The sequence below is a fragment of the Porites lutea genome, chromosome 2 (genome assembly GCF_958299795.1).
Source record: "Porites lutea chromosome 2, jaPorLute2.1, whole genome shotgun sequence".
Classification (NCBI taxonomy): domain Eukaryota; kingdom Metazoa; phylum Cnidaria; class Anthozoa; order Scleractinia; family Poritidae; genus Porites; species Porites lutea.
The window spans coordinates 5,767,869-5,839,673 of NC_133202.1; the positions used below are offsets into that span (position 1 = coordinate 5,767,869).

The window sequence follows — 71,805 nt, forward strand, 5'->3', positions numbered from 1 at the left end:
TTTGTTTATTTTTGCCAGCATAGCATTGAAACTTGAAAAAAATTGGCCCAATTTCCATGTCCTGACCTGTCCTTCCTTGTCATCCATAGTGAGAGGAATTAGTTTCAACCTGGCCTAAAAATAGTGTTAAATAACAAAATGGGACCATTATTTGTGGAATACATTATTAATACAAAGACATGTTTTAGATATTTTTTGAAAAGGTAGCAAATACAGTAAAAACCCACGACTAAGATCCTGGTTTTTAAGAACCTGTTGGGCTAAAATTTACCAGTTAGGCCCCCTCTATACAAGAACCTGTTTAGCCTAAAATTTGGAACAGGTTCTTATTTTCTAAAATGTTTAATGGTGCCTTATTACTCCAACTGCAGTATATTGTGATGCTATACAGGTTTTACCTAAGGAATGATCTGAGCTGACTACCACCAAATACTCTAAGCTACCATGTATCTTTCTCTTCAGAAAATAAGAACCTATTTAAGAACCTAAATACCTGTTTTGGCTAAGTTGGCAAAATGCAGGTTCCTAGTCATGGGTTTTTACTGTAGCATAGCATAGCTTCTTTGAAGATTTTAAAACCCTGTGTAAATAAATGTTACTACTACTTCTTTGGCAAATTGCACCAGTCTTTCACAAATAAAAGTGGGAACAGAAGAAGAGTCATTTACGGTTAATTTTATTTCCATAGCATGAGTATCAGGGCTTAAAATGTCCTCTTCTCTAAGTCCTGAGGAAAGTCTGTAACTCCAGACATCCAGTACCTGGCTGGAACTGCTCACTGATTGGTGAAACGAGTGAATAGTAGACAAATGACATAGCCGCTTCAGTGAGATACTGATGACCGTTATAATCACTGAACAAGGCGTCAGATTAGATGTATTGCATTGTTTTCCGGTTTAAGAGAAGTAAAAAGATACAATATTAATTAAGGCATTTTTTTTTCGTCTTAATGATTGATGGTGTAGTGGTTATTTATTCAAACCCGGAAGAAGAAGGCACTGGGGACTCGGGGAAGGGGGAGGGGGGATTTGAAGGTCTGTAGCTAGACTTGCTACAAGTCGACCTGTTGGCGAGCGGAGCGAGCCTTTTCGACCGCGAGCGACGAAGTCGCGAGAGGTCCCGCGCCATATGAAATCCGACGAAGGACTTTTTTGAAAGTCTAGTCTGTAGCTTAACTTCTGCTTTCTAGCCCTAGGTTTATTCAACTTCCAAAGGGCTTTATGAGGCCTTATAAACGGTAGGGGGGTCTTTTATCTGGTGGGGCTTATTACCAGACTAAAAGAAGCGTTTCGAATCAAGCTACATAGCAGTGCTGACAGGAGTCCATAACCTTGTGCTGATCATAATATTTTTTGAGTTTACTCGCTTTTTTAAGCTTCAAAACATGGTAAAAAATAGAATTAATTTCAATATAGCTAGAGAGGGGTTTTATGTCCGGGGGGTCTTATAACCGGATGTATTTTTTTGTTTACCGGTAGATGGGCCTATAACTGGGGGGGGGGGGGGGGAGGCTTATAGGCGGAAGTTTCCGGAAGTTAACGGTGTGCGGGTGCCGACTTAATTAAAACAACCGAATTTACTTTGATATATGAGATGTCAGAAATCATCTTGAACTGAGCAACGTGGCCGTAGTAACAATGGGCAACCTGATAGGACCGAAGAAAATCGTTTTCATCGCCTGACAACCGACAAGAGTAGTACTTCATCGTTAGACGGCAGGATTAACGCGAAAAACTCCGCGATCTGCATTTAAAAGGGAGAAAAATTATGTCTTCAGAACTGGACAGACTCATTAAAGACAACTCGCTTTCAAATGGTCTTCCAAGACCAGATAAGAAAAAGACTGCACTACTTACGGGAGTGACTGGTCAAGTAAGTTGTAAAAGTTTTCCTTTCTATGTCTGGGGGCAACCGTATTATTTTCCGCATGGTTTAAAATGCGCGTAAGTGCCAGATAATTTTCTTAATTAGAAATGGTCAACTCGCTATAGCGGAGGCGGGTCCACTGGGATGAATGAATCAACTTCACGTAACTTCCTCTCAAGAGATTTTCTCTTCGCATTATAAGTTTGCGAAACGTGTGAATCAGTTCCCAGAGTAATTGCACTTTACAAACTTGATATCTGCATCCATAAAATCTAATTTCAGTTGTTGTCGTTGTTGTCGCTGAAACTTGAAAATTAAAAGCCACATTTGAATTTTACTGATTTTAGAGAAAAATTTTTCACATTTAATAAAAAAAGTTTGGTTGTTAGGAACCATTTTTTCATTTACTTGTGTCAACATTTGAATACAGCATACCTGCTTCAAACTAATTAGCAGAACCATAGAAGGATTTAAAAAAAAAACAGATGAGACATACCAAGGGCCTGTTTATGGGCTGTGAGCCGGCCCTGTCGAACCGGCCTTTTCTCACCTACTAAGTAAGAGTAAATCGCTAAAATATAAAGAAGTATTCTTGTCCTTTTCATGTATAACCTGCGATCAGGCGTTTTTTTTTTCTGCAGGCTGTTTCATGGAATTCATGTAAGGTTTAATAAAGTAAATTGAACAAGCCATACGGCTCGTCTTTTCGAGACATTTTTAAAATACCGTATTTATTCGATTAACCGCCCTGGGCGCTTATTAAATTTTTGGACCTTCAGAGTGGGCGCTTATTCGAGGTGGGCGCTTATTCGAGGCTGGGCGCTTAATAAATTTTCACCATTCTCAGCAAGTGTAGTAGTATATTTTGCAACAAAACAGTAGATGCTAATAACAAAAAGCGAAGATGTAACAAAGCAAGGTTTCTGTACAATACTACCCTGAAGAAATCGAAAACTCCGTCTTCGGGAGGGTCTCTTACTATATCTTATTGGAGTTTTTGTGGGAGGGAGTGGGGTGGGGTGGGCGCTTATTCAAGGCTGGGCGGTTATTAACTTTTTCTGCCTTTAGGTTGGGCGCTTATTCGAGGTGGGCGCTAATTCGAGGTTGGGCGCTTATTCGAATAAATACGGTAATTATTGTAAATGATAGATTTTCTACCCGTTGATACTGATTTCAACTGGGAATTCCCTAGCCTCTGATATACCTGAAGTCTATATAAAAAAGAAAGGTACCCCATTCGGATTGAGCCTCCCCGTATAGGGCATTAAACAGGCTAAATTCAAATGAAACTGAAACCGGAATCAAAACAGAATCTCAGATAAACAGTGTGAGTTCGTAATTTGTAGCCCCCAAACTCCCACAGCTGGTTTCCTACGCAGACCTTCTTCGGCTTCATCGAAACCCTGGCAGGAATTTGTACTTTAGACCCAACTAGAAAATACAGTGTACCAAGAGGGCTGGAAGGTTTCCGTCTGGTTTAATAGCAGATCTTCACATGCCCAGCTGTAGCTAAAGAGTTTCTTACACGTGGCATCACGCTATCTCCGTGTCACGCTAAACATCACTTGTTCCTAGGGAAACTGGGAATTAGCTTGTCGGCATTTTTGGCTTCAGTGTGTTCAGAAACCTTCAGAAACCCGCTCGAAGTATAAGAGCGCAAAATTATCGTATAAGTTGTCTACTTTTGTGTGAATATGACGGATAAGAAGACCGATAAGAGGAGAGTCGCTTTATTGACAGGAATAACCGGTCAGGTATGTTTGTTCGTGTTCGTCCGCCTTGTTAATTGCGAGAAAACATCATGCCGGTTGAATTGTGGCTTAATCATTGCTTTATTGACCGTAAAATGTCTGCCCCATATTTCTTGGCTTTCTTTCGCATATTTGAAGCGACTCAGTCCTCGGAAACTAGAATTCAGATACTACAGCTAATCACAATTTGGGAGCATATGTCTACCTCCTGGTGCCGAAATATTTGAAACCTATGGTTCAGTACACCTGGTACACTAACTGCGATAACTTTATAATCCACGGTAATTATTACATAAAACAAAGAACTTGAAAATGTCGTTATTGAAAGAATAATCAGCCCCTTATTTACGACTTCCCGTATCAAGTCGCCCCAAAATTCCACATCGTCCCAAGTTTACCGTAATAAACCAACTTTCAAGTGGATATACAAAATATTGCAACGTGTCTCGCAATCGTGTTGAATTTTTTGCTTTAGAAAATCTATACTTCCCCATTGAGGGTTAATAGCGATAGTTTATGTTTGTAAACGTCGTTGTTGTTATTTGATTACATCAACCACTTAAAGACTAAAACAAAGTAGTCCATTCTTTCAATAGCCTCTGGTTTCCCCGCCAAATGACGTCTGAGAAACAACCGCACAAAATTCCATACTGATGATGCGTCACTACCCAGACAGGGTGCAAGGAAAGTCAGTTTCGCGCAAGCTGTAGCTAGCATGCACTAGTCCACAAGTCGTTACAGCTAGTCCCCAAACCCTTTTTGATTGGCAGGATTGATTACAATCCTTCTGTAATTTGAATTTCCCCAAAAAACAGCACTTGCCCACACTAGCCCGATAGCAAAATCCACTAGCCCTGGGCTATCGGGCATAGTGTGCGTGGCAGGCATTTGAAAGGGAAGGGAAAGGGAGCTTTGGGAAAGGAAGTTTTAGGCGCGAGAGAAACGCGAGGGGTGCCAAGGAAGGAGGGAGGGAAACGCCTGCCAGGAAACCATTGTTTTTCTCGTTTTTAACATCTACCAGGCGAATGTTAAAATCCTGATTGGTCAAAATTTGATAAGATCTAAATAGCTTGTTCTAATTGGTCACCTACATGTTATTCAGTAACTTGAGTGTTAGCATTCACAACTAAACATATGTCGTTTAATAGTGAAGCGTGTTGAGATTTCTCTACAGGAATTCATCGTTAGAAGGCATCAATTTCAGCTTCAAAGGAGAATACAAAAAAAAGCGGTTAAAGAACCGTATGAAGGAAAAGGCCTGTCAGCAGATGAGTTTTACTGACCGGTTCTGAAAAGTATTATCTCCCAGCAGCTTGTCGGTTTTACTCTCCAGAAGAAAGAAACGAAAAATCGTGCTGCCTGTGTGCTTGCTATCTGCTGTTTCACCCGCGTTATCATTGGCAAGATAATTGAAGACGAAGCGATCTATAACTTTTCAGTTGACTTTTGGCGATTCTTGGTCGAGGACTTCTTCTTGCCGGTTATAAAACCGCCAGGAACTTACTTTAATAATAAAAATAAGTCTGGAAAAACAGTGCAAGGAATACGACTAGAATACATGCATCGCGGTCAGACTTATTTGACAGCTAGTCATTCACAGTTGCGTTATTTTTGTTATTTTTTTAATTAGGAGGCTTTTTTAATTAATGGCTTCCTTGCAGGCGTTCCCCCCCTCCCTCCTCTCTCGCGCGTGGTCTCGCACCCTAATTCCCTTCCCCTTCCCTTTCGAACGCCTGCCACGCGGGCTATCGGGCACAACTTTCTTTGCATGCTGCCAGATCTGTGTAGTGCTTCTGATTGGTCATGCCTCGTGGGAAATTTGATTCAAGCAATCATAAGCACTACCCAGATCTTGGTAGTGTCACGTTATCCGTATGGAATTTTTGCGGTTGTTTCCCAGACATCATTTGGCAGGGAAACCAGTGGTAACGTCACCAAATGTCACCTGTTTTCTCAGGCCATTCTTTCAAGAGCTAATAACTTTCTGGGAAGCATTTAAGGGAGCTTAAGCAATAACGTTTTTGAGCAACGCACGTCAACCAGAAGTGGCCTTTTTGCAATCTTGGGGCGTGATTTTGACCAAATTTTTAGGCAAATCGTCTCTATGAAAGGAAAAGCACTTTAAAATACAAATTTGGTAGCTTCAAGGCATATTAAAAGGGACAATGCTTCACTTCCTGTTGATTTGCGTCACTCAAAAACATCTTTGCTTAATCTCCCTATTAATATCAATAGCAGGTGTAAAGTTGATTAGCTAATTGGTTGGAATTTCCTTGGCTGGGTTGTTCAAAGCAGGGTTAAGATAACCCTGGGTTAGTGCGAAATTTGAATTCAGATATGAAAGCTTAAAAAGGAAATTTAGTTTAATTCTTTTTGGCTACTATTTGATGATAGGATACCAGTGATTTTGTTACAAATAGTCATGGTGAGTCCTGTGACACATCTTGTGAGAAATCATGAGTCTCTGTCCATAACCAATGAGTCCCAGTTCAAAAATTGGGTCCTAAATTGAAGATGCTTGGGCCTTTATGTAACCTGACAGTTCATCTGAAGACCGACTATAGTATACCTTAATTAAAATATAGTCCTTCTGTAAGTGGAGTTGGCCGCTTACGGGAATGTAAAAACACAGAGTTTTTATGGGAGTTGAGAAAAACAGAGTTTTGTAAAGGGGGCCGTAAGAAGAGCTGTCTGCCTACAAGAGTGTCCGTTGGGAGAGCTTCCGCTGTAGTAACTTTACAGCTGTAGGTCGTTGGTTGAACTTGAGGACAGACTCAGCCAAGTTGAATATGATAAGCTGCTAAACAAGGTAGTTTCCTATGACAATCAAGGAGCTGGAGTGATTTTAAGTGGAACAAGTCATAACAGTAGTCTAGAAAGAGATCCATTCTTAGCCTTGTCAGTAAATAAGTGGGTTTATATTTTGTAGTTTTCAGTAATGGAGGCAGGTTGTACGCTTGTGCCTAGGCATTGCACCTTAGACAAGACGCTGTGTTCCTAACTCATGGCTCAAAATAACTGCTGGTCAATAGACAATGTCAAGCCAGAATGGTAACTTGACTGGCCCAAAACTTAACTTGCTGGTCATGTTAACTAGTCACAAGAGAGACCAGGGGCTATCTTTGGTCAAGTCTTAATTAAGCCATTTTGTCCATTAAGGCACTTTTTAAATGATCTAGCAATGACTTGTACAAGCATATGATAGTTCAGAGTTTACAGGGTGGCAGTGTCATGAGTAACTCTTTTCTGTATTTTGACCAGTCAGAAACAAGACTTGACTCAGAAAAAAATTCTTTGGCTGGTCATTGTGTCCGGCCACCATTCAAAAATTATTTTGAGCCTTGTAACTGTCATTCTCCCAGGTAAAGTACTGCTGGGGCAATCGTTTGTTGGACTGGTATCTCAGCATGAGGGACCACAAAGACTCTCGGCAGCTTTATGCTACAGAAGCCATGTGAGAGTCACTGGTTCAATCACACCCTTACCAGTACAAATTTATGGTCAGTGGACCATGGACCATACTGCGAGCTACTTAATATGGTACCTTTCATGTCTGGTTGTTTGCTGCATGGACATAATCATATGTCTAGTAAATATAGGAGTTGATTTTAAAGAGGCCTCATTTTATGGACAAAATCATTGATAACCTGCAATGAGCTATTTAAATGTGATGTTACACGGGATGGTTTGCAGTGGTGATTTTTAACACAACACCGCATTGCAATGTTAGAACCATGTTGTAACTATTCAAAACAATGACACAATGTGTTGCTTTGCTGTGTCGCGCCAAAAATCGTTGGTGCAAATCGTCTTGTGTAACATCACCTTAAGTGGCTTGAAAGGGTGTTAGTTACTAATAGCCTCTTATAAAAGAAATACCTTTTCACCCATAAATTTCATGGTGAATTGCAAATTTCAAAGTCTGTCTCTAAAACAGTGAACTGAGTTTAACTGTTCAACAAACAGGTGCAATATAACAAGTGTCAAATGCAACGTTTAATCTAATGCAACTGTATTGTTATTTTATTCTTTTCTTCAAGGATGGTTCATATCTTGCCGAGCTACTACTTTCCAAAGGTTATGAGGTATGTGATGTAAAATAATGTAGATACTTTGGTTATAGGCAACATCTTTGTTTTAAGGGAACATCTCCAGATTTCAGAAAGCAAAATTTCCATTACTTTGGAAACAATATTTGAATATTGGTAAGATTATACTGATGCAAACGGAAGTTCAATTAGCATCATCGGCAGTTTGACAATTAGCATTGTTCAAATTACATTTTGTTAATAGGGAAAACAAAACGGTTAAGTTTATTTAATATTTCATTATTTTTGTTCTTCCTAAAGGTTCATGGTATTATTAGACGTTCTAGTTCCTTCAACACTGGCAGGATTTCTCATTTATATGCCAATACCAAAACACATGCAATGGGAGGTCGGTATATCAGACTATAAGGTCTGCTTTTCAAGCAAACTTTTGTAAGAAATGCAGCAAGCTTATTTCAATCATATAGAATGGCACTAACCTGGAACGACCTAATTTGCTGACTAGTGAAACATTAAAAAAAATTAATAAGATTATGTCATTATGATCAAACTGGAAACTTTGTCAAAATTTCATTGATGTAAAGTACATATATCCATGATAAGCTTCAAGTTTTCATGGTTCTGTAGTAAAAAAGGCTCTTGCTAGAAGGCAAGAAAAATTTCATTTTTTTTGTTATTTATTTCCTCACTAAGCTTTTGTGAGAATAGTAGATATACGTTTATCATTTAACTGCATATATTTTCATCTAATTACAATAAAATGCTTTTAACATGAGAGAAACTTGAACAAAGGCTGTAGATTCCCGCAGCAATCAAGTATCGAGGGTAGAAAGTGAATTACTCGAAACTAAACAATAGCCGTTCTGGTTTGATGAGTCTTGCAGGAATCGAGTATCAAGAATTGAGACATAACAATGGAGAATCAAGTCTCAATTCTTGACTTATTTGATTCTCATGAGGATCAAAAATTGAGTGTCAACTAGTTTTGAACAGTACTGTATTTTGATCATCAACATTTGAATTTGGTGCTAAAAATTAAAATTATTGCAAAAAAGAACACTGTAATTACTAAACTCATTGGTTAAATGAGAAGATGAAATGCTTTCACATCACAAACCTTGGTATTGGTCATTTAGTCCAGCTGCTTAGCCACTGAGGGTTTTGTAGACTGCAGTGAAGTTAAGGTCTTATTAAACTACAATCTTAGAAGAAAAAGATGGAATTTTGAGACCCCCCGCCTCCCTTCAAATTTAGCATGTTATGGCCTTTCTGTGGCTTCATCCTTAACTTCTAGCCTGTAAACAGGCTCCCAAGTGGAGCGGGGTGAAAAAGAAAATTTTCAGAGAGTTAGAGGAAGGGGGATGGGGCTCAAACTAAAATTTCTGGGACAACGTTCGCAACAAAAACACTTTGGATATTTTACATCTTGATTGATTGTAGCATGATTTAGAGACTGCATTGTAGTGTATTTAGTGTGGTCAATGGAGCATTACCTCTTTGCTGAACCAGTTCATTTTTTTATATAATGTACAGGAATGATACTTCATTATGGAGACCTCACTGACAGCACAAATCTAGTAAAAATTGTTAGCCAGGTATGCTTTTCCAGTGAAGTTTGCAATGTTAGTGTCCCCGATCAGTAAGCCTGACGGAAAGCTAGAAGATTAGACACTTAAATAAAGTTGTTGATTGATTGATTGATGTTAACAAGACTATTGACCTGTCGGTACTTTGAGAACACTGATACATTTGTTCATTCTCACAGGTAAAACCTGATGAAATTTACAATTTAGGAGCCCAAAGTCATGTCAAGGTTAGTCTGTGATAGACCATGTTAGGTGCCCTGTGTGTATGTTACAGGTCAAATTTGAGTTCAGGTTAAATTTTGTTAACCAAGGTTGATTCTCAATTTCCAGTGTCTCCAGGCCCTAATTATTGATGAATTAAGGCTAGGAGACAAAGGAGATTGAGAATCAACCTATAGTAGGTTAAATCAAAATTAACCTGAAATCAAATTTGACCTGTAACATGTACATAGCAGTGTGTCCCATTGGTCCCTTTTTCAATACATATGATTTAATTTTATGTCACTGTTACCCTGCAATTTCGATAACTTCTTCACCTTTTAATATTTCAGGTTTCATTTGATTTAGCTGAATACACTGCCAATGTTGATGCTCTTGGAACATTAAGGTTACTGGATGCAATCAAAACCTGTGGGATGGAAAATCATGTTAGATTCTATCAGGTAGCTGAAAGAAAAATACCACTGCCGCCACCATTGTTGTGGCACTCTCTTAACTCCTTCACTTCTACCCTTGGTTCTTCATTTGTCAAATACTGAGAAAAAAAACTGCTGAAGTGGTTTCACCAGAGGATTTCATCCACAGACTCAAAGATAGAACTACTGTATACCAAAATGATTGTTACAATGTTTAAATTGTACTGTGAAAGGTTTGAACCCAGGAGTCATTTCAAGAGTAGGTTGAGTTTGATTGTCTGGATGAATGTAGTCTTGAATAGGACTGTCGTTGTTGACAGTGACTGATGTTTCGACAACCTGTGTGGTAGTCATCCCCAGAGTCAAAGTGAGTTGTATCACATCAGTTGATGGTATTATACACTGTACTCTGGTTATATTGACCTGATTGGTCTATTACATCATGACATGTTGTTGGTCATCTGTCAGTTAAGCCATGATATAATTGGCTATGAAGACTTGTAATGTAATTGTTGCATTTCGATACGTCTATTGTCACAGTTAAGCAGCCATCCATTGTTAGCCAAATTGTCAATTCTCCAGTTATTCTCTTGATTTTGTCAATAAGTCGTTTGAATGGTGCCAGAAACTGTTGGTTACGATTCAGTAGTATTTGTTCTAAGTTAGTAAACCAGCTAGTAGTCTGTAGAATACATAATACATGTCGCAGAGTCCCAGTCGATTTGATGTTTCGTCTGTAAAAGTTGTTCCGCAATGAGATTGTTGACGTCGCCATTTGTGTTCTGTCAGTCGCAGTTGTACGACTGGAGAGGTTTCATGTGAATGGCCACATCTAAGAATTTCATCCATGGATTCTTAACATAGAATATTATTGTAAACTATACAGTAAAAACTGTTTTGTAAAACTACAATTCTTTTGAAGTCTGGAAAATAGGTTCTTGTATTTTTAGGGTGGTTATTGGCAATTTAGGCCAAACGTAGGTTCATAATATAAGGAGATAATAGTGGATGATCACCAGAAAAATAAATAAACTTGGTATTGGTCCTAAAATATGCAGTTACTATTTATTCACAACTGTGTCATGTGCCAAGGGCAGAAATGGCCAAGAGGTTTCATTTCAATAGCCACACTTTAGGATTTCATCCATGGGTTCAAAAGTTACATTAAAATGTGTGCACCATTGCCTCAGCTAATGAAAATCATTAAACCTCGCTCATGTGTCTTTGTTGAATATAGGCAAGGGTAGAACAGAATTTGTAGTTTTAATAATAATGATGATGATGATGATGATGATATCAATATCTATAATAACAATAATAATAATAATAATGGTAATAATAATGATATTTTATTTCATAACTTTATGTGACAGGCATCTACCAGTGAGATGTTTGGAAAGGTTCAAGAGATTCCCCAAACTGAAAAAACTCCATTTTATCCAAGATCGCCTTATGGTAAGATAACACTTTTGTTTTTAGGCACAAAGCCGCAATGTCCTGGAGGGAGGTACCCTGCGAGCAGAGGTTATATTTTCACTGTGTGAGCCACTGTGCGAAAAGTAGCCTCTGCCAACAACCGTTCCATTTTCTCTCGATCACCGTTCAATTTTCTCTCGTGCATGCACGAAATTCATCATGCAAATCGTGGGCAACGTTAATCGTCAGATCTGTTGTCAAAATTGGCATGAGTTTCATGGCAAAGAAAAATTGGGACAACTCTGTTTTGCTACGCAAGACTCGCGCAATAATCACACAATGCTCCAAAAAGGAAAAAACCCGTTTTTTGAAATTTATTTGTTCAGATTTCTGGACTGATTTGCACGGTTCTCAGCAAAGGCTACTTTACGCACACCAGCTCACCAAGAGAAAATGTAGCCTCTGCTGACAACCGTTCAACTCTGATTTGCTATGTTACCCTTGTTACCCCTTGTTACCCATGTTACCATTGTTACCCTTGTTACCCCTTGTTACCCCTTGTTACCCTTGTTAGCCCTTGTGTTACCCCATGTTACCCATTGTTACCCTTGTTACCCCTTGTTACCCCATGTTACCCCTTGTTACTCCTTGTTACCACATATTACCCCTTCTTACTCTTGTTACCCCATGTTACCCCTTGTTACCCTTGTTACCCCATGTTACCCCATGTTACCCCTTGTTACCCTTGTTACCCCTTGCTACCCTTGTTACCCCTTGTTACCCCTTGTTACCCTTGTTACCCTTTGTTACCCCTTGTTACCCTTGTTACTCCTTGTTACCCCTTGTTACCCCTTGTTACCCTTGCTACCCCATGTTACCCCTTGTTACCCCTTGTTACCCTTGTTACCCCTTGTTACTCCTTGTTACCCCTTGTAACCCCATGTTACCCCTTGTTACCCTCGTTACCCCTTGTTACCCTTGTTACCCCATGTTACCCCTTGTTACCCTCGTTACCCCTTGTTACCCCATGTTACCCCTTGTTACCCCTTGTTACCCCATGTTACCCCTTGTTACCCCTTGTTACCCCTTGTTACCCTCGTTACCCCTTGTTACCCCTTGTTACCCCATGTTACCCCTTGTTACCCTCGTTACCCCTTGTTACCCTTGTTACTCCTTGTTACCCCATGTTACCCCTTGTAACCCCTTGTTACCCCATGTTACCCCTTGTTACCCTTGTTACCCTCGTTACCCCTTGTTACCCTTGTTATCCCTTGTTACCTTTGTTACCATTGTTACCCTTGTTACCCCTTCTTACTCTTGTTACCCCATGTTACCCCTTGTTACCCTTGTTACCCCTTGTTACCCTTGTTACCCTTGTTACCCTTGTTACCCCTTCTTACTCTTGTTAGCCCATGTTACCCCTTGTTACCCTTGTTACCCCTTGTTACCCCATGTTACCCCTTGTTACCCTTGTTACCCCTTGCTACCCTTGTTAGCCCTTGTTATCCCTTGTTACCCTTGTTACCCGTTGTTACCCCTTGTTACCCTTGTTACCCCTTGTTACCCCATGTTACCCCTTGTTACCCCTTGTTACCCCTTGTTACCCTCGTTACCCCTTGTTACCCTCGTTACCCCTTGTTACCCTTGTTATCCCTTGTTACCCCTTGTTACCCCATGTTACCCCTTGTTACCCTTGTTACCCCTTGTTACCCCTTGTTACCCTTGTAACCCCATGTTACCCCTTGTTACCCCTTGTTACTCCTTGTTACCCCTTGTTACCCCATGTTACCCCTTGTTACCCTCGTTACCCCTTGTTACCCCTTGTTACCCCTTGTTACCCCTTGTTACCCCATGTTACCCCTTGTTACCCCATGTTACCCCTTGTTACCCCAAGTTACCCCTTGTTACCCTCGTTACCCCTTGTTACCCCTTGTTACCCTTTGTTACCCAATGTTACCCTTGTTACCCCCTGTTACCCCATGTCACCCTTGTTACCCCTTGTTTCCCTTGTTACCCCTTGTTTCCCTTGTTACCCCTTGTTACCCCTTGTTACCCTTTTTTACCCCATGTCACCCTTGTTACCCCTTGTTTCCCTTGTTACCCCTTGTTTCCCTTGTTACCCCTTGTTACCCCTTGTTTCCCTTGTTACCCCTTGTTTCCCTTGTTACCCATTGTTACCCCTTGTTACCCCATGTTACCCCTTGTTACCCCATGTTACCCCTTGTTACCCCATGTTACCCCTTGTTACCCCAAGTTACCCCTTGTTACCCTCGTTACCCCTTGTTACCCCATGTTACCCCTTGTTACCCCAAGTTACCCCTTGTTACCCTCGTTACCCCTTGTTACCCCTTGTTACCCCTTGTTACCCCAAGTTACCCCTTGTTACCCTCGTTACCCCTTGTTACCCCTTGTTACCCCAAGTTACCCCTTGTTACCCTCGTTACCCCTTGTTACCCCTTGTTACCCCATGTTACCCCTTGTTACCCTTGTTACCCCTTGTTACCCCATGTTACCCCTTGTTACCCTTGTTACCCCTTGTTACCCCTTGTTACCCCTTGTTACCTCATGTTACCCCATGTTACCCTTGTTACCCCTTGTTACCCCATGTTACCCCTTGTTACCCTTGTTACCCCTTGTTACCCTTGTTACCCCTTGTTACCCCATGTTACCCCTTGTTACCCTTGTTACCCCTTGTTACCCCTTGTTACCCTCGTTACCCCTTCTTACCCTTGTTACCCCTTGTTACCCTTGTTATCCCTTGTTACCCTTGTTACCCTTGTTACCCCTTCTTACTCTTGTTACCCCATATTACCCCTTGTTACCCTTGTTACCCCATGTTACCCCTTCTTACCCCTTGTTACCCCATGTTACCCCTTGTTACCCTCGTTACCCCATGTTACCCCTTGTTACCCCTTGTTACCCCTTGTTACCCCATGTTACCCCTTGTTACCCCTTGTTACCCTCGTTACCCCTTGTTACCCTTGTTACCCCTCGTTACCCCTTGTTACCCCATGTTACCCCTTCTTACCCCTTGTTACCCCATGTTACCCCTTGTTACCCTCGTTACCCCATGTTACCCCTTGTTACCCCTTGTTACCCCTTGTTACCCTCGTTACCCCTTGTTACCCTTGTTACTCCTTGTTACCCCATGTTACCCCTTGTAACCCCTTGTTACCCCATGTAACCCCTTGTTACCCTTGTTACCCCTTGTTACCCTTGTTACCCTTGTTACCCCTTCTTACTCTTGTTACCCCATGTTACCCCTTGTTACCCTCGTTACCCCATGTTACCCCTTGTTACCCCATGTTACCCCTTGTTACCCTCGTTACCCCTTGTTACCCTTGTTACTCCTTGTTACCCCATGTTACCCCTTGTAACCCCTTGTTACCCCATGTTACCCCTTGTTACCCTTGTTACCCTCGTTACCCCTTGTTACCCTTGTTATCCCTTGTTACCTTTGTTACCCTTGTTACCCTTGTTACCCCTTCTTACTCTTGTTACCCCATGTTACCCCTTGTTACCCTTGTTACCCCTTGTTACCCTTGTTACCCTTGTTACCCTCGTTACCCCTTGTTACCCTTGTTATCCCTTGTTACCTTTGTTACCCTTGTTACCCTTGTTACCCCTTCTTACTCTTGTTACCCCATGTTACCCCTTGTTACCCTTGTTACCCCTTGTTACCCCATGTTACCCCTTGTTACCCTTGTTACCCTCGTTACCCCTTGTTACCCTTGTTATCCCTTGTTACCTTTGTTACCCTTGTTACCCTTGTTACCCCTTCTTACTCTTGTTACCCCATGTTACCCCTTGTTACCCTTGTTACCCCTTGTTACCCCATGTTACCCCTTGTTACCCTTGTTACCCCTTGCTACCCTTGTTAGCCCTTGTTATCCCTTGTTACCCTTGTTACCCGTTGTTACCCCTTGCTACCCTTGTTACCCCTTGTTACCCCTTGTTACCCCATGTTACCCCTTGTTACCCCATGTTACCCCTTGTTACCCCTTGTTACCCTTGTTACCCCTTGTTACTCCTTGTTACCCTTGTTACCCTTGTTACCCCTTGTTACCCTTGTTACCCCTTGTTACCCCTTGTTACCCCTCGTTACCCCTTGTTACCCCATGTTACCCCTTCTTACCCCTTGTTACCCCATGTTACCCCTTGTTACCCTCGTTACCCCATGTTACCCCTTGTTACCCCTTGTTACCCCTTGTTACCCCATGTTACCCCTTGTTACCCCTTGTTACCCTCGTTACCCCTTGTTACCCTTGTTACCCCTCGTTACCCCTTGTTACCCCATGTTACCCCTTCTTACCCCTTGTTACCCCTTATTACCCTTGTTATCCCTTGTTACCCTTGTTACCCCTCGTTACCCCTTGTTACCCCATGTTACCCCTTCTTACCCCTTGTTACCCCATGTTACCCCTTGTTACCCTCGTTACCCCATGTTACCCCTTGTTACCCCTTGTTACCCCTTGTTACCCCTTGTTACCCCATGTTACCCCTTGTTACCCTCGTTACCCCTTGTTACCCTTGTTACCCCTCGTTACCCCTTGTTACCCCATGTTACCCCTTCTTACCCCTTGTTACCCCATGTTACCCCTTGTTACCCTTGTTACCCCTTGTTACCCCTTGTTACCCCTTGTTACCCCATGTTACCCCTTGTTACCCCTTGTTACCCTCGTTACCCCTTGTTACCCTCGTTACCCCTTGTTACCCTCGTTACCCCTTGTTACCCTTGTTATCCCTTGTTACCCCTTGTTACCTCATGTTACCCCTTGTTACCCTTGTTACCCCTTGTTACCCCTTGTTACCCTTGTAACCCCATGTTACCCCTTGTTACCCCTTGTTACTCCTTGTTACCCCTTGTTACCCCATGTTACCCCTTGTTACCCTCGTTACCCCTTGTTACCCCTTCTTACCCCTTGTTACCCCTTGTTACCCCATGTTACCCCTTGTTACCCCATGTTAGCCCTTGTTACCCCAAGTTACCCCTTGTTACCCTCGTTACCCCTTGTTACCCCTTGTTACCCTTTGTTACCCAATGTTACCCTTGTTACCCCCTGTTACCCCATGTCACCCTTGTTACCCCTTGTTTCCCTTGTTACCCCTTGTTTCCCTTGTTACCCCTTGTTACCCCTTGTTACCCTTTGTTACCCCATGTCACCCTTGTTACCCCTTGTTTCCCTTGTTACCCCTTGTTTCCCTTGTTACCCCTTGTTTCCCTTGTTACCCCTTGTTACCCCTTGTTTCCTTTGTTACCCCTTGTTTCCCTTGTTACCCATTGTTACCCCTTGTTACCCCATGTTACCCCTTGTTACCCCATGTTACCCCTTGTTACCCCATGTTACCCCTTGTTACCCCAAGTTACCCCTTGTTACCCTCGTTACCCCTTGTTACCCCATGTTACCCCTTGTTACCCCAAGTTACCCCTTGTTACCCTCGTTACCCCTTGTTACCCCTTGTTACCCCTTGTTACCCCAAGTTACCCCTTGTTACCCTCGTTACCCCTTGTTACCCCTTGTTACCCCTTGTTACCCCAAGTTACCCCTTGTTACCCTCGTTACCCCTTGTTACCCCTTGTTACCCCTTGTTACCCCATGTTACCCCTTGTTACCCTTGTTACCCCTTGTTACCCCATGTTACCCCTTGTTACCCCTGTTACCCCTTGTTACCCCTTGTTACCCCTTGTTGCCTCATGTTACCCCATGTTACCCTTGTTACCCCTTGTTACCCCATGTTACCCCTTGTTACCCTTGTTACCCCTTGTTACCCTTGTTACCCCTTGTTACCCCATGTTACCCCTTGTTACCCTTGTTACCCCTTGTTACCCCTTGTTACCCTCGTTACCCCTTCTTACCCTTGTTACCCCTTGTTACCCCTTCTTACCCTTGTTACCCTTGTTGCCCCTTCTTACTCTTGTTACCCCATGTTACCCCTTGTTACCCTTTGTTACCCCTTGTTACTGTTTGTTACCCTTGTTACCCCATGTTAACTCATGTTACCCCTTGTTACCCTTCCTACCCCTTGTTTTCTTTTTTACCCTTTGTTACCCCTTGTTACCCAGAGTTACCCCTTGTTACCCCTGGTTACCCTTGTTACGCCTTGTTACCCCTTTTCGCCTTTGTTACCCTTGTTACCCCAAGTTACCCCTTGTTACCCCTTGTTACTCTTGTTACCCCATGTTACCCCTTTTTACCCTTGTTACCCCTTGTTACCCTTGTTACCCGTTGTTACCCCATGTTACCCCTTGTTACCCCTTGTTACCTCTCGTTACCCTTGTTACCCCTTGTTACCTCTTGTTACCCTTGTTACCCCTTGTTACCCCTTGTTACCCTTGTTACCCCTTGTTTCCCTCGTTACCCCTTGTTATCTTTTTTACCCCATGTTACCCTTTGTTACCCTTGTTAACCCTTCTTACTCTTTGTTACCCCAAGTTACCCTCTTGTTACCCCTTGTTACCCTTGTTACCTCATGTTACCACTTGTTACCCCTTGTTCCCCGTTGTTTCCCCATTATTACCCCTTGTTTCCCCAAGTTACCCCTTGCTACTCCTTGTTACCCTTGTTACCCTTTGTTACCCCATGTTACCCCAAGTTACCCCTTGTTACCCCTTGTTAACCTTGGTTACCCATTGTCACCCATTGTTTACCCTTGTTACCCCATGTTACCCCTTTTTACCCCTTGTTTCCTCTTGTTACCCTTGTTACCCCGTATTACCTCTTGTTACCCCTTGATACCCCATGTTACCCTTTTTACCCTTTGTTACCCCTTGATACCCCTTGTTACCCTTTGTTACCCTTGTTACCCCATGTTAAGCCATGTTACCCCTTGTTACCTCGTGTTACCCTATGTTACCCCTTGTTACCCCTTGTTATCTCTTGTTTCCCTTGTTACCCCTTGATACCCCATGTTACCCTTTTTACCCTTTGTTACCCCTTGATACCCCTTGTTACCCTTTGTTACCCTTGTTACCCCATGTTAAGCCATGTTACCCCTTGTTACCTCGTGTTACCCTATGTTACCCCTTGTTACCCCTTGTTATCTCTTGTTTCCCTTGTTACCCCTTGATACCCCATGTTACCCTTTTTACCCTTTGTTACCCCTTGATACCCCTTGTTACCCTTTGTTACCCTTGTTACCCCATGTTAAGCCATGTTACCCCTTGTTACCTCGTGTTACCCTATGTTACCCCTTGTTACCCCTTGTTATCTCTTGTTTCCCTTGTTACCCCTTGATACCCCATGTTACCCTTTTTACCCTTTGTTACCCCTTGATACCCCTTGTTACCCTTTGTTACCCTTGTTACCCCATGTTAAGCCATGTTACCCCTTATTACATCGTGTTACCCTATATTACCCCTTGTTACCTCTTGTTACCCTTGTTACCCCTTGATACCCCATGTTACCCTTTTTACCCTTTGTTACCCCATGTTACCCCTTGTTATTCTTTGTTACCCTTTTTACCCCTTGTTACCCCTGGTGACCATTGTTACCCCTTGTTACCCTATGTAACCCTTTGTTACCCCTTATTACCCCTCGTTACCCTTGTTACCCATTGTCACCCATTGTTTACCCTTGTTACCCCATGTTACCCCTTTTTACCCCTTGTTTCCTCTTGTTACCCTTGTTACCCCATATTACCTCTTGTTACCCCTTGATACCCCATGTTACCCTTTTTACCCTCTGTTACCCCTTGATACCCCTTGTTACCCTTGTTACCCCATGTTACCCCTTGTTACCCTTTGTTACCCCTTGTTACTGTTTGTTACCCTTGTTACCCCATGTTAACTCATGTTACCCCTTGTTACCCTTCCTACCCCTTGTTTTCTTTTTTACCCTTTGTTACCCCTTGTTACCCAGAGTTACCCCTTGTTACCCCTGGTTACCCTTATTACGCCTTGTTACCCCTTTTCGCCTTTGTTACCCTTGTTACCCCAAGTTACCCCTTGTTACCCCTTGTTACTCTTGTTACCCCATGTTACCCCTTTTTACCCTTGTTACCCCTTGTTACCCTTGTTACCCCATGTTACCCCATGTTACCCCTTGTTACCCCTTGTTACCTCTCGTTACCCTTGTTACCCCTTGTTACCTCTTGTTACCCTTGTTACCCCTTGTTACCCCTTGTTACCCTTGTTACCCCTTGTTTCCCTCGTTACCCCTTGTTTCCCTCGTTACCCCTTGTTATCTTTTTTACCCCATGTTACCCTTTGTTACCCATGTTAACCCTTCTTACTCTTTGTTACCCCAAGTTACCCTCTTGTTACCCCTTGTTACCCTTGTTACCTCATGTTACCACTTGTTACCCCTTGTTCCCCGTTGTTTCCCCATTATTACCCCTTGTTTCCCCAAGTTACCCCTTGCTACTCCTTGTTACCCTTGTTACCCTTTGTTACCCCTTGTTACCCCAAGTTACCCCTTGTTACCCCTTGTTAACCTTGGTTACCCATTGTCACCCATTGTTTACCCTTGTTACCCCATGTTACCCCTTTTTACCCCTTGTTTCCTCTTGTTACCCTTGTTACCCCGTATTACCTCTTGTTACCCCTTGATACCCCATGTTACCCTTTTTACCCTCTGTTACCCCTTGATACCCCTTGTTACCCTTGTTACCCCATGTTAAGCCATGTTACCCCTTGTTACCTCGTGTTACCCTATGTTACCCCTTGTTACCCCTTGTTATCTCTTGTTTCCCTTGTTACCCCTTGATACCCCATGTTACCCTTTTTACCCTTTGTTACCCCATGTTACCCTTGTTATTTTTTGTTATCCTTTTTACCCCTTGTTACCCCTGGTGACCATTGTTACCCTGTGTTACCCTATGTTACCCTTTGTTATTACCCCTCATTACCCTTGTTACCCATTGTTACCCCTTGTTACCCTTGTTACCCCTTGTTACCCTTGTTACCCGTTGTTACTCTTGTTACCCCTTGTTACCCTTTGTTACCCTTGTTACCCCTTTTTCCCCATGTTACCTCTTGTTACTCCTTGTTACCCCATGTTACCCCTTGATACCCTTGTTACCAGAAAGTGACTCCTAAATAACTGTTTTAAGCACACATGGGAAAAGAAACTTGGAAAGATATTACCCATTTTTAGGACCTGCTTCAATGTATTTATTTATATAGCTAACACAACATTTTAAAGTAACATTATTAAATTATCAGAATACCATAGGACTGAGCAGCGGACCACATTAGCCACTTCGTATTCTGTGTGCATATGGCTGTATATTGCACCTACTATATGCACTGTACATAACTGTGCAAGGAAGTTCAGTTTGCCATTGAGGCAAGCTGTAGCTAGTATTTTCTAGCCCAAGAGTCATTTTCTGATCAGCAGGATTGATTACAATTCTTTTGCAATTTCAACAATTACCCCAAAAAGCTTCACTTGCCCTTTCAGGCAAGTTGAGAACAGACTTTACTAGGCCGATAGCAAAATCCACTAGCCCTGGTGTACTTTACTCATGGGGGATGAGTTCAGGCAAGATCTCACCATGCATCTGTCTGTTCAATAGCCTGTCAAAAATTTTAGAAAGGATATTTGTTTGACCAGGTCACTGTTTTAGTCGGACAAAGCAGTTAAGTTGTTGGACATGTATGCATAATATTGACTTTAAATTTCTTTGATTACTATGCAAATCATTAATCTTAAGTATTTGATCTGTATGGTTGTCATGTTCATGAACCACAGGCAGGAGTTCATCAGACATGGGAAATTTTGTAAGTTTAAAAGTATAATTGGTACTTCTTTTCATACTAACAGGTGCTGCCAAAGTATATGCTTACTGGATTGTTGTAAACTACAGAGAAGCTTACAACATGTTTGCCTGCAATGGAATCCTCTTTAATCATGAAAGTCCACGCAGAGGTACTTATTATTAACTTGACTTTGACTTGATCACCTTCATTTCTTAGCATAAGTGAATACCGGGTAAGACATCTGTGTTGTGAAAAGATTTTTTTGGTACGTATGTCAACTAACATAGTACCCTACTCTATAAATATATAATGTTATATAACATAATTTGTCCTTGTCTCATTTAAAACATTTTTCAGTTAACTTTAGGAAAAACCTTAACTTGAATATGCAATTTAACTGAAAATAATGCTATTTTCTTAGATTCCTGATGTAGACTGCAGTTGTTGTAGAGAATTTCAAACTAACTTTGATTTCCGAGGGAGCTTTGTAAAAATTGTGAGCCCTCTCTGCATTCTTTTTTTCAATATACATGCTTTCACTCACAATCATTAAATTGAGGTAGAATTTTAGTTGTGCAGAATAAATTAAGGCACATATTATTGTCCAAAAACAATGACAAACTTTGTTACTGTACCACAGGTGAAACATTTGTAACAAGGAAGATCACAAGGGCAGTAGCAAAAATTCATTTAGGACTTCAGGATGAGGTGAACAGTACATTTAGTGACAAAAACTGAGGTGTTACAAGTTTAAATGGTACATCCCTTACCAAACAAAATCTTGGGAAATGATATGCGAAATGATGGGTCATATCTGGCCAATACGTGGGAATGGTATGAATGGGTTAACTCATACCTTGGTGATGAATTTTGCAAATTTCTGTTGCTATGAAAAATGTATGGAGTGAAAGCTGCTGTTTTGTCAGGATATGGACAAGATATTGAATAAAAAAAATGTGACCCTGTTAGGGTCAAATTCCGACAAGCGACATGCACGCCTTGAAACAGCCACACGGGACAGCAGAAATGGCGGGAAATGACACAAAGATGGGTTAAAAATGCGAGCGCTACAGAGAAAAGCGCAAATACAATAGCATACTGACAGCGACATGGCCTCCTCCTCAATATGCAAAATGAAATGTTTTGAAATTCAGACTAGGGACATCCATAACCCCCTCCCCCCCCCCCCCCCCCCGACTAGAAAGCCTCAAAAATAACTGTCCTATCTGGTTTTAGGAATATATTTCAGAAAATCAACGTACAAAAACGTAAGACCAATATCACATAAATTTAAAGAAATAGTTGGAGTGTTCAGCTATCTGTTAATTCTGGTTAGATGGCTGATGTTCATTAATTGAAACAAAAAATTATTATCATACTAGGTGCACTTTTTGTACTTGTGAGCACCTTTACCCTGTCACTGTTTGAGAGAGTATATGTACTTACAGTAACCTGTTTTGTAGCCTGAAAACAGTTTTTGAATTTTTCGCTAATGTAATCTAAGCATTAACTTTAGTTGTGCTTGTAAATTTTCAGCTCCAACTTGGCAACCTTGACTCCAAACGAGACTGGGGACATGCCAGAGACTATTGTGAGGTTAGGTCTGATAAAAGAGGACTCAGTACTTTGGAAAGATAATTAGTCTTTACCTTAATTTCAAAGGAAAATAAATAAAATTAAAATATATGTCATAAACTGGATGAAAAATATCAAGTTTACCAAGGAAGGATGCCACTCGTGAGTAAGGATCCAAGACGATTCAAGATGTTTCAACCTAAACCTAGATAATCTTGAGTGTAAAAGAGGTCTATTCCAAACTTTCTCACATGTCTTGCTGTTTATTTCAACGTAGAGACGTTTCACCCTTCGGGCTTCTTCAGTGTACAAATTAAGTTAAAAATCAAATCCTGGATAGAGCTGTATAAAGAAGAATGAATTTTACTTGAGTCTTAACGTATTTAGCACAAAAGTACTGTACAATAATAGAGGACACTATATTTATGACTCATACTGATACGGGAGTGTCATTTTATGTGGAAACATAAAAGCCACACAAAGGTCTAGCTGTTTGCGAAGCAAAGGCATTACCTTCACTTCTCAGTTATTTTTCCTGAGTATAGGCAGATACATCGTGACGTCAGTGTTTACATTTTTGTTCATTAGCATACGAGTCAACCCATAAAAGATATTTTAGAAGGTGTAGCTGTATCTACCAATTAGGTTCAAAAATTAAAGAGTTGGTTACGTTTTGGAGTTTGTGCAAGTTTCAGCTCTTTGCAATCAGTAACACAGAAAATAGCAGCAATTAAAAACTGCAAAATTTTTAAGTGGCAAAACATTAATGAGCTCATACATTCTACTTGTAAATTTTGGAGTTTTTTAAAGAAAATTGCTCTGAAACTATTTGGTATATCGGGCTCAAATTTTCAGAGGTAACTGAAATTGTTATGCTCTTTCGATATTCAGAAATGCCATTTTATCAGCTTCATCAGATAATGATAAGCCTCTGCGAATGAGGCAAAAAATGTAAACAAGGACTCACCTATTAGTCTGACCTGAAGTGCCTTACTGATTTCAGAGACTTAAGTTATTGCAACATCTAAAGAATTTGCAACTTATAGCACCACTGTAACTACCCTATCAAGGAATTTCAAGCATTACATTTTAAGCTGTACTTTTTTTAAATTATTGCAGGCCATGTGGATGGTCTTACAACATGAAAAACCAGAAGATTTTGTGATTGGAACTGGAGAAGTCCACAGTGTGAGAGAATTTACCGAGAAAGCTTTTCAGCATGTTGGAATAACCATTGTGTATGTACAGTCTAAACAATCATTGCTTAGAACATGATGCTTAACATACATATTAGGGCCATTTTATACGAGGAAAATTAATGAGGTGCGCCTTTCCTTAGACGCGTCCTAATTAAGACGCAAACTATCCCGTATAAACGGCAAATTAAGACGCGACTTAGCAAAGGCGTGTCTTGTCAAAGAACAGGAGTTAGGGGCTGTTCTTAGATAGGATGCATCTTAGCTAAATTTCAAACGAAATGTACTAGTTATACAGGATAGTTTGAGTCTTATTTAGAACACGTCCTATGTAAGACGCGTCTTATTTTTCCTTGTTTAAATGGCCCTAATATTTAAGTTCTTGATGCTTTTGTGTTTTCTTGTTGTTGTTTCCGAAGTATGGGTTAACAATAATCTTGCTCCTGTGTTAAGTTTAATTTGTTTTTACTCCTGATCATTATCCTAGCTGTATTTCCTCCACCTTGCATGCCACCGCCTTATTTTTATGACTACACATATTTTGGCACAGCCTTAAGAAACTCAATCATTTTCTATTCTGAACATCTTGTTATCACCTCATAAAGATGACCAGGATTTCATGACCCAACGGTGCTTGTATTGATGGGGTTTCACTTCATGTGGTTCTCGATCCCCAGTAAATATCTAAATGCCAGTAAATCACAGTGACATTAATAATAACAAATTATAACAATATTTGTTTTATTATTATTATTATTATTATTACTACTATTATTCTAAGACATTTTAATATTAGTAATCAGCAATGATCAATAATAATATTCTTGCCGATCATTTTGTCTGTTTACATTTATCTCAGGTTTAGAAAATACTCCAGACAGTTATCAAATAAGCTGAATCCAGTACCAGTAACTTAATTATTAATATATTTTCCCCATGTCACATCAAAGGGGTTTTTAACAAGTAGTTTCAGTTTATCGCTAATTTTTGTTTTATAGTTGGGAAGGAGAAGGTGATACGGAAGTTGGCAAAGATAAAAACACTGGGAAAGTCATTGTAAGGGTAAACCCCAAGTATTACCGGCCAACAGAAGTGGTAAGTTTAGCAATTCTCTTATGGCACCCACACAAACATTTCGGTTACTTGTATTATATAAGGCATTTTTTGCAGATCTTTTACCAATAACACTGTAATATTACAAGGAAACTACATGTATTCTTGTGTTATGTTGACTGCCAAGAACCAATCCTAATTTTGCTTGTGTCACTGTAAATGATGGTAGTATGCATGTTAGTATCCACGTAATTTTTAGGTGCTGTGTTGCTTTGAAGTCTTCTATGTTTCAGTCACTTCCGTGCCTTTGTTTGAGTTGTTACGGTTGGGGGATTAAGTATTTCCTGGCCATTCAAAAAAATTAAAGCAAACGCTACCTACTTTGGCAGAATTGTGATACACTGACAACAGAAGAAAAATTAATGTCCAGTTCTAGACCATCTTTGCCATTTCTGCACTTAAAAACTTCAAAGGTTAGTGATACATGTATCCGTAAATATAATACATGCACTTGATTCTCTCCTTCAGGATTATCTTCAGGGATGTGCAGATAAGGCCCACAAACTTCTTGGTTGGAAACCAAAGATATCTTTTGAGGTAAATCCTTTACCTTAAATTATACCCATTGTCGCACTGTCACATAGACCGTAGCTGACTACAGCCAAGACAGTAAACTTCTTTTGGTATCTTAATGAGTAAAACAAGTACATATAGAATGACATGAGTGACAGATGTCAAAGAAGCTCCCAGGGTTGTGGTTATGGGGGAAGGGTAAAAAAACCAGCTTATTCAATTGGATGAATGAGGAAAATGATTAGATCTCAATTTTATGGGGGCATAAAAGTTATAGAGATAAAGAAATAGCCTAGAATCCTAGGACCAACTTTTTGTTCACAAAGAGATTGTACCAATTACTTAGCTATCTTTAGGTAAATGAGGGGGACGGACAATCTGTGTGCCAGTGAGCCATGCTATTCATGCAAGCCGTGGGGAAAAATGAATTTTTATTAAATTGCAAATACAGGAAAAATGGTTCGCTATGGGTATGTGTGGTTTTTTTTGCTGGAATATTTTGCAGAATTGCCTACGTCCAAGTCTGCACGCAGCTGAAAAATTTGCGAAAAATTGGACAAATTCCCAAAATTTGCTAACATTGTAAAACTCGAGGGCCCCAGCTAAATCTGCTATGTTTGCGATTTTTGCAAAATTTGCGAAAAATTGGAGAAATTGCAAAATTTTGCTGACAAAGAACTGGGGAAAAATCATCAGACTCCTGATTTTTCGCAATTTTCGCAAATTTTGTAAATCCACGACTGGGTTTCGACTTAAGTGATTATTAACTTGACGAAGAAGTGCGAAAAAATCGCAAGTAACACGAAAAATCGTTTGATTTGCGATTTTTCGCAACTGGCTTTCGAAAAAATCATTGACCTTGCGATTTTCATGATTTTTCGCAAACACACGAACTGCAGCTGCGTGCAAACCTGGACATAAGTGGGAATTACGCGGTCTTTTCATTTATTAGGATTAAGTTTTTAGAATTGGAAATGAAAGGCTTGTTAGGTACCCTGTGTCATGTTTAGCTTGAGGAGTAATCATCTTTACTCTCAATTTCATTCACAGGAACTGGTCAAGGAAATGCTGGAAGCAGATTTAGCACTCATGAAAGAAGACCCTTCAGCTTAATAGTGAATACAATCAGTTCTCACAGGGAATTTTCAAGTTCACCTTTCATCATATTTTCACAGGTTCCATTCTAAGGTCATAGTGCACAGGTGATTGCCAATTACCTGGACAAACCAGAAATTCACACCATTCCATTTAAGAAGCTTCATGAAAATCACCGCACGCGAGAAATCACGCGCGCTCGTGTGTCCCGATGGGGACTACTCGTAGTCTAGGTATCCAATGGATAGCACTGTCCGCCTTTTGACCAAATGGGATTGGTGACCGGTCGTTTCGCCAACGTCCCGTTCGCTTCCGTTTTATGTCGTTTCGCTCAGAAGCGAAATGAGCGCTGAGCATGTTTATGCTTCGTTCTCTCAGCCATGATATACAAAAAAGTGCGATACGCATGTATATACCTGGTTCTTTCAGCCCCTAATCAGGCGGAAGCAGTTAGGGAACTCAACACGTGAGCGAATCGACTTCAGAAGTTTGCGAACAGGACGTTAGCGAAACGACTCGTGGGCGAAACGACCGTGAAACTGCTATAGGTAAATAATGACTGTTAGAGTGTAACCTGTAAAAGAAAATTACTCCCTCTATCAACTGTTTGTATAATTTAGATTACCTTTAATTCGTGGTTGTTTGATTTATCGATTGGTTGCACGCAAATAAGGCCCTAAATGACTCCTGATATAATATGAATTTCCTCCTTTCATTGACAAGCATTTATCTGATTACCTCGCCACCAAACCATCTCGCCACCAACGAAATCGCCACCAACCGTTGTTTTGAACTTTGATTCATGAACTGAAATTTCTTAACCGTTGCTATCTTTTTATATTTCAAAGAAATGACCAGTGGTTGTGAAACTTTTCTGCCAGTTTTTCAGTCTCTCAAATGCTAAAGTTTGCATTCACCGAACCCTTACATGTGTTGTTAGTATTTGCATTACCAAGAGCATAAGCCCTTCGACGCAAGGATCGTCAGTTAGGATCGACAGATTTGTATCTGGGTCGACTTTGAATTCGAATAGGCTTGACGAACAAGTAAAAATATTAGGTAAGTAATCCTAGGTATTAAACTGTCAATTATTCCAGAGTTTTTCGTTGGTGACGAGTCGACTTATTGGTGGCGATTTCATGGATGGCGAGATGACCGTAAACCGACAAGCATTTACTACGGGGCAAATTCCAAAGTGAATGTAGTATTTTATCAGAAGTTACTTGCAGCCGCTTTTGTCTGTCTGTCAGGGTAAGGCACCTAGTATTTAGCATTCAGACAGTTGAAAATGGTCATACACTGTATTTGGACAAGACTATTTGAAAGTTCGTTGTGTCAGTTATACTACTACATGAGAAATTTCTGCAATTTGATTGGCTTAGAGCAGTGGTATTTCAGCTTAATTTGAAGTACCTACATGTGAAAATTACAAACCTTTTGCGGGTAGTAGTGTAAACAAATAATAGCATGATTTGTACGTGATATTTGGCAGAAATACCACTCGTGATATTTCGAAATTGTCTCAAATTTCACTCGCCTAACGGCTCGTGGCATTTATGCCAAATATCACTACAAATCATGCTATTACCTATACTAATTACAGGAGATGGTTTTATGGGATTCTAGTTGTATTTAATTCTTGTACTTTCCTTGTAACTCCCAGGGAAAACTGTTATTTAAATAAAAGGTCGTGGAACGGTGATACTGCTGTGTCGAAAATTTCCATGTGTCACGGGCCTCGCGTACTTCTTGTTCTTTCCTTCTCCGAACACACGAAACTACGACGGCCACGGGAACGTCAATATGTCTAGTAAGAAAAACAACAACTTTGCGCGTTACTTTGCCGTCCCTGAACGAATACGACTACCCTACCCTGGTCCCAGAGGTTTTCTTGAAATTTTTCTTCGCGAAAGAGTGAGCGAGACGCGAAGCGGCGACAGCGGCTCGCTCTCTCTTTCGGGAAGAAAATTTCAAGATAAACCTCTGGGACCAGGCTAGAATATGACGTGAATTGACTAAATTTCAAGGCCTCGTCCACACGTATCCGGTTTAATTTTTTGTTTGAAAACGGAGATTTTTTCTCCGGTTTGGCCTACCGTCCACACGTATTCGGTAAAAAAGGTCACCGAAAACGCATCTTTTTCAAAAACGCTCTCCAGAGTGGGGATTTTTTATAACACCGGCTTCTCGTTTACTTGTGAACGGATGAAAACGGAGGTTTTTGAATACGATGATGTCATGCGTCATCATTTGCGAACTAATTCTAGCATGACGCATGCTCCGTAAGGGTCGCTATAGTATTTCCGGGCGTTCCCTCGCTCTCACCCCTACTCCACCCCCTCGTTGTCGTTGTTGTTTTTTTCTGCTCACATCTCTGCGCGTTGTCCCCACGATATAAACGCCTGGGACAGGCCAACCGCGAAAACGATTCGAATACGCTACGTATAGATGCGGAAGAAATGTTCGTTTTCAAAAATATCCAGAAACTTGTAAGTTTACCCGACAACGGGATGGACAACGCGAAAAAGGTTTAACAACTCTGTTTTATCTCGGACGCAGTCATGACGAGGTCCCCTCTCTTCAGCTCCAACCTATTTTGCCGGCCTACATTAAGTAACTGGGTGACTTGGAATAATTGAGAAAAAGTTTGAAAAAACGCCAATACTACTTTTCTCCGACGTTTTCATCAGCGTTGCCGTTATCGGATCTTAAGGTCCCTTTAAAATACAGAACGCATCTTTGGGGCCACATTTAAGTTTACTGATTATTTTATTGACTGTTATAAATATTTTACTCTTTATATTTTTATTATTTCAATTTGATGTAATTATTTTAAATACACAATACCGTGTGGCGTTAAATTTTTGCGGGAGTTTAATTTCGTGGATTACTGATCCTTTTTTGCGTTAAGTATGAACAAATTTTCGCGAATTATTAAATATTGGGAACAAGTCCCCGGTTTCAATGATATAATTGTGTTTTCTTTGGCAGAAAAAACTTTCAGTTTCCTTTTTCATAAAGGTGATATCGAAACCAGATTTAACATTTTACAACTTAAAAACCATACTCTTTAAAACAGCATTAAATGAAAACAGTTACTTTTCGCAGTGGTTTCTTTTAGCCTGCGAACGCGTCGCTTCTCTTCACCCGGAAAGTAACTTTTCGGGTAGAGAAAAGCGACGACCGGAAATACGTCTGCGTTCGCAGGCTGGGTTTCTTTTCTCGTGGCACATTAATAAGGGATCAAAATTCACGAAAATAGACCGCCATTTTCGAGTTCCATAAACTCTCGCCTCCAAAACGAGGTTAAGTGCAAAAAAGTGTTATTTGCATGAGAATCATATCAATTAGCCCGTGTACAGACGCTCCCCCCCCCCTCTCCCCTCAGAAAAAATCGGAGTCCCCGATTTTTTTTTTTTTTTTTTGGAGGGGAGGGGGCGTCTGTACACAGGCTAATATCAATGGCCTCGCACTTACCGTCGCTTTGAAAGAGAGACTTTGGCAATACGGAAATCCACGAAAATTCCATCCTAAGAGGAGGTTTTTGGCACGAAACGTTACCAAGAGCCATAATACGGCTCTTGACGTTACATAGTAACGTCGCCCTGCACGCGTGTGTTATTTGCCTATGCTGAGACTAGCATCGACGTTAAGTAAGGCCTAGGCGAAACGTCGAACTTTTCATGAGACGAACCAACTCTAATTTTGGTCGACCTAAATTAAGTTAAGATCGTCTGTTGGGTCAGACGTCGAACCTAGGACGCGTCGAACCAATCAACTTAATCTGACCGACAAAGCAATTTTAGCCGGCCAGCATCCGTTCAGTTGGTTCAGTAACAAATTTTCTCCAGCAAGAAGTTAAATATACATGATCATACAAATTTTTAATTTGTTAGTTTAGTTCATCGCATGTGACACTGATGTGAAGATTGACGTTTGTGCGGAGACGATCTTTAGACGTTCTATCCGTCTGAAACAGACGAATATAACGTGTTGGACGATCCAAACTCATCAAGATGACCTTAACTGAGCCAGACATCAAAAATTTTCATGAACTTAACTCACGTCAGTAAGATTGGTTCGTCTCATGAAAAGTTCGACGTTTGGCCTAGGTCTAAGGTGTCTTGGTTGCTTTTTATGCTATTGCAATTATTTTTACATTTTAAGATACTATTCTCTATAATTCGTCCCTTCCTTCAACCTCAATTTCTTGCTCATATTGGTCAGCATCTTTCTCCAAACTGGCCTTGTACGCACCACCTCTGTCGTCAGGAGCTCCGGCGACAGGACCGTGAGGGGGTTCCGTACGCCGAGCTATCTCCTTCAAAGTGTCCTGCGAAAGAGCTTTGATTTCTTCCCGAGTAACGTAGCCTTTGCCACTTGGGTCCAGGAGCTTACGGTAGATTTTATTCGTGTCTCTTTGTATCGCTTGTAAATCGTGTTCGTCCATTTCAAACATGTCCTCTATGATTTCTTTAAATCGCTCCTCAGTCAGGAACTTTTCATTCTGTGGAAATTAAAGCTACCGTAAATCCTCTATTAAGCCCCCCCGGGGCTATTTATTTCAAACACATTTGAAGGGGGAGCTTAATAGAGACGGGGGAGGGCTAAGTTAACTTAGCAAAGATCATGGTGTCAGTTCTCCATAAAAAAAAACTAGAATGCAAAGTGGCAGAGAAGCTCAAGTACAACGGTTGGAGGTCATACGGCCGGGGATCAAAACCAAATCTGTACTTCCAGCTGGTAAATAAACTATCCTGAATCAGTCCACACAAAGTCTTACAGTCGTAAAAGATTAATACAGTCTATCATTTATTGGTGAATAGCAACAAGGGGGAGGAGAGGAGGGGGGGGGGGGGCTTAAAAGAGAAGGGGGCTTATTAACTTTCTTCCCCTAAAAAAAGGGGGCTTTTTAGAGAGGGGGCTTAATAGAGGATCTACGGTACTTGTAGCCGGAGGGGAATTTTCGAGGCGCAGGGATCTTTTTTCGTTATCAAATTCCTTGTTTGAATTTTTTCTAGGCCATAGCATGAATATTTTTTTGGGATTAACCGGCAAGCAAGAATTTTTTTTTCACTTAATTTTCCCTTGCGCTAATATTTTTTTTTGTACTTCGCCCGCCCCCTCCCCCCATAAGTCTTCTAATGGTCCGTCCCTAACTGCTCTGTATGATGGCTACTCACTTCAAACGAGGCCAGTATACTCTGCCTGAACGTCTCAACATTTTGATAGCCCATATCAATAGTCTTGTCTCCTTTCTTGTATGTCCAATGCACGTTAGCTTCGCTGAGAGGACGGTACTCGTAGGTCTCATTCTCGCAGCTGCTGTTATCGAAACTGTTGTCTATCGAAGCCGTAAAGAGCATTGTAGCGGAAATAGTTCGGTTGCCTTTATATGAGCGCACTTGGTGTATATAGCCTGACAGTAAAATGGCAGAAATTTCAAATTACACACCTGTAATAACTTAACACGGGAAAGAAACTCCTTCCTTGCGTGGTACAGTTAACACCTGCTAATTAGAACCTGTGGATTTAGAACCTCCTGGCCGAAACCTGCCACACTTTGTACCCAAAAATACAAGAATCTGTTTAGCCCAGCAAGATCAAGCAGGTTCTTATATGTGGGTCATTTTGATAAAAAACAAAAATAATTTAACCAAGGAGTGTAACTTTGAATTGATTTAAGTATAACAAGAACATATTGTAGTTAACTGTATATAAATGTGGTAATCAGTCTCGTTAGGGTTAAAATAATAAAATTGTGAATAAATAAAACATATTTATTTTTCTAGGTAATCGACAATCTGTTATCTCCTTCATAAAAATTAAGAACCAAATTAAGAACCTACTTAGCCTAAATCGCCGATAAGTAACCCAAAATAAAAGAACCTATTTTGCTTTTTTCTCAAAAAGGAGGTTCTTATTAGCGAGTGTTTACTGTACCACCATTATAAAGTGAGAGTTAAATTCATACAAATTTTCTTGTAGCAACAAGATGTGGTCTTGTTATCACCTTCCAACAACATTTGGTTTTATAAACTGGCTGTGAAAGGTACGCTCCTCAAAAGAGAATAAAATCGAGGAGACCTGATTAAATCGGAAACTGTTAGTGCTTGCGCATGCGGACGCGGGGAGCGATCAAAAACTACTGGAAAGAAACTAACTAATACCTTCATAACAACATATCTAAACAAGAACAGCTTTCACAACAACAAAAAACACCTACTAAATCGCAAATATGCCCTAGAAACGTATGAGGTATATTGGCTTTATTTTCTTAATATGAAAAATGGCAATTGCGTTAAATCCTTCTGTTCGACGAATTCGCGCGCCCTCTGGTATACAGAATGCTGCCGACAAAATTGCATTGCTATGTTTTTAAACACTGACTATCGTACATCATTTTTATAATACGGCAAGAAGCCGGACTCTGGTCAGAATTTTGAGTCTGACTGGACAGAGTAGGGTAAAAACTTTGGTGTCAGTTTAATAACGAAACTGAAAGGAAAACACAGTTGAGACTAAATAATGCATACTTACCTGAGGGAATGTAGATACAGTCACCTGGACCTAAAGTGCTGTAAGTCCATTCCACTTTTGAAATATCCGGAAAAAGATTTAAGTCAATCGCATCTGGATTCGCGATAGAGAAACCTGAACCAAACTGTGGAGGCTGAAAAGATAAGAAGAAAACGTTGCTTGTTGCTGGTGTAGATCGGCAATTTGTACAATTTTTTATCAAAGCATCGAGGCTGAAACTCATCAAAATTTTATAAATATAAGAGACCCGGGCAATGTAAAACTGTACAGAATATAGTTCTTGAAAATCTTAAACAACAGACTACTATAACATCTAACTTTCTTTTAAAAATCGGGGTTTTTTTGTTCAAAGTGCAAAAGAAGTTACCCAGTCGGAGCCACCAATTATGTCCTCAGTTTTGGTACACCGCATTTAACTTGAACATAGCCGGAAACCGGGTCTAACGGTAAGGTTCAGTTCACTTCGCTAAACCAATTAAATTGCTTTCTTTCACTTCATTAGCTGCACTGGAAGAAAGCAATTTAATAGGTTAAGAAAACAGGGCTGAGACTTTTGTCAAAATAGCGATGCACAAGTAAAGTTGTTAATTCATGGTCTAACTCTTACCTGCGTGACATTCAGATATTTAGAAAACTCCTGATTAATCATCATAAAGTCTTTCCGGCCCGCGATCAGACAATGAACATTATGGTCTGCATCAAAATGAATAACGGAACGCGTTCCTCCTGAGCTCATCCAGAAGTTTAGCTCATGTAAGAAGTCTTTAAAAGTGCCACACATGATGCAGGGAAGCACCTAAAAAGAAAAAAGTTACAAACTAGGTCACCCAACTACCGCATTTAACAAAGCAATCACAATGAAACACCCGAAAGCAATCGTGACCACGTCGCAGGCGGTTTCCCGCGCTTTTTGGGCCGGCTACTAGTATTTACTTTTGCCTCTGATCGGTTTAAATGAATTTCTGACTCCTCAGCGATACGCTTTTCCATGTGCTGTTTTTTAAAGGGCCTTTTGGACGGTGGAACGTATAAAATTACCGGTACTCCCTGATTACGTATACTTTTGCTTTGTTTTACGGCCCCAAACCATTGGCTGAAAAATCTTGCGTCACTTTTGACTCTGGTTGTTTGGAAACATGTAGTGTATAATGTGCCAAACATTAAGTTAAACCATTTCGTATCAAAAGGAATCTTAGGATTTTCTAGTGTCACAAGAGTACGCAACATTCCATTCAAGAAGTACTTGTAAGAATGCAAGTAAAAGTTTTCCATTGTGATTTTAAATGATCCTTGTGATGTGGTAACACTGAATATTCCATGTGGAAGACATCACTGACTAAAGATTCACTAGCTTGAGTTATACGCGTTTCAGAATACGTTAGACAAGCAAAAGTGGTCTTGAGTTAAGCGTACTCTTGAACAGCGGAAACAACAATATCGAAATAAAGGTAGAGTGCAGTGGAAAAAAACTGTCATGTAAATATCTCATTAGCCCGAGAGAATGGGAAACCGTCCAGTGGTGGTGCTATGAAATGTCGGCTTTTCTCTCAGGCCAATATCACCTTTAGTTTCTGGGGCTAATGTTTAAATAATATTATTTACAAGGTTTTCATATCAATTCAGAGTTTTGTCTTTCACATAGCCTGGTGTTGTCAGAAGGTACCAAGTCACTCTGAGTGGGTCAGGCTTATTTCTGCAGCGGCAAAATCAACAAAATTATGAAAGCGAAGAGTTTATGTTGTCTTTTTTTAGTAAAGCGGGTTGAGGGGACACGTATTGGTTAGGTGTCTGATCATTTCATTCGGACCTTTCAAAATCCCTCTCTCGTTCAATTCTTACTAGTATTTAAACTGATCTTTTGAAGGTTAGGGTTAGTTGCCGTTTTTCCTTTGTGGGGTGAGAGTGCGGCTACAAGTAGGCCAATTTCGGGCCTGATCAGTATCCTATAAAAGCAGGCATATCGTTATGTAATGTACCCTGGCACCTCCAAATCAACCCTGTCCAAGGTTTACTCTGGCACTCTGGGTACAGATGGTGCGGAAGTTCAGGTCAAGTTGAAATTCATTTATGTTAATTGCACGCTGTGTTGCGCTAAAAATCATCCCGTGTAACGTACTGCCTTGACAAGACCGCTCAGGCGAGTTGGCCGTACTTTCCCACTGAATTTCCGCTTTGTTTTTTGCCCTTCTTTCTTATTCATGGTAGTCAGCATTTTTTAATAAAAAATAAAATAATAATCCTATCTACGTTATATTCGTACATATATAATGCAGTTTCTATTGAACTTTCTAACGAAAGCAAAAAAAAATATTTACAGCGACCTCTGGCCTGCTTACACGCGTCCGCGCGAATTTGTTGTGAGTTTTTTTCAACTAACTCACGCCCAAAAACATGCTTTTCAGGGCTACGAGAGCTCATTCGTTAACACTTTTCAAGACACAAACACATTTTGCAAGGAAAAAGCATTAACCCACCGGTAGATCTTGCCTCATTGGATCTGGTAACACTGTGACCACATAAAGATTTTTATCCGCGTAAACGTCAATAAAATCTCCCAATAACATACGCGAAGTCATTCCGTGTGTTCTGTTCTCAGTTTTTAGTTCAGTTAATACATCTAAATCGCCGTACTTTTCCTTCAAGTATTCGTCTGTCCATTTCTTCAGCGCTGGTGAATCAACAAGCGCCTGACGGAACACGAGCGGTCGGTTTTGACTAACGTGAGTTTCCCAGAACTGTTGCGGTTTTAGCACTGTGTTGTACTCCATCACGGGTCCGTTTGGCCGTCGCTGTAGGCCAAACATTTGAAGATGTCCAGCTGGATCAGTAGGATCGCTGGATGGAACAAAAACTGGGGGGAAGGTAACTTCCTTAAGGCCATGTGAACCGTCCGTTGTTGTGGCTGAGACAAAGTGTCTGCCAACGTCGCGACAGATATGTAATAAATATATCCACAAAAGAAAATAGTTCTGGAGAACAACAAGCTTTGACATTTTTTCTCACCGACTGAGACAAAACAACGTATTGTAATTGAAGCTACAAAAAGAACGGTGAATGATCAAAGCGGACAAGGAAGACAGCGAGTCAACGAGACAAGAAATAACACGACGCTATTCAGTGATTAGAGTCACGCACCAAAATTATGCAAATAACCTGTGTCAATCTGCTCACCACGCATTTGCATACTGGTCCGCATATCAGATCAGTTAGATTTTTATCGATTTTTTAGCGACCACTTTCAACCTTGAAAAAAAAAAACGCTCGTTTTCAGCCATCAGTGAAAGAGAGACCTTTCTCCGCGGACGGACAGTTTCGACACAGACAATTAAATTTGACCAAGCAATCGGTTCTTTCAAAAGCCGCCGCATCAAATACTTCTCCAGTATAATTTCCTCGTGTCACTAGCCGTTTAATTATGGGGCTTTTTTGCGGACAAAATTTCGAACGTGAATACATCAGTGTTTTGTTAAATTCATTATTGTTATACGTAATAATACAAATTGGAAAATAACATAAATCAATTTCGACCGGGTTCATCAAGTTCGAATGCTATGCATCGATGTTGTTTAGCATAAATCGCTTTTCCGAATCATTCGAGCGTGACCGTATACAACTAAAAGATGTTCAATAAAACTAAAAGATGAGGAAGCTGAAATAGAAATGACCGGACGTCCGTTAAACGAAGCTCATACGTGCGTGACATTACGTAACTAAAAGATGTTCCAATAAAACTAAAAGATGAGGAAGCGGAAATAGAAATGACCGGAAGTCACATAAAAGAAGAGGCCCCGGGAACTAACACTTCCAATATGGCGGAAATAAAGACAGATGATTAGGTGAACCACACACGTTTGAAAAGCATTATGCAGGGTGCACGTATTTGGTTGCCCAACATCGAAGGATTTTTGACGTCTTTGGGTAGGCTACTGGAAAGTGCAGAAGGGCAAAGGAACACTGCGTCGTACGACTCTGCTGAATTTTTTAGTCGCCGTTTGCGAGAAAACGAAAGAACTCTTGTCACTTTAGCTCTAAGAATACTGTACTGGGCTGTAGTTCTGTCTCGGATTGTAGGCCGTCGAGGCTACAACCCACGTTGAAGTAGCACTGCGATTAGGAATTCCCCGGCGATGCCTCGGTATCTGAAACCTTGCATTAATTTCTTCCTCAGCGGAGGAAAATTCCGCACTGCTACTGTTCTCCGCCCTATTTGGGTTTCCCGATTGCGTCTGTAAATTAGTTACGGCATGTAAGACGGTGTGAAAAAAATCTTGGACAGATCTAGATCTCGTGTTGTTTTCTGAGCTACTCTCCCGGTCCGCCATGTTGGTTAGGGAGAACAAACATTGGCAAAAGTGCGGGAAAACTAACGTCATTTGGACCGGACTTTACACTTCCTGTTTCCGGTCATTTCTATTTCCGCTTCCTCATCTTTTAGTTTTATTGAACATCTTTTAGTTGTATACGGTCACGCTCGAATGATTCGGAAAAGCGATTTATGCTAAACAACATCGATGTATAGCATTCGAACTTGATGAACCCGGTCGAAATTGATTTATGTTATTTTCCAATTTGTATTATTACGCATAACAATAATGAATTTAACAAAACATTGATGTATTCACGTTCGAAATTTTGTCCGCAAAAAAGCCCCATATTTAATAACGATAATAATAACAACAATAACTAGTAATAGTTGACACTACAGCTGCCCCCGTTTTGTATATTGTCGGTCAATAGTATTCTTGCTGGTTGTGTAGCTCTTTGAAATATACCGATTTATAATGAAGATTTTCACACATATTCCATACAATGGGTGAGATAAATACAGGAAACGCAAGGTGCCATGCACAGTTCAGCTCGATTTACACAGCTTTGATCAAAACATTCTCAGTTTCGAGAACAGTTTATTCTAAACCATAAGAAAAGATTTAATTAGAAGTTGAATTTTTCGCTATTTCTCTTTCCCTTTTTACATTCAGTTCATTTTATTTGCCGGAAAGTAAGCCTTAGAAATTAAAAGGACGTTTGATCGATTCACGCTAGCGCATTCTAGTCGTATTTGAAACTTTATAACGGAAGGACATCTGTGAGCAGGGAATAAGTCAGCACAGAATTTGATTGTCGGCGAATTTCTGTAAATGTCCATCAATCTGCTAGTGATAAGCTAGCCGTTGTTCACTCGTCTTGCTTGTTTAGGGCTGAGTCTTATTCCGGTCAAAGAGAGAGAAGGAGTGTCTGGCAAGGTTTCCAATATACAGCTGAATATAAATCAAAGATTTGTGAACTCGTGTCTAGCAAACTCTCCAAGTGTTTATATATCTACACAGTTAAACGCACCTTATAACCTCCCCTGCGCTTAACGAGTGTCTTTTGGTCCATAACTTTCAAAACAACTGCTCCACAGAATGTCAGAATGACAGAATGTCACTGCGTAACGCAAAAGAGTATCGAAGTATGACCGCACAATAAATGTCACAAAATCTACCTGAGCGGTCCCTTCGGGATTTTCTATCGTTACGTCATCCTAACCATTCCGTACTTGCGGGCGCAAACAATACAAACGTCAAAGACAGATAAGAGACTGTTCACCCTGGTTCCACCCCGATAGAGTTGAAGTACCGGAAGAGGAAATAACTTTAACGAAAGATCCAGGCGCGGATCCACACCGGTTTCCACCGTTTTATATTTCTAATATAAAAACTTAACAAGTTGAAATCTGGCCAATATCCTGTCTGGATGACCCAGAAAAGGCACACTAGGGAACTCGATTGTCGTATCGTAGAGGAGTCAGTCAGACATTCATTTTTAACCAATCACTAGGCAAGAGTAAATTACTGTAGCTGGTCCTAAAAAGCGCGGGAAACCGCCTGCAACGAGGTCACGATTGCTTTCGGGTGTTTCATTTTGATTGCCTGGTTAAAGGCTGTATTTTCTTTGCGAGGATCGGATCAATACTAGAGAAGTAGCTACAAAACCTATTTGCTACTTCCACTGGATCAGAAATCTCCTGACCGTCTGACTTACTGTACCAGGTCCGTTCGCCGCGAACCATCATTATCGATACGAAAAAAATATCCTCTGGAACCCAGGCTAGACTTACCGTTGACCGTCTGACTGACTGTTAACCCCATTGTGACCGCCCTAATTGCAGCCGGACATACTGCATTAAATTAGCCTTAAATTGTGCGCCCATGCTTGCCTATATGCTCCAAAAGGCAGCACGGGACGAAGGCAGCGGGCTTTATATGGAGATAGTAAACCATTTTCACTGTCATAACAACCACTTACTGCCTTCGCGAAACTAAGTTATGGGAAGCGAGATTTTGCAAAGGAAGAGGGTCGTAAGACAGAACGGAGAGGGGGATACTCGTCGCCGAAGGGGAGGTGGAAGGGTAAAAAATTATAACCCCGGCTAAGAACAGGGTTACTTGGCAAAAGAGACTGAAATCATGGCTTAAATAGGCACAAGGACTCCAGCTCCCTAGACTTCCACACGATTGTCTGTAATGCCCTGGGGTGGTACGAGAATACAAGCATTGCGCGCAGGCAGAATCCGTAGTTATTCTAACAGTGAAAATATAAAAGACTTGTTCTGACCATTCATAGCGTGCGCATTTCACTGAATACTTGAACCTAAACGGGTCTATTCTCGTTTATGTAACGTTTCAAGTAATGTGGGAGATGTCCTAGTCTCTCAACCAAACATGACACTTCAAGCACGTTTCAAATCATCGCGCTCGTAACGAAACTGTGATTTTTCAACCTTTTTGAAAGCAACAACCTACTTAGTGTGAGACAACGGCTTGAGATAACGTCATTCAGAGTTTACCGCTCCAAAGATGAACTAATATTTCTTTTTTTTTTCGAATGTTTTAAATTCCAAAAACAACTGAAATTATCAGCTCTATCAAACATAAACTAACATTTACTGCAGGCAGGTGTGATTGCTTCCAGTTTCTTAGTCAGCTTCTCTACAAGTAAAAATTTAAGCAATTCTGTATCCTGATATATCTCAATATGCTGTTAGAACAGGCGTGTTTATTTGTGCAAGTGCAGATCTCTCGTTCCCAAACCCGTATGATCAAGATACGACTAAGCAATTAATTACCGCATTTGCTGATAGAATGCAAAGCATGAAACTAGTTCTGTGAAAATCCGGCACAACGCTACTCTTTTTGCATATCCGTGCTTGTTTAAAGACAAGAGACGCAAGTAGAAAACTGCAGCTTTTGAAACGCGCCGAAGAACTTTATATTTGATGCGTTTTTCATCTTCATCTGGACGTAGATCTCTGAACAACTTATCAGCGGTGTAAAGAATCTTTGTTTTCTCTCCTTTCCATTTGTGTTTGCTTTTTATTTGTGCTCATGATAAACTTACAGATCACTAATTAAAAAGCCACCATTTTCCGCGTCACGAAAAGGCTCGAAACTCTCTTCATCGCGCGCAAAATGGCGGACATGATCTGACGAGATCAGTGAATTTTTCCAGCCTATTCAGACATAACTGCCCACCACAAGTTTAAGATATCAGTCCTTAATTAAATAGCCTCTCGAATTAACTTCACTTTCGGAGACAGGTTGTCTGTGATTAGATTCATCAGTGTAATCATTTGGGAGGAGGAAGGATAATCTATGATGAAAAGGCGTCTAAACAAAGCGCGAGCGTACCCTAAAGATATGGCACTTTTAAGGATAACCCTCTTTTGAGGCACGAACAGAGTTAAACTTGTAGAAACTTACAGCGTGTTCGAGTTCACTTTGAAAAAAACGCAATAAAATACCTCCGATCAACCTCTCTCGGCTTTTTTCAATCCTTTCTGCAAATAGCATTTCATCTTGCCTCGTGATAATAGTTTTTCTTTTGGTCTCATAAATGCATAGGGTATGATTGATAATTCTTGGCGCGTATAGTTTTGTTTTGTACTTCGACACTGTCCTTTAGTTTCCGCGTTTAACTGAATCTGCCCTTAGGTGTTCGGTGCACTGTATATATTATTAGTTGTGAAAATGAACTTATTTTTGATCAATTATAATTAAAAAGTAATCCAGGTCCCATGAAACTCTGAAAATCTCAGCTGAGAAGAACGTTGGAGCTGTGAAATTTTCATTGGTGAAAAGCTACATCCCGCAAAGCACCAAATTTGTTCAGGTTGTAAAAAGCTAAACAAAAATTCTTCAAAAGATCATTCGTGGATAATGAATTCTAAACTAACAGAACGGAGGAAAGCGGAGAAACACAAAGGAAAACTTCCAGCTGAGAGCAATTTTCGGGATGACATTGATAGATCGTTTTGCTTATAGCGATAATTTCTACCCCACATCTCGAGTTTCTTGACTTTATCTTGTGCACATCTCGAAAAGATAGCGTTCAAACAAAGAATATCTGGAGGTATTTCATCTTGTCAAATCTAGGCATGCGAGATTTATGACCAGTTGTTTTGTGCAACTTGAACAATTCTTGAAAGTAGCCACATTGCACAGGGGATGATTTTCAATGATTGTGTACGTTCAAATGGTCGTTTAAACAAGCTCTTAATTACATGATTCTTGCTCTTCAAGTAAACAGACTTGCCAAGTATGGCCAAACGATTTTTCCCGAGGCATCTGGCCTAGTTGACTGTAATTGGTTGATAAGGCCTGATTGAGACTATTAATACCGCAAAGTATGAAAAACTAGCAACAAAAACAAAAAGAAACTTTTTACTTATTCCAAATCCTGTTGAAAGTTTACCCTGCATTCACTGAGCTTCGCGCTTGTCCTGCGAGTCACGCGTGTAGAATCGCCGTGGCGTGCACTCCAACCTTAAGTTAATCAAACTGTGCAAGAGAGTGGAAAAAGCAAACAGAACTCCCCTTTTCTATAACAAAAGTTGTAGTTTATGATATTTTTTAATGGCGCGTCACGTTTGTTTAAACTCATTTGCAGACGGAAAGTGGAAAGGTTTTATTCGTCATAATCATGATCCAACCAGTCGGCTCTTCAAGAATGTAAACTTGCGTGAACATCTTTCAACCTCGCTCACTTGACATTAACATACTGCTTATACTAAGTTACGTAATTAGCGTTCTGCAGGCGTTTGTTCTTGAGGGACATGTTTGTTTAAAGATTTTAAACGGGTTAGCACCTCTTTGCTGGATTTGCTAAAGTGCGAAGCTGACGGAGCCCAAGGTGTAGGTCTAAAACTGATGCCGAGTCTTTTGAGCGCAAAATAAGCACACTTGTCAGTCTTGTCTCGGTTTGGGAGTGTAATATATTTTACCTGAATCAATAAAGAAGCTTAAACAAGCATTTGAGCGCCAATAGTCAAGAGAAATGCTGAAATATCGCTCTTTTCAAGAAAGTCGTTGTCGCCTACAATCTTTTTACTGACACTAATTAAGATGAATTGCCACCGGGATCAGTTTAGCACTAAAAACAAAAAAAACCAGTTTCGCACCATGGCGCCGATCGAATTATCTCGAAATCAGAGCATACAGCAATTGATCTACCTGAGATAACCAAAGTTGGAACGGCTTATCCACGTAAAAAGATTGGCTTACGCAGAACAGACACAAACGTCACTGCGCGAGGAGCACGCAGCACACGAGTAAAACGTCTGTCGAGAGGGATTTTAACGTCCACTTGAAACTCGTTCGCAGAGTGCCAAGAGACGTCTTATATACACCTGAGAGGCTGTATCGGCTTCGTTAAAGTGTTGCGTTTAAATCCGCTTTACTCTGTACATTGTTTAATAGTTTGCCTAATTGATCAGGGTTGAACGTTTGTAAACATTAATTGATTCTTTGTGGGTGGTGTCGTAGAGGTAACTTTGGAGCCCGCTGATCATTTTGTTCCAGCAAGATTTTCCATAACTAGAAAGGAGAAAAGTAGATTCTGAGACTGACCGAAAGTCGAGTGTTTAAGAGGTGCTAATCGTTAGTGCGCGATGGAGGAACTCAACAGCGATGGCTTAGAAACGTCCTCAACAAGACAAAGAAAGGATCCGTCTCTTGAATCCAAAACTGAACGTTTAAAGCCTCCTCACTCATATATAGCGCTCATCGCAACCGCGATTTTAAACTCGCCAGGAAAGAGACTGACACTTACGGAGATCAACGAGTATTTGGTTCAGCACTATGCCTTTTTTCGAGGCCCGTACCAGGGATGGAAAAATTCCGTGCGGCATAACTTGTCGTTCAACAAGTGTTTTGTTAAGATTCTGCGCGACCCCGCGCGTCCTTGGGGCAAGGATAATTACTGGACAGTTAGTTCTCTGCACGATTATCTCTTAGCTGATGGGACTTTCAGGAGAAGAAGAAGAAGAAAACCCAAAAGAAGAGATGAAAGAAATGAGTTAGGCCACAACATTCTAGCAGGGCAGATTTCGCCGCGAAACGATGTGAGAGAGTTTGGGATGCACGATATGCAAGGAAACATTCTAATGATGCCCACTCCTTTTGAAGCTGTCAGAGCGCACTCTGGCGTCGTACATGGTTTGCACAGTCCTGCTGCTCCCAAACAGTTCCAAGGATCGTTCTCTATTGACAGCATTTTAGCAGATGAAAAGACGAGGGCAAAGGACAGAGCGCGCGCGAGAAGAACGAGTGAAACATTTCCTGTTACAAGTGTGCTTAATCCAAACATTGGTAAGTTGAATAGTGAATTGAAATTTCCGGTGTTTCGTTTTGAGTTTACTTTTTCCGGGAGTGGGCTCAGTCATTTGTGCGAGCATAAGTGTTATGTTGATTGTGAAATTGTTTCCAAACCCGTCTAAACCAAATGCGCGTTTCATCATTCGGTCATACGGGGAACATCACAAAGAATCTCACTAGGTAAACAGTCTTCATTTATCGTAAACTTGTTCAAATCACAAAGCAGTTTAATTCATTAACAAGGCAATATTTCTGCAATTATTACATATTTCAAATCAGAGCACACTTTTTTTAGTGGCCAAATTCAGTGAAGATAAGATACCCGGCGAAGTGGTAAAGTGTAGGTGGAGTATTTGCGCTCTCGGCTGTTCGTATAGTGAACATACAATTTTTAGCGACGTGTAAAAAAAATAATTCGAATAAAATTCAAACACACTTGACCCTTTTGAATAGTCTTTTTCCGTATCTAAACTCGAGTGAAGATTTACATGTTGTTGGTAATTCATAGAAAGTCCAACAGTTTACATCTCAAGAAAAATTATTTTGCGCGCACTTCTAGCACAAAGTGGCATCGCCTTAAAAGCTCTAATTTCAGACGTAGTTTTGACGTATATTTCCCGTACCGTATTGTATCAATATCCAACGTGTTAAATGCTATTTTGTAAACTGTGGCCTCTTTTCCATTCCTGTGGCACACGCCTTACTGAAAGATGCATACTGAACAGTATTAACCTCTGAATAGAATGGGCGTTCTCGAAACCAAGGACTTAAAGGAAACGGGAGCCAACAATTCTGGAAATTTTATTTACACAATTATATTCATCCAATATGTTTGTAATTTGCGGCCACAGAACAGTTAAATAACCTTTTTTCATGAATAGTGTGACTGCACTAAACTGAGTTTGCTAAAAAATAGTTGATTAACCTCGCTGAACGTGAGTCGTAGCAAGTTCCCAGTGGTAGTTCTTCTAGCACATTCTATCTCTGAACTGCAATCAAGACCGTCCCGGTCTGTATAAATGTTTTAAAGCAATCTTTTTTTGGCATGGATTCTGTGTAAGAACAAAAATCATCTAAAGAATAATGGGCGCAAACAATGGCCAAAATGATACAAAATAAAATAAAATAAGTAGTTGAAGCAAAATAAAACAGGCCAGTTCTATGTTCGGGTATGCCGAGATGGTAAGCTCGACAAGATCAATGTACAAAATTAGACGTTTGTTAGAAAACAAGTCTTGGAGATCAAAAGGAAGAATAACAACCATCTTCAACCATCATCTAATTTTCAGTTTTTTTAAAAAAACAGTTTCCAAGAACAAAGCTAAAACTGATTTGACCTTCGTACAATACTTATTATGTCGTAAGAGGTTTCATATATAGTCAACTCGCAACTGTGCTTTGAAGTAAACCAACTGAAGTCAAACCGCAATAACAAAAACACTAACACAGGGGCACCCAACGACAATTTTCGGAAAAATATCTGTTCGGAAGACGATTTGAGATCTAGAATTTTCGGAACATTTGTTGTAAAATTACTTGCTTGCCTGCCTCTCCTAGGATTTTCGAACATCTAAAAAATGGTAAAATTGCCCATTTTCAACGGATTTTTACCCTAAAAAGGTCACCTAGAATTTTCGGGAGCCTTTTTTTCTGGCTGAAATTTTCGAACAGGTAAGTTTTGATCCCTATAATTTTCGGATCACTAGACTTTCAGCTAGGAAATCCGAACAGATGAAAAATTTATAGGGGATAAAAATATGCCCATATTCACCGTTTAAATACTAAAACACGTTTAACAATGCTATGTTTAAGTGGTTTTAAACTATATTCTCGTTGGGTGCCCCTGACAAACAGATATCTATGAAACTAATTTTGATGAAAAGTTACATGGCTTCCGAACTGTGGTCCTTAAATCGTTTTTCTAGCAAAACACGTAAGTTTAGAGTTTCATAGTGGCGGTATACGTAGGGGAACAAGAGTGAAGTGGAATAATCAGCCTAGATCGGATGTGAATGAAATGTTTACGCATCGAAGCTCAAACTTTAAACTTTAAAATAAACTGAATTCTCTTGATTTGATGACTGAACGCTCACAGCAGGGTCGCCAAGAGAAAAATGTGCGGAAGGGATCATTCATAAATTCCATCTAGGTCAAAAATCGTGATTGCGTCCAGCATGCAAAAAAAGAACCTATTGTGCACCTTTGCAGGATTAACATGTCGGCAGCAAGACCAAGAACAGTTTGTTTTAGAAAGGCCATTAGTTTGCCATAATGTGGGTCTTTTTCTGCATCCTTCAGTTATACTATACTATTATTTCTTACTTGCAACCTAAATTTATTATTGTAATTTGTGGATTGTCCATGCAAATTTTGCGATGATCAGATCAGGAAAAAGGACCCGGCCTGATCGCAGATCGTCGTAGATCTGATCTAAAACCCAGGTTGATGATGAAAAGAAGAATTTAGATAAACGTTGGTTACCATCTTATTATAATTTATCAGGCGTTTTCAGCGAATTCTCGAGTTGTATTTTCCTTAGTTGTTTATTTCCTTAGTTTTGCCAGTTGTCTTTAAATAAATGTTTCGTTATATAGCAAATGATACCGAATAACTGAAGCCTGTCTGTCTAGGTTGTTGAGATGATGAAAGCGGGATCGAAACGCATAAAAAAAAAACAATACTTAAGCATACGCATGAAAGAGTGTGACTTGCAATGAATAGGTGGATCAATCACTCTCACAGAACCGAATAGGATCGTGGCTCAGAGAAACAGTTAAACGTACTTAAATTGGTTCTGGACCATCAGAGTTAAAACGTGCCTAGTACGATCGACCCTCCACCAACAGCCACCTTTCTACAACGACCACTTTTTTTTGTCCTGGTGGACAAAGAACCCATACATTGATTCTTGTTTAAACCTCTCTAAACGTCGGCCACCTATTTACAACGGCCACTTTCCTCTGTCCCCAAGGTAGCCGTTGGAGAGTTCAGCTGTAGTTGAAATTACTATTTCTTTGGCAACTCAAAAGAGAGCTTTTTCAAAGTTATGCCTTTCCGTACTGTTGATCTGTCTTTTCATTGAAATCTGGCAAATTTTGGGTGGTGAATTATTGTTTTAGTAGGGAAATTTGAAGGCTCGACGTACGAACTATGCATCAACACGAAAAAGCGATGACAAGGCTGAGTTGTTCAGTTTAATAAACGCCGGGAAAAAAAATTATTCAAGTTGAAAAAATTAATCATGGCACTGTCACCAACTCGAGGACGACGATTAAAGCAATCAGCGCAATCGTAGCCCTTGTCGAGTAAAGACACTAAACGGTCTTGTCCAAGCTTGTTCTTGAGTTCAGGCCAGCTAATAAATCATAGTAGTAAGACCACTTAACACTTCCTTCGTTGGTTTGACACTGAGGCAAATCCGACGTACGCCGTTACGCAGCAGAACTTCTGCCCTCATTTTATTTTTTGCGCTGAGATAAGTGAAGTACAATCTGATGAGATATATCTTTGTTTTTAAAGAGGTTAGAAAATTTTCTTTTAGGAGGAGACTGGGTGTGACTGTTCTTAAGAAAAGCTGGTAACTTAAGCAGGACTGATCATTTTTCTTTCTTTCTCAACAGGATCGTTCTCAGCGTCTAGAAATGTTGTGCACTACTGTCGCGGCCCTACTCATCAAGAACCATCTCTTCACTATCAGAGATCTGAACATTTATGCACGCCGGTGAGTCCCAACGCTTTTACAAGTGGATGCGGTGGTGCCGCAGAGATGTGGACTTCATTTACATGCCAGTGCTATCATTCCTGCGCTGCCTCAACGCATTTTCACGCTTGTTACTGACGACGAGCAAAAGATTTCTAAACAGGATACCTGCCCTTAAGTTATCTGGTAACAACTAATATGAAGTGTTCGTGTCCGCTAGACAAGCAGATCCGAAGGCTCTCGTCTTGGTGAAACTTAGTTGTCGCGAGTAGTATGAGCTGTTAGTCGAACATCCTTATCTTATGCCAAAGACTGAGAATGCTTTCGTGTTCGCCAATCATCAGTACTCGCACCAACAACTAAACCTAGGTCCAAGAGGGCTTTTGGAAGTAAGACTGGGGCAACCTTAAGCAGGATAAAAAAGGTAGTGATTACCAGAAGAAAAATATTAGTAGGTAGTTTTTATTTGTAGTGGAGATACTTGACGAGTCTATCTACAACCCAGAAAAAGAAACAAATGTGTATACGGAAAGAAAAATACTATTAGATGGATATAATTTTTTAGAAAAGATTTAACAGTGCAGACAGACCACAGAAAAGTATATTTCAATAACTAATGTTCATCTCATTCTATGAATTCAACTCTTTGTACTAGTTGTATATATTATTCGCAGCAGCAGACATTTTTTGTTTTCAAGAGATATCTGTCAAAAGAAGGCCGATAAAATGATTTCACAACGCAGTCAGTTCATGAATGTTTATAAGAAAGGCACACTTTTGCTTTGTTTGTATGAAGATCAACACCGTTTCCCACACTGGAATTGTGCTTCTGAACTGTTCGATAATTCTACTGAGAAGTTAAATTGAAATCACCTTTATTTCAACTTTATATATTAGCTTTCAAATATAGTTACAAGAATGCTCTCTTCCAAAAATGCAAAAAGGAGTAGCTCAAAGGATTGCCTTACAATTCTTGCACTGGCTTAATTACCTCTATTTCTTGAAAATTCTCTTTTTCAACTCCTTAAAAAAAATTTTGGAAAAGTAGCAAAAATTTCAAATGTAAAACATCCATTGCGTGCCTATGAGTGTATCGCAAGAAAAAACTCTTCCAAGAAAATGCGAGGCATGTCGGTTTGATAAGAACTTTGTCTGCTCTATGGTCCACGTATAGATGCCAAGTTTTGGGGGGAGTTCAGGTTCCTAAAAATTCTTGAAATGGCGTGCTTTAGTTTATTCTACAAGAAAACGTTTACGTAGAAAGTGTTCTTTCTTCTTACGATTATTCGTTTTTGAAGGCTCACAAGCCGCCATGGCCTTGGAAATTCCTTTATTTTAAGGACACACACCTCTTTCCCTAGAAGACATAGTTAGGTTCATTTCTTTCAGATTAACCGCTAACAAATGTGAAGAAGTTATACTATACAATTACTAGTTAAGTTCTGATAAAAGACTTTCTCTAGGTCTATTTGTTATTACCAGTTTCAAAAAGATGAAAGATCAAGGAGTCTTTTCATTGCGTAATCTGTGGAAATACGATTTGTGTCGAGTGCCTTGTTGATTTTATAAACATTAAAAAACAAACAAAATAATACCATGTTTCAAAGTATATTCTTTTGATATCAACTGTCCGTTACTCTATACTGAGTTATCAATATTTTTAGCGTCGATTGAATAAACAAACAGCAGAACACCGGCAAACATCTCCTTTGTTTCTCAGTTATGTAGTACGTAACATTTTATAAGACTTAAACGCACTTGAGTTACAAAAAAACTATTTGTTCGTCCTTTTGTTAAATTGGCTCATTTTTGATAAAATTTTTATTTCAACTTGATTGAAAAATTCTGTGAATCTGATCATTTATTTACAATAGTCGGTTGATTAAGGGTACTCATGCACTTGTGGTGCTAGCGCTGTCGGAAGAATTAAAAACTATTTTAGGGGGAGAAAGCCTATAAGAGTATTATAAACCACTTCCTTTATCTTGACTAAGATTTACTGAAAGAAAAAAAAAATTCTCACAGCAACAAGTTGGGATGTTTTGATGTACACGTTGGCCACCACTAGTAGTAAAAGAAAGATGTTACTTTGATCCAGTCGGCACACTGAACTAAGTCAGCCTATGATAGGCAGATGGGGCTTTCTCTTCGAAAAATACGGAAGAAATGACAGAACGTGGGACGGGGTATACTGAATAAGAAGTCGTGGAAGTGCTTCATCAGAGAATTAAGTTAATACTGAAACATATACAAGGAAGTTCTAACTGATAAGAATCCGATGGTGCGACCATTCAACTAAAGCTTCTTCTGCAGTGCTTTTTCAGATTACTGGATTTGATTTTCAGTGAAAAAAAAAAATTATTTTGTCTTGAAGTCATTTTTGCTTTTGGATATACAGCTAATAACAGTAATAAATAAAGACTGGAAGTACACTCAGATTATTTGCAAAGAAAAAGATAACAAAATGCAGTCTCACGAGGATAATTCATGTTCGCTCTCAATTAAAGGCCATTTCTCTTTCAGTTCTTTCACTCAGTACTGTAGCCTGAAATTGTACTGTTTGAAATTAAGGTTTCAAAACACTGTAATGTGATCAAAACTAAGCAAAGTCAGGTTTCAAACAGCGCGCTAGTGTGCTATAAAAACTCGTCTACAAGATTGAATAAAGTTTTTTCTTCTACAAACTTCTTTATGCGTCAAGGTGTAAACTGATTAATTTGCTTGTGTAAACATGGAAAATATTCTAACTTAAAGCTGGCCAGTGGACACTATACTCTTGATACAAGTAGATGGTTCACAGATAACTGCAGGCTTTCACAATGCACGTCCCGCCGATAATCGCTTAGAAAGTAGATGGATTACACGTGCCATCTTCCCCTGTCAGCATGGATAATTCCCTGCTTCCCTTTATCTCTTCTACCCATACATCACAGGATGGCTCAACATGCAAAGTGGTGTGTGGTCTTCTAGCCAAACGAAACAAGATTTTCACGCTGATTTTCTGGTTATCATACCTCCTTCCACCTCTCTTTAGATACAGAACGTCATAACCTTCGCATTTGCGAGGAAAGCCTTCTCCTAAACATATGGCATAAAAGATTTACGAAATAGAGATAGTATCTCCTGAAGTGTCTTTATGAAGGCTCCATTAAGTCTCGTTTAGCGAAAATCAATTCATATCAACGTTCTCTCACGCAAATTAATTTTCTGACAACCAAAGGTCAAAAGCTCGGAGCACCGGTGTTTTTGATGCTCTACGAAAGCGATAAGTGGGCTGATAGCACGATAAGTGATGTTTTCAAGGTATTTTTGGAGCACATTGTTCAAAACAGCAAGAGATGCTCCTCTCACACTCGCGCGCTCGTCTCTCGTGAAAGACGCAGGTCCGCGTTACACTCGAGAATCCTTTTCCTTAGACTTTCTTACAGAAAATCAAAGGATCGATTCCAATCGTGTCCCAAGGCAAGTAGATATCCACTTATAACCTCATCATGGAACGAGGCTAGAACGCTGATCTCTTGAATCCTTTCCTTCAGGGCATTTCAATAATCACTGAGAAGTGAAAACATGAGCGACCGGCCAAGTTGAGTTTTGTTCTATACTGAAGTCAGTTACAGTATTTCACATTCAACTGAGTCTGAGGATGGTGCAGATGATTTCTTGCCTCATTTGAACGATGTCGTAGTAGAAGTTGCTTTGACGAGTGGCGCGACCAAGTTTCCGACCAAATTTTACACTCCACACTTTCTTCTCAGATTTTTTGTCCGAGACAAGAGAGAGTGATCCGAGATCAAAGCTACCTTAATAGTGTCCAGACTCGATAGTCAGCCGAGAAAGCTCAACTGAGTGGTGAGAAACAACAACTAAAAATATGCAAAAGAAGCAACGAAAAACTGAGCTTCCGTTCAGTGAATTAATACACCACAAAATTTCGTCAATAAATCCATGATCAAAGCCGGTTTTACTTACATTACATGTCTTGCTGATCGATATTCTGAGCATAAAAAAGGCATAATCATATAAAAATCAACCATTAATGGATATTTTCTTCCGTAGTATTATTACAAATGAATTAACCGTAACCAAAAGACGAGTCATCAGATCATTTGCTAGCCATAAGTTTAAAAAAGGTCGGAAATAATGCCAGGATATGACGCTCTTGATATACAACAACAACAACAATTTATTAAGGTATTTCCATATCTATACATGGCATTACCTATCTAATACTTATGAATAAAGTACAAATATATCATTTATAAATATATGGCAAAATAAAAAGATTATATTCTTTTCTGAAATAACATATCATGTCTGTAACGCATACATTCAAAAACAGAAGCAGCAATTGATCTACAAACAGAGGGATCTATACTATTAAAGAGAAATAAAAGTTTTGAAGTCACATCTAAGTCCTTGAAAAGTGTATATCTATCAGATATTTCACTGAAGAATTTTAAACGTAAATTGTCATAAAGTTTGCAGAAGAATAGAAAATGAAGTTCATTTTCAACTTCATTCGTCTGACATAGATAACATATTCTTAAATTTTCGGGAGTTTTAGGTACTGTGTGTCTGCCTGTTTCAATATGTAATCGATGATTTCCTAGTCGAAATTTATTGAGTGAGGTTTTGTGAAGTGGATTTTTAATCATATTTAAGAATTCTGCTTTTTTATTATCGTTCTTAAAGGTAGTATAAAAATTCAATTTTCTATTTGTTTTAAGGAGGGTAAGTTGATGCTCAGTTAGAGCATTATTGATGTTTTGCTTGATGTAAGAGGTGAAGACTTTTTCGTTGTTTTCATTCAATGTTATGGCGGTTGCGTTGTACTTGCTACATATAGTTTTTATTTTCTGCATCAAACCTGGCTGGTTGTTATCGGCCATTTCCTGGGAGAGTTGTAGACATTGTTTTGCTATGTTTTTATCTGGCATATTTTGTAAATGAATCCAAAATTTAATAATTGAGGTATCTATAGTTAATTTCAGCGGTAATCTACCTAGTTCATTTCTAGCAGCGACGTTTGGACATTGTTTATTTACGCCTAAGGACTGTTTGCAAAAATATATATGCGTTTTTTCAATTATGTCTTTTTCCCAGGCGTTAAAATCATCTTTAGTATATATGCCCCAGATTTCAGATCCATATAAAAGAATGGGGAGGAAAAGCGAATTGATGAGTTTATTGGTTATGTCAATTGGTAGTTTCAAGAAATCAAGGTAGCGTCGTATCGCAAAAAACGATCGTCGTGTTTTTTCTTTTAAGTTTATTTTACACACATTGAAGTTCCCATTTGTAGCTAAATTGATACCGAGGTATGTATAATTGTTAACAATTTCTATTTTGTCATTGTTTATCTTAAAACAATATTTGTTAAGGACTGATTTTCTACATTTCTTTTGAAAAATCAGAACTTTAGTTTTCTTTGAATTAACAGATAGCAACCATTTGTTACAATATTCAGCGAGCACAGAAAGCGCTTTTTGAAGTCCTTCGGCTGAATGGGAAATTAGAACAAGATCATCTGCATAAAATAAACAGTTCAGATGAGTTCCATTTGGTAAAATAATAGGGTCTGTGTCTTGTCGGTCAAGTAACACACATAGCAGGTTTCCTCTCTGATATCTGATAACTAACGTAGAATAGATGAAATAAAGATGCCCGCTTTGTGATTATACTCAGTACACTCAGTAGGTCCTGTTGTTATGTTTTCTTTTTGGGGGAATTTTATGCCGAATTTTCTTTATCAAACGCCTGTTGTAAAATAGGAAGTGGAAAATGAGCCTCTCGACCCGGAGGGGGAGGGGGTTGTGGTGGTGGAGTTCTCCCGCTCTATAAGCTATATAAGTAGGTGTGTAATCGCCATGAAGTGTATGGTTGAGTGAGCCGTTTTGGTCCCCATTCATGGCCTAAAATCGGGTGGGGTTCCTGTGTAAACGTAGATGTCTCTTCGGCACCAACTGAATAAGAACATTCAATTCAGCGTCACATAATACCAATTAATAAAAACAATGCTTAAAAAACACCTGACTTGGACGAGGTACTGTGTTTACCTGAAAACAATTTTTCCAAGCCAGGTCTGAAAAAGGGTGTGGCCGTGTTTCAAATCTCAGGTCTAGCCATATGACATATTTTGGCCTGAAATAGCTGGGGGAACAAGATCAGAAAACCTGGTGGCACACACCCTCCAAGAATTCCTAGGGGTATCCTCCCTGCCCCGGTCTCAGTCATTCATTTACGTTATCATAGTCATAAGTACGAGGGCAAGATTCACGCCGGCCAAGAAAAAGGAATCAACCCTTCTTAATAAAAAGCGAGCCCGGGCAGACTGTAGATTCAAACTAACCAGGCAACGTTTGTAATAAATACCAGGCCGAGCGGGGGGGGGGGGGGGGGGGGGGGAGGATCAATCGCGTCTCCAGAGCTTTTCCCCTAGAAAATAGGAGAAGCGGGAGAAGGCCTGGAGACGAAATTGGAAGGGGGTGGGAGTAAATTGAGAAAATCCGGTATCTGTTTATTACACCGCCCGATTGATAAAATATGAGAATTACCTCCATTATCTTACCATCAACACCGAAGAAGTCATCAAATTATCTTTTGAGGAAACATTTCATAACACATCATTTGTGAAGATCTACGGAAAGAGTACAAGGTTACTCGAAATAGTGTGCATGAGGAAAAGGTAAAGAATCCTTATTTTACGTAGCGAGCTCGAAATAATCATCTGACTAACAAACCTCAGGCTGACAGTGCGCTCATTCCTCCCCCGCCCCCAAGTCTCTCTTCATCATTGTTCCGTTTTACGGGTATTTAAAGCCACTTAAAGTTACACAGAAGGGAAATAAGTCGAAAGAGGGATTTGAGGTCTCACCTGGGAATCTTCATTGTACGGAGAGTTGTACAGATATCCTGCAGCCTGCGTCCTTTACGGGGGGTCCTCAATGAGCCCTTTATGCCGGGATTTGTCCATTTGGATTGAATAGCTATGAAATACAAATTTCTGGGCAAGGAAGGAAGGATGGAAGGCGAGAGTCAAGGTAAATTCTGAAACCTGGATGATTGGGAGTTATGGTAGCACAACCTAATGGCATGCAATGAATATGACGAAATATGTCTGTGTACCGTACAGTTGCTAATAAAATTGCGGTTGGAAAATAAATCGAAGGGTTATCAACCAACAAAGAAAGTCAATACATACACCAATTATTAGATGCTACTGGGTAAACGAATCCAAACGTGCTCACAGTTGACAGCAAACTGAATATTCATTTGGTATTAACTCGATCCAGACCGGATTACGATCCGTGTTGGAGTTTTAAAATGTGATCGAGAAGTGTTATCCACCCCTTTCAAATTATAATCAGTAAACTGAGATTTCCAGTATTCTACCCGTCGCCCTTTTATTAGCATTTTCCATTACCTACATTTAAATAGTAACATATAAATACCAGAGCCGCCTTCTAACTAGTTCATGGGAACGAAGTGCTTACAATAAATTGGTCATGTTATCGGGCCCCATGCTAGTAAAAAAACTTTGAAGGAAAATTACATACAGTTTCATCAACTTGCAATAAAAGGTCCACAGAAAGTTTAAAGCACTTAAATGACGCTTTATGCAATAAATTGCCCTTTGTAAAGGAATAAAATTACATTAATTACTCGGAAGTTAATATATGCATCCTAAATGTTGATGCAATTTACAGCTCATTAACTTTCTCTTTTGTCAAATTCAAGCTTTACCCCTTGGATAGAAGTAAATATCGGGGTGATCCTGAAGATTAGAACTTAATTACCAAGCTATACTTATAACACGGTTATAACCGCACTTTTTGAGATAGAGCTTAGGCAATCACCCTCGCAACTCCATAAGAACGACATGTCCATCGTTAGCTGATTTGCAAACAGTATATCATCGATGTAACAACACGATTTAATCCAATCCAACAATCTACTGCGATGTACAACTCTCACATACTCAACGTTCGTAACACAACGATCAACGTAACTAAACGATCAACGATCAACGAATCGATCAACTAAAACATTCTAAGTATACGGTGGTTTTTCTACTATCCTTGCGTAAGGCAGTATTTTTACACTAATCACATGTATAGTAAAGGTTCCCATTGTAATGTATCTAAATTAAGTGTCTATTACAAAATCGCACGTTCATTCACCTTATTTAGCCTAAGAAAATGCATGCAGTTACATCATTTTATATCGTAAATATCGGACTTTGTCTACATTATTGTGAAATCTAATGTCAGGAAATCTAACTTCTTTGCGCTACAAATGTCAATTGCTAATTAATATTTAATCACCGAATAATCAAGTTAAGCATCACCTATTTCTTTCCCGAGATTCTTCTAGGAACAAGGCCATCGAAACAGTGTATGCGCATGTGCATACCCCTAAACCTGGGACGCTCCACACCAGGATCAAACCCCAAATTTCATCTTTGTCAGAAAAGGTGTCTCTTGTATGCCTTCCATTAAAAATGGCACTCCTTTCTCATTGCCCAGGTAAGAATACTGCATACTTTTTCTTAAACCTTAGAATGAAGCTTACGGTATTAAGGGCGAACAACAAACAATACCGCAGTCGCAATGCTTTCCTTAACTTGAAGGCGTAAAAACCCAATAATTCAATATTCCAAAAGCCCGGAAAACGGTACTGGACGTACCCCTTTCGGACGGAGCCTCCATGTACAGTTATAGGCCATTATGAAGAGTATCTCCGAGGGGACCACTGGCAGAGACTTAAAACAATAGTTAAATTTCCTTTCAGTAAACCAAAATTTGCTAGGACCTAAAGGGCTATATGTTATACTTCCACCTGCATTTAATCAACGGTCACATGCTTCAGCGCACTGGAGCTTCCGTCTTACCATAGATACTGTAAATGCTTTAAATGCATGTCTTTATGACCATTCTCTACGCCAGAGTCATCTTCTTTTAATTCCTAGGTCGTGGAAATAAAGATAAAGCTCACAAGGAAGGCTGGAGAGATCAACGGAAACAATTTCCCTCTTTTTCCGTTCATTACAACACCCCCACAATACTCTTTTGTCTTAGTCTTTTTCGTGTTTTTACTGTAATTTTTCACTGATTTATTTATCTCATTCATTCAACTTCGCCTTAAGCAAGAATACAAGAGTGTATAGATAAAAAAACATTAACAAAGGTTACATCGATAGTAAGCTGACAAGTAATGGTATATGTAGAGTCAATAAAGTGGTCCCACTTTTACCTAATAAACGCCTCCGTGCAGAACACAAAAAAATTGGGCGGCGATATCTGGGAGGAAAAGTGTTAAGCCACAATCTTAAGAACGGATGTGTTAGCAAATTATTACGTCTAAAGTTCCTGAGCTGTTTCCTAAGTTTGAAAATAACAACGCGTGAAGAATTTACAGTAGGCCGGTTAAGGTGTAGAAGGAAGTTAAACAGGGTGGATATACCCAGTGCTCACTGTTGCTTAGAAACAAGCCGGACATTCACTGCACTTTGTAAAAAGTCAAATGACTTCCTAATAATGCTATTATGAAATGTGATCAGACTGCTGTCTGAAGAGAGCTTTGGGTTCGAAATATACTGGAAGTTATAGAGCTAAGTAGAATAGCCGAACGACATCTTTTACACAATCACAGCATTGTCAACTCTCTACTAACGGTCACCTCACATAGAACGGACACTTACAGTTCGTCCCTGACTTCTTTACTGGGCTTAAAGGAAAAAAAAGGGCTCAAGAAGGAAAAAAATCGGCAAGCGAAGCGAGCCCAGCGGTACGCTTCGCTCGCCGATTTTTTATCCCCTTTTTTCCCCGATGCGGAGCCTGTTCCCAGGCTACGAATATAAGGGGAACATCTCTTCAATATTCTGGGTGATCAGTGATCTCTTCATGAACTTATGTTGAACCGACAGCGTTCCTATGGGTGCAGATTTAAATACAGAAGTAAAAAGTGAGGTTATCTGTACAAAGATTCTGACCATAGACAGGGTTATAATTTGCCTTTTGGTCAGAATATCATGATGCAAATACTACTTTCACCGCCTTTGTATACCAAACAACCTCACATAGGCCTTAAGAGTTACCTTAAATATTTTCTTACCTCACCAGTTTACGGAGTTTTACGGGAAGAGATGACAAGCTTTACCTCCAAGTCAAGCTTCAAAAGTTTATCCTCTTTGCGCTATACTGATGCAGTGCCTAGAAAATTACTATTTCTTTCTTATCTATTGGCGCATATGTGGTCAGTTTAGAAACTGTTCAAAAATTCGTTTTAGAGCCGTAAACAATGCATTCGTTGCAGTTCAAGTTTACAAGTTTCTTGCCATTTACGTAAACCCTTTAGCTCCGGCAACAAAACTATAAAGAAAATCAAGTGTAGTTAAAACCAGACGTGATATTAAAAACTATTTACAATGGTAGTCTGTCATGTAGTAAAAGTTTTATGCTATCGTCCACTTATATATCTCGTAAAGGTCGCATTCGTGGTCTGTTTACGATAATTTTCATACATACTTAACCACAAGTGTTTTAACGGTTATTTTTACTGATACATACATGACGAGGAGTGTTTTTTAGTGTTTGTTTGTCCGTAGACTAAATTTTTTACTACTCATAATCATCATCATTATCAACAACCTGAATAGCACTCTAAATGGCAAAGGGTGCCTAATCCATAGGGGCCACAAAGTTTCAGTGTATTTTTTTTCCGTTCAAATCAGAAATAACTAGACTTCCTGTCTTTTATTTTCATCTCTTTTGCAAAAACGCTCCATTAGTAGTTGGATAGGACATCTTTCCGACTTGAATAGTTAGCCAAGATAGTAAAGATTTCTAACTTTCGGTTTTTGAAAAAACTTGATTGTTCTAATTTCTTTTTTCTCTAAGATAGCTTGTACGATAATATTCTTACATAGTGATTTGTAAAGAATTAAAGCCTTTTTTAGTTTTCTTCGAGATTATGAAAAGTGTTTACGGAAGCGGAAATCCCATGTACGACATGTACATTTTATGGGTGGTCTGTTATGTTGCCCACTTTAATATAAAAACGCACCGTAACAAAACAAAAAGATGGTAAAAAGACCATTTCAAATGATTTTGTTTCTACTGTTGCTGTCTTCTCCCAGCTATTGGTTCTAAAAGATGTAATTTAAAGACCAGCAGTAAAGTTAGGCATTGTTACATTCCAGAATCTGACCACACCCAGACCAAAGTACGCTTCCGCGGTTCAGCGGTAAATGTCCTGCAGGGATGAACAAAATCAACACTTTTTAGTGATTTACATGTGTTTTGGATTTTGCGAGAAGAAGCCGAGAGTAAGCTTTCCGAGTACAAGATGCAAAATCTGACATTGGTAAGTGTTGCCCTCCTTTTATAAACGTGGAGTGCCACGTTGTTCCTCTTTTCGCGGTTTCTTTGACTCTCAATACACTCTTTTTTAAATAAGAGTTTATTTAGATAGTCATACAAGTCACCCGCCCCTTGAAGCTGAAAGCTTAAGAATATTTCAAAAATAAACTCTAAGATGAGATTTTAAAGAGGATATTATTTTGTAAGCTGAAACTCTATAAATACAATAGAGTTATATGTTTTTAACTATAAAACTTATAAAATTTGTTCTTTCTTTTTCTATTCAATGAAACCATAAACGGCCTGCACTTGCCGAATGTCAACCCAATACATCCTGAAACGGAAATGTCATTCGCTATAATCTTTAATATTCACAAGGATATTTTCAAACTATTTAAAAAAAGGGGGACAAAAAAATTATTCAGCCTGGGCCGGAACAACAATAGTCTTATACATAAAAAAGTTTGTAACGCAGACATATCTTGCAAAGACTGATCCTTAGTTGCTTATTTTAGTTTCCTCTAAAGAAAGAGTGACTGCATTGAAATGATGCCGTTTTAACTTTATCTTTTTTGTCACCTCCAGCAACAAGTTGTGAGATTTACCTCGTACTTGATAAAGTCTTATATATCTGTAGTAAAAAACATAATCACACCTTGTTTACAAGTATTACTCTTCAAAAAAAAAAAAAAGAAGAAGCATGCAAGTTCTTTAAACACCAGAAGAGGTCGTTAGGTTAAACCTCGAAACTAATAAAGTGTATAACGGAAGTTAAGGAAGTACTCTCCTTAAAATAATTGACCCGAAGTAGTTGACATGATAGTAAGTGTAACTTTGTATTGCTGATTTTGCCGCTGAATGAGTCATGGCTTCCCATTATCCTCTTTCGAGGAAAACAAATTATTGCCAAGAGAGCAACTACAATAATTTTCTTTAATTGGGCGAGAAAAAAAGGCATGGAGGAGGAAAGTTAGTTGATAACGCCGGCAGTTCAATTATTTATATGAAGAGAGATGTTATATGTAGTTTGATGCTGTTGTACTCTAACGGGGAGATTTACTACTTCCAGAGGTTCTCCTCTGTTTTTTTTTAGAACGATATTGTGATAAATTGATTGAAGCTCATTTCTTCACAAAATATGTCAGGGTTGCATGAGTCTTAAACGGTCAACGGTCGCTTGGTCAGAAGAGAGAGGAATTGGTTAGAGCGAGCGACGTTAGACGCCCTAACTGATGGTCTTTCCTAACCTTATCCTGTCCCCTCCACTCTTCCTTTCTTTCTTTCATTCTTTTTTTGTTTCACTCTCCATTTCGTAATGCTTCTCTCATTCTGAACATCTGCAACTAGCTACAATTGTAGGTCGTTCCATGATGTTGACGGTGTTTTGTTTTATTTACATTGTATTGTTCTGCCTTGGGCAATGCATAAAATTTACCACGAGTACACAACAGGGACCTGTTTGGTCGAAAATGCTTTCGAGCTTTTCAGAAACACTACGAAGTATCAAGCGGCAAGAATAACTAAGAGAGATTTCCGTCCGGGATGCGTTATCGTCAATTTCTTCTGCTGGGCGTGGCGATGGAGACTTTTAGAGCTAAATGTCAAAAGAGGTGTGGGACATACATCTTGCCGGCGATAACTCGATAAAGATAATCGATTTATTTTAGAGTGTAATTAACAAGGAGCGGAAATAAACCTGCTTTAATTTCTTCTACTACAGGACAAAAGATTGCTGTGCCCTAAGAGTCGCGATTTTTCGGATCGGAAACTAAAGAAAGTTTTTTTGGTCATTATGTGCATAGTGTGTAGAGATCCAAAGCTATAAAAGAAGGGTAGATACTACACAGAAACCGGCCGCCCGGGCGCAGAAAGTAGAACCACAAAATAAGACTGACCAGTGCACATTAAGGAAGATTTTCTGTACTCTGCGCATTACAATTTTATATTTTTACACAAAAGAAATTGATCTATAAAAAGTCTGTGATCTGTGTTACAGGGGCGCAAATTTATTTTGGATAAAAAAAGTGCAAATATAAGAAAGTCAGACTTTCAACCCTGCTGGGGATAAACGGGTTAATTGATTTAAAAATTACTCATGAAAGCTTTTACACCTTCAATCAAGATGATAAATGATTTGGCAAAACCCCTTCCTACTTCATCTGTCAACTTTCAAAGGAAAGGTCCGTGATAGAAGGCAGTGCCTTTTTAAGGATTTCCAGTCCTCATGAAGATCTTACAGGTAAGAAAAATGGAAAATGTGGTAGGAGGAAGGACAAGGCCACAGCTTTAGAACAAATTAACCCAAAGGATTAGAAAGCTTAGGCTATGTAATTACAGTGATTAGTGGACGAATTAAGAAGCTTAAAAGGTGTGGAATTTCACTCAGACACTTTCGGTATTTCTTCTAAACACAAGAAGCGTGCAAACTCAGCATGTTTTCAATTAACCTTTGTGGGTGGTGGTCGGGGTTAATTTAGTGGCTGACAGTTTCCTGTGTTTTTGCAATGACACAAGAAGCGTAAGAGCATCATTTGTGTATTGTGTGTAACTGTACTATAAACAAGCTATTTGCCAGTGATCCGCTTAACTTTGCATTTAGCTACGAGAGTGTACACAGTTATAATCTTAAGAGCTTTTTGAAGAGGTGTCGCATAATCCCTCTTAAAACACCGGATTGAAGAGATGAATGAGCAATCAGTGAAGACAAGAAGATCCAGCCGGCAGACAGCTCAACCAAAGCCTCCACTTTCTTACATTGCACTTATATCAACAGCGATACTCAGCTCTCCTCGTAAAAAGCTCACGTTGACCGAGATAAACAAGTACCTCGTGGATAATTACGAGTTCTTTCGAGGAAGTTATCAGGGCTGGAAAAACTCGGTGCGGCATAACCTCTCATTTAACAAGTGCTTCGTGAAAATACTGAAGGATCCATCGCGTCCATGGGGCAAGGACAATTACTGGACAGTTTTGGTGGATTTATTGGAAGAGTACATTAAAGAAGACGGGAATTTTAGGCGCAGAAGAAAACGCCAGCCTCGACCAAAAGGAAAGGTTGAGCCATATGACGTCACAGAGGGATTCAACGTTAAACACACGACACAAAACGAAAAAAAGAACTTCGATATCAGCCCCAGCCCAGACGTATTGACCCAAAGCAAGGGAAATATAGATCTGAACAGATTTTCCATCGATAGGCTACTGCAGGTGGAAGATGAAGTTCGGAATGACGATAAATTTGGCTATCAGATGTTTGGTGGCCCTACAACAGCGTTTCAAGGTATGATATCCAAGGGTAAAAAGTAATTATCAACTTCTAAGGAAATAATTGACTTATCTCCTTTGCAAACGGCTTAAATAACCCGTTCACTCCCAGAACATCTAAGACCTCATCTTATGGAGATGTAACTTTCGAGTTCAAGGAAGAAATCCTACGGTGTGACCACCAAAATGATACCTCTTTAATTGATTTTAGCAGTACTTTCACATGGCACTATTTATTTTGTATGTAGTTCTAACTTTTGAGTCTGTGGACGAAATCCTATGGTGCTACCATTCAAATGAAACCTCTTCAGCAGTACTTTCAAATGGTGCTATTTATCTAGTATGTAGTTCTAACTTTTGAGTCTGTGAATGAAATCCTATGGTGTTACCATTCAAATGAAACCTGGAGCTATTTATTTTGTATGTACTTCTAATTTTTGAGTCTGTGGATGAAATTCTATGGTGCTACCATTCAAATGAAACCTCTCCAGCAGTACTTTCACATGGTGCTATTTATTACTATGTAGTTCCAACTTTTGAGTCTGTCGACGAAATCCTATGGTGTTACCATTCAAACAATATCTTTTCAGCAGTACTTTCACATATCATTATTCGCTCTTCTGTATTTTCCCCAAAAAATTCATTTCCGCATGGTGGTATTTGTTTTTCAGAGTTTTACGAAAGGAAGTTCGATTTTCTGTTCAACTTTGTTCAGTAGGCACGCTTGGGAAAGAAAATGATATATGCATTCGATTCTTACGGGGTGGAAATAAAATGATTTGGACAAAAAAAAGTTCTACAGCAGCAAACGCTTAACTTGAAGTTATCAACACAGAACAGCTGGGGATAAGATCACTCATGTAGCTAAACTTTCATTAACCTAATCGTAGGATCAAAAGCAGATTTAACGAAGTTTCAAGGCATGTTGCTTTCAGCAATATCCACAGTCCTTTTTCCTTGAGGATGTTTATTTTTGTAAACCAATGTGAATGAGTTTATGATACCATTCTATCAAAGGCGATTTATAATAACAATAATATGATAATCACATTTCAATTAAAGTGGATACTAAAATAAATCGATCGCTTCAGAATGATAAAACAAACGGAAACAGTGCCACGAGGCCACCTCATGCCGAAACTCAGTTTTTAATATATTATCTTTTTCCAGCAGGTAGAGTGCACAGATACGACAACGGAAACGTTCCTTATTTTCAGAGTGATGCATTTGACAGAAGATTTGGCCCTCCCCATTATCGTCCCAACAACGTGCAAGGACCGACCACGCCCCTCGGACCGCCATCTTGGAATCCCGTTGACCCCTCATATCACAATTATCAGAACAGCAGCAAGAGTTTTTTTTCTTATTCTCCGAGTAGTCACTCTGTCGCCCACCATTATTACGTATAACGCACTGTCATTCATTGCGGACACCTTTAGATTCGACAACGAGGACGAGATTTAGCTTCAAAGTTTTTTCGCGTATTCTAAAAAAATGGTAGTTTCTTGGTTTTGCGGACAGGTGCACCCCGGAAAGCCTCACTGTCCTTTTTTTCAGCAGAAAAGTTAGTACCGTTATCTAATTGAAGGAGATTAAGCCTTCTCCCTATCGCATAATGATAAGTAATGGTAACAAGACTAAGTGGAGTCCAATTCGGTCTGTAATCACACGAGTGATTAACAAAATCGGACGACCGCGCAGCGGGAGTCCGATTTGTTTAATCACGAGTATGATTGCAGACCGAATTGGACGACACGAAGTTCTGTTACCGATTAATCATAACTTTAACAAAATTTGTGATATGATAGGCCATTTTGTAAATCAAAACACAAGAAATTCGAAATTTTATTTTGCTAGCAGTGAAAAAAAAAAAGCCATTTAAGCTCGCGCGTGATGGTGCGTACTGTCCAATTACTTAGGCATGACGCGTACTGTCCTATTAAACTGTCCAATTAAGGCTGAAATCAGGGCAGTTGATAGCCAATCAGATTTGACAATTTTGTTATAGTTATGATTAAACTCCTAACAGTTGATAACATATTTCTGCTACTACGATATTTTTGTTAAAACCCTTAGTAGAGTGACGACGACTATCACGTTTTCCAGCAAAAATGACGCTGGTTCACGCGTGCGCATTATTTAGTACTGAGTCGTTTTCGTGTTAGAGTCTAAAGATCTCATTTAAGTTGGTTTGCCGTTCTTGAATTACTTTTATTTTTAATCAGATTTAAATTGACAGCGTATGTATCACCATTTTGAATCAATTTACGTTTCCGGGGAAACTGCTCACCCACCCCTCCCCTAAGCTAACATTAACACTTACTTCTCACTTGGGGCAAAATGATGCTTTAGGGGAGGGGAAGGTGGGCAGTTTTCCAGAAACCTAAACTGGTCCACCATTTTTGTCTCATCCCAACACAACTTTTCCACAATCTGCATTTGAATGGTTGAAACGAAACACTTTGTTGTTTAACCTCTCAATTTGGAGCCAAATTTCAAAGCAGTACTTTGCATGAAGCATGATCTATTTGATAACTTAAATCTTATGTGTCGTAGTCCAGTTGTGTTTTTTCTGTTCATCAACTGAAAACCGTGTTACGTTAAATAGTTCTTCGCTAGTTTTACACATTGTAATACGATAAGCCTTTGTTTTCCGTAATTTTTTTCTATATACGTTTCAGTTAAATTTGTAGTTATGTTAGAAATAGACGCAAATTTTTATTCAAAAATTAGTCAAAAATCGGAGGCTTTTGACACTAGTTGCTAGAATGACTTTGAAACCTTGCAATGCAGTAAGTTACTAGTTCGCGTATGACGTTTTGTTCGAAGAGAACTTGTCTATATCATCCTAGGGACAGACCACGCCTTTTAAGGGCGCCATCTATCTTTGACATATTTCCCGCGTAAATATCGCGGATACTATGTTCGAATCCTCAGTATTTGACAGTAAAGACATTAAAGAGGTTGTGTTTGATGTACAATGTTTACAGGTTTCTACTCCAGAACAGAAATTTATTGTTTTCTTGATCAAGATATGAGCTTTAAATTTAACAAGGATAGGGGACCGCAATAACCTTTTATCGATGGTTGTTTCTAACGAGAGCAATTCTGTCGAATGAGACGAAATTGCAAATAAGCCTAATAATTATGATCCTGAAGTGGGTTTTAATTATCTTTATACAATTTATTTTACAATTAAAGAATCGTATACATATCAAATACAACAAAGTTGTGCTACTGGGCCCGGTTGCTCAAACGCTGGGTAAGTATTAGGGGCACCCAATTTCGCTATCCAATGGATAGAGATTAATCCATACAAAAGTATCAATAGGTTTATCCACCTTTAGAAAACTGAGACCTGATCTAAGTCCCGATTTACCACTTTATAACTTGCTTTTTCACAATTACATACCGTATTTATTCGAATAAGCGCCCAACCTCGAATTAGCGCCCACCTCGAATAAGCTTCCATCCTAAAGGCAGAAAAAGATAATATGCGTCCGGCCTCGAATAAGCGCCCACCCCCTCCTCCCCCAATCAAACTCAAATAAGCACTCACCCCCACCCCACCCAATTAAGTGAATAAGTTCCAATAAGAGACTTCCTTGAGGACGGAGTTTCTTCAGAGTATTTTACAGAAACCTTGCTTTGTTACTTCTTCGCGTTTTGTTAGTAGCATTTATTATTTTGTTGCAAAATAAACATACTTCACTTGCTGAAAATGGTGAACATTTAATAAGCGCCCAGCCTCGAATGAGCGCCCACCTCGAATAAGCGCCCACTCTCAAGGTCGAAAAATTTAATAAGCGCCCAGGGCGGTTAATCGAATAAATACGGTACTTGTTAAAAGTCACCAGAAAGTAATTGTAATACAATACTAGTAAAATTGTACTAAAACAACTAGAAAGCTCACTCTCGATTTTGACATACAGTTGACCCCGTCATCCAGTCTATCTGGATACTGAAAACTATCTGGTGTTGTATGCATGTATGTTTCGTAGGGGGTGGAAATCAGAACACGTTTACTTTGATATTGACAGAGAAATTACTGTTTTGAGGAACCATGGTTGGCTTTAATGTATAGTAAGTCCGGCCATGAGAGTCCTGCCTTTTCCACAGTCATGTGTGGTGCGTCGATGAAGTCGTGATGCTTGAAAATTCAGTTTGACCGGCATTTGAAATTAAACATACGCCGAGGAAAATAGATTCTCGGTGTAAATTTGACATTGTCAAGTGATGGTAAACTGACATGACTCTAAGGGAAGTGAACACGGTGAACACGACACCACAACACCCAAAACCCGACTACGGGAAATTTAACCTAATCCTGTACAAGGCCCAGGTTCGTTTTGATTGGTCGAAAGATCAACATTGACGGGCTATATGCGTGCTTCGCAAATTAACTCTCTAAAGGAAAAAGAAAACCAAGCACGCAGGCAATAAAATCAATGCACTATAGTGATCTGTGATTAGGGAACGGGAGCATAATCGAAAGAGAGGAGAAGAAGGTCCTACAGAACACAGCAGCTGCAAAGTGTACGACTGACGAAATTTGGGGCCACAGGTTAAAACTTATGTGGCTCTTGGTGTGAAATTAAAATGGCAGGAGGTTGAACGTTGCCGAAAGAAGACAGACGATAACATTTCTTGCGCGCAAATGTGCAAGACACACATTGTAAGCTGTTGCTCGCAATGTTGCAAAAGGCTGACAGGATATTATTTGATGCGCAATGTGGCAGAAGGAAGCCAAATGGTATAATTCGTTGCGCTCAATGCAATGTTGTGAAAGGTAGACACCCGGGGGGGGGGGGGGGGGTACTCCCGCGAATTTTGGATAGGGGTGTGCCGCGAAGGTCCGTGAACCCTAACCCTATTTAAGGACCAAGAAAGCGAAAACTGATACCCTTTTTAAGGTCCAAAGCCGAAAAATGACACCCTATTCTAGGAAAGAACAAAATTATTCATAGCATGAAAAGGAAAACTTTATTTCTTCTCTGTAACATTGGATGTATAGCATCAAGCATAAAATACTAGAATACTTAAACGGATACATCAAGTTTAAAAAAAACCGTTCGTTTAGGCGGGCATTTTCCCCGGGGGGGGGGGGGGTACTGCCATATATGGGCTATATAGGTATGTGCCGCTGTGAAGGGTATGGTTTTCAAGCAGTTTACTCTAGGATAGGGTATATAAATCAGAGCGTTTGGCTCTAGAATAGGGTATCATTTTTCAGGAAACTGATCAGTTGGTTGAAGATTTTATCTAGACTAGGTACACAGCTACTCTAGGATAGGGAGATTTGGGGAGTTTACTCTAGTATAGGGTAGCAAAACTCAGCTGAACTAGCTCTGGTAAAGGTTAAGGGTTCCAGGCTACCAGCGGCACATCCCCACCCAGAAATTCCTAAAGTGCCCCCCCCCCGGGGCATTTTCACACTGTAGTATTAGATAATACAATTAAGCTACCCTATCTAAGGACGACACCGGGGACACAGAAACAAAAGGGTCAAAAAAGATACCCTATTTAAGGACCGAGAACCTCAAAAACCATACCCTATTCCGCGGCACGTACCTATGTTGCCCATATATGGGAGTACCCCCCCCCCCCCCCGGGGGTAGACACACGATAAAATTTGTTGCGTACAATGTTGCAGAAAGAAGTCACGCGGTAAAATTTGTGGTATGCAATGTTTGTTGCACGTAATGCTGCAGAAGGCAGACAAATTAAATTGTTGCGCGCGATGTCGTAGATGGCAGATACGTCGAAATTTGTTGGAGGGAACATAACAGACCACACGTAAAACGGGATTTAATTCTCCTACTAAAATATTGCTTACAATAGTGCTCGCAACATTTTCGTTGGCAGACAGACAAGTGGACAACACATTACACGATTACACCATAACTCTGTACTGAAATTGCTCTTAAGCGACGAGAATGGACAAAGCTTTTCATTTTACCCCTTCAGTTATTATATTTTCCACAGCGGTCTCATTTTGCAAGGAAAAATCAGCCCCTTGAACTGAAAAGCGAGGTTAGGATAAACAGTAGATTCCTAGCAAACTTACGCACCACAATACCCATTATAGTGGTAAAATGCCCCTCGAAAAGAAGAAATGTATTCGGCATCTTGTAATTTTCCGGACTTCAGATGAACGGCGAATGGCTTGTTCGGCAGAGACTTAATAAGGTACATGAATGCGTTTATGAAGGCATAATGCATGATGGTTTCCTTACGTTTAAACTCCTCCATCTCACTGTGAGAAAGACTACATCTTCGGGCATCTAAAGAACACCCGGGTCGTCCAAAGAAGTTAAACTTGACACTTTCGGTTCAAATTCTCCATCCCACCGAGACTGGTCAGATTCCCCACTCCCCTGGCACAAGTAATAGTCAAATGCCCCGGGTTTTCCCGGGGGCATGTTGAGGTTTCGAATTGATCGGCGTATAAGCCGGGGGTACTTTTTGTAAAGGCCTTTACGGGGAGGCTCCGCCGGAAAGCGATACCTTTTTAAGGCTTTAGGTACTGATGAAAGGCTAGAGAATGTTTTGGTTTTGTGATTTATTCAGATTTTAAAGACAGTGCCTTTACAGCAGTCAAAGAGCTTCAAAGTTCTAAACTGGGTATGTGAATAAAAGGGGTGCCATCCATTTGATAGAAAATATACGAATACGAAAGGGGTACATTTCTATCAAAAATGGTATATAAAAGGGTAAGGGGTTGGACCTTGGGGCGGGACTTCCCCTTATAAAACTTTTTGAGTACTTCCCACTCCCGAGCGTATAAGGCAGAAACAAATTTTTTAACAGTCTCAGAAGAAAGAATGGAGATTAAGCCGCCTAAGCTGAATATAAGTTAAACGTTCGGGAAAGGGCTAGGGTTACTTATTATAGATCGTGTCATTCAGTTATGAGAGACATATATGGTGGATTAGTGTGGTAGTTGAATGGAAAAGGGGAGAGGTTAGCATATGAAGGTTAGGTTCGACCTAGCCTCGCGTTTCCTTTCGCGTGCGCTCTCACGTGAATTCTCGCGACTCCCGCAAATAGAGAGTTTGCTCGCGGGCTAGGTTCGACCTAGTTTATAAACTTCTTTCTTTTTATTAGAAAGAAACAGTTCCAAAATTTTCTAATGGACCCTAAAACTGGCAAAGACCAGCGGTCACATTTGAATAAAAAATCGATTGGCCTTAAATTGAAAATTGCGTCACGCCATTGCAAGCTACCCTATGAATGAATAGCCTGCGTGCAGACGATAACTAAACTCTGATTAGTACCGTCGGAGTTAACCAGAGTTTAATTTCGTCTGCGCGCAGGCTAATGAATGAATGGCATAGGATAAAGTCTGTTACACGTGGAATTGTAGATTCCCTGCGAGAAGAGGCCTTTTTTCACTAACATTCGGCGGGTGGGAGGAAAATAGGCTCCTGCCCGCGCGTCAAGAGACAATAATGGGACAGAAGTTGTAATTAATTGTCATCAAGTCCACGCGCGACTGCCTCAGCTCAAGGCAAACAATGCGGAATATTGTAATGGCGACACACCAACAGAGCAAAATGTCCCCTTATTCTCTCTCGAAAAGACTGATTTAAAGTTTGCGGACCTCTCCCGAAACCAACTTCCAATTAATTTCAAACGTTTTATTTGTCTAAATAAAAAACTTGTTGAAATTCATATATCCCAAGGGTAAGACTGTGCGTTTCCCTCTGTCCCATCTTGGTCCCCCCAATACCATGGAGAAGAGGCCTCTGGTAGCAGGGATAGTTAGTCTACTGCTCTGATCTTGTGCGGAACAATACCAGGGGTGTACAACCGATGCAATTCAACCATTCTGGCAATTAGTATTGCACGTTAAGTTGAACCCATAGATCTGGGACCAATAGAGAGACTTTCAGAATCCCGTTTACGGCAAACTGCAAATGTCATTTGCACAACGTGACCAAGTTTGCCCTTCATTTTTCGTTTACTAGTCATTATTTCTATGAAGGGAGTAAGTTGTATGATGTGATGTTCATCTATCGGATTTATTTTGGACAGTTTTTATCTGCTCTTTTCCTAACTTGAGAAGTTGTCAACTTGAATCTCACGTTTGCCGTTTTCTGTAAACGTTACCCCTAATAGAGAGTTTAAGCTTCACGTATACGGCAAACGTCAGATTCGAGTTAAGACTTTCAAAAAAGTCCTTCGTCGGATTTCATATGGCGTGGAACCTCTCGCGACTTCGTTGCTCGCGGTCGGCCGCTTCGCGGCGAATTGGCCGCTTTGCGGCCAAAAAAGGCTCGCTCCGCTCGCCAAGACGTCCACTTGTACCAAGTCTAATTTGAGTTGAGAATTTCTCAAAATAGAAAATGAGCAGATAGATACAGCTCAGAAAATTATTATGAAACTAATAATTTATATGTAGAAATAATGAACAGTATAGGCGACAATTACGCAAAGGGGAAACTTGCTCACGTGATACAAATTTGCGCCGTTTGACGTAAACGTGATGCTTAACCTCTCTAATGATATCCGCTGTTTTGAGGTTGCATGACGTGCGCGACTGGGTCCATCTTGCGTCGAATTGCACTGTGGGACTGTTTTGGGAGGAAATGAGTCTGGCCCAGTCTCCTGCGGAAATTTGAATAAGGGAACAGTTTTTTAAACGATCCCATGGTGCAATTGGATACAATACTGAGCCAGTCTTTTGTGTTGAGCCTCCCGGGAATATACTTTTTCTGTATTTCCAAGGGAAGGGGATGGGGGCTGATGGAGAGGGAGAGCTTGTTCAACTTAGTAAAGCATATTACCGATAGCAAGTTAAGTAAAAGGAAGAGTCATACTGGAGTTAAGGACTTCCTCTTTTGGGTGTGGAGAATTACTGTTTGGCACGGATATTTCATTGATAATATAACAAATTGTACTGTACTTTGACAAAAGCATTAGTTATTTTGAGCGGGTCAGCATTGTCTTGTTCTTTACCGCTTTCCCCTGGAACCTAAGCAAGCGGCAAATGCATGGTAATTAATCATTACATGCGTTCAGTTATCAGTTAACGGAACAAATTTGTAGTAATAATGGAAACATTTATCGTCGAATGGGCGCATGCATGCATGAGGCATGATCAAAGAGCGTTAATATCTAAGGATTTAGCGCTAAGAAGGTTATAAGATGGTAACTTTACCCTGATTACTTTAAGTGGTTTTATAATGTGCTATAATACTAAGTTGGTATTGTAGGAATTCAACCGGCGTTGTTCGTGTATCCAAAAACAATGAAAAGGGGGTTAAGTCATGGGGATTATTACGTTTTTAATTCAAGTATTCTAAAGTTAAATTACATTTCAATACCTTTCTTTCGCATGAATTGATTCTAAATTAGCAGCGACATAAAATCAAGTGAGTTTATACTCATGATGAAATTTGTTTTTGCTTATTCAGCTATTGTTAAACATTCTTTCGGAAAGAATGGTTAACAATAACTGATGATAAGCAAGAACAAATTTCATCATGAGTAACGAAAGAACTTCTAAAACAGTGCAAACGTTAACTAGACTTTCCCCAAGGTGATATCTCATGATATCTCACTATTTCCAGGGTAGCCAGCCTTGACAGAATATATTAATGAATAGCTTTCAGTCTGCGTTTTGGTCCTGTTTCATTTGTCATAGAGAGAAGAGTGTAAGCTTGCGTGATAAACCGAGGTTCGCAGGAGGGGGTGGCAGCTAGGGCGAAGAAACGGAGGGGTTTATCCTCAAGCGTTCACCTTCTTTACCTCCTCCGCAGGCTGATAGTGTCCTTTGGAAGTATTTGGTTTAAAAATAGACAAAACTA

At 39.9% G+C, this 71,805-nt stretch overlaps 4 protein-coding genes across 5 annotated transcripts; 3 read left to right on the plus strand and 1 right to left on the minus strand.

Annotated features, from left to right (window-relative positions):
* The first annotated feature begins 3,473 nt into the window (after positions 1–3,473).
* LOC140927513 (GDP-mannose 4,6 dehydratase-like) lies at positions 3,474–26,649 on the plus strand. 2 transcript variants are annotated; one of them, XM_073377174.1, is made up of 15 exons: positions 3,507–3,620; positions 6,980–7,157; positions 7,658–7,702; positions 7,967–8,054; positions 9,200–9,261; positions 9,432–9,479; positions 9,804–9,914; positions 11,261–11,342; positions 21,068–21,172; positions 21,644–21,711; positions 22,540–22,599; positions 23,698–23,816; positions 24,773–24,869; positions 25,356–25,424; positions 26,451–26,649. In XM_073377174.1, the coding sequence occupies exons 2-15, from the start codon at positions 7,056–7,058 to the stop codon at positions 26,511–26,513; spliced, it is 1,119 nt and encodes a 372-aa protein (XP_073233275.1). In that variant the 5' UTR covers positions 3,507–3,620; positions 6,980–7,055; the 3' UTR covers positions 26,514–26,649. The 2 variants fall into 2 exon arrangements, with proteins under 2 accessions (XP_073233276.1, XP_073233275.1); XM_073377175.1 differs by lacking the exon at positions 6,980–7,157 and having other exon boundaries at positions 3,474–3,620.
* A 3,802-nt stretch (positions 26,650–30,451) lies between these two features.
* On the minus strand, positions 30,452–36,163 carry LOC140927514 (uncharacterized). The gene is made up of 5 exons (XM_073377176.1): positions 35,510–36,163; positions 33,643–33,831; positions 33,036–33,168; positions 31,679–31,914; positions 30,452–31,002 (listed from the first exon to the last, which is right to left on the minus strand). Exons 1-5 carry the CDS (start codon positions 36,026–36,028, stop codon positions 30,673–30,675), a joined length of 1,407 nt encoding a protein of 468 aa, XP_073233277.1. The 5' UTR covers positions 36,029–36,163; the 3' UTR covers positions 30,452–30,672.
* Positions 36,164–42,604: 6,441 nt separating this feature from the next.
* LOC140926533 (forkhead box protein Q1-like) lies at positions 42,605–47,582 on the plus strand. The gene is made up of 2 exons (XM_073376259.1): positions 42,605–43,663; positions 47,290–47,582. The coding sequence occupies exons 1-2, from the start codon at positions 42,964–42,966 to the stop codon at positions 47,505–47,507; spliced, it is 918 nt and encodes a 305-aa protein (XP_073232360.1). The 5' UTR covers positions 42,605–42,963; the 3' UTR covers positions 47,508–47,582.
* A 13,747-nt stretch (positions 47,583–61,329) lies between these two features.
* LOC140925467 (forkhead box protein Q1-like) lies at positions 61,330–62,035 on the plus strand. Its single transcript, XM_073375420.1, has one exon. It carries the CDS (start codon positions 61,412–61,414, stop codon positions 62,033–62,035), a length of 624 nt encoding a protein of 207 aa, XP_073231521.1. The 5' UTR covers positions 61,330–61,411.
* Positions 62,036–71,805: the final 9,770 nt, after the last annotated feature.

Coding starts and splice junctions, on each gene's coding strand:
- LOC140925467 (XM_073375420.1), top strand. CDS start 61,412: ATGAATGAGCAATCAGTGAAGACAAGAAGATCCAGCCGGCAGACAGCT.
- LOC140926533 (XM_073376259.1), top strand. CDS start 42,964: ATGGAGGAACTCAACAGCGATGGCTTAGAAACGTCCTCAACAAGACAA. Junction 43,664..47,289: donor TGTGCTTAATCCAAACATTG/GTAAGTTGAATA, acceptor CTTTCTCAACAG/GATCGTTCTCAGCGTCTAGA.
- LOC140927514 (XM_073377176.1), bottom strand. CDS start 36,028: ATGTCAAAGCTTGTTGTTCTCCAGAACTATTTTCTTTTGTGGATATAT. Junction 33,169..33,642: donor AATATCTGAATGTCACGCAG/GTAAGAGTTAGA, acceptor TTATCTTTTCAG/CCTCCACAGTTTGGTTCAGG. Junction 31,003..31,678: donor GTATACTGGCCTCGTTTGAA/GTGAGTAGCCAT, acceptor TAATTTCCACAG/AATGAAAAGTTCCTGACTGA.
- LOC140927513 (XM_073377174.1), top strand. CDS start 7,056: ATGCTACAGAAGCCATGTGAGAGTCACTGGTTCAATCACACCCTTACC. Junction 8,055..9,199: donor CAAAACACATGCAATGGGAG/GTCGGTATATCA, acceptor TATAATGTACAG/GAATGATACTTCATTATGGA. Junction 21,712..22,539: donor ATTTAGGACTTCAGGATGAG/GTGAACAGTACA, acceptor GTAAATTTTCAG/CTCCAACTTGGCAACCTTGA.